The sequence below is a fragment of the Apium graveolens genome, chromosome 6 (genome assembly GCF_009905375.1).
Source record: "Apium graveolens cultivar Ventura chromosome 6, ASM990537v1, whole genome shotgun sequence".
NCBI lineage: Eukaryota > Viridiplantae > Streptophyta > Magnoliopsida > Apiales > Apiaceae > Apium > Apium graveolens.
The window spans coordinates 27559219-27631307 of NC_133652.1; the positions used below are offsets into that span (position 1 = coordinate 27559219).

The 72089-nt window shown below is 34.1% G+C and overlaps 5 protein-coding genes, 1 long non-coding RNA gene and 1 pseudogene across 6 annotated transcripts; 5 read left to right on the forward strand and 2 right to left on the reverse strand.

Annotated features, from left to right (window-relative positions):
- Positions 1 to 18246: 18246 nt before the first annotated feature.
- LOC141668499 (putative plant SNARE 11) lies at positions 18247 to 24189 on the forward strand (annotated as a pseudogene).
- A 247-nt stretch (positions 24190 to 24436) lies between these two features.
- On the forward strand, positions 24437 to 27302 carry LOC141668498 (putative serine/threonine-protein kinase PBL19). Its single transcript, XM_074475386.1, has 4 exons — positions 24437 to 24941; positions 25631 to 25891; positions 26289 to 26411; positions 26779 to 27302. Exons 1-4 carry the CDS (start codon positions 24582 to 24584, stop codon positions 27145 to 27147), a joined length of 1113 nt encoding a protein of 370 aa, XP_074331487.1. The 5' UTR covers positions 24437 to 24581; the 3' UTR covers positions 27148 to 27302.
- A 2012-nt stretch (positions 27303 to 29314) lies between these two features.
- On the forward strand, positions 29315 to 41669 carry LOC141664829 (protein FAR1-RELATED SEQUENCE 4-like). Its single transcript, XM_074470783.1, has 2 exons — positions 29315 to 29547; positions 41474 to 41669. The coding sequence occupies exons 1-2, from the start codon at positions 29315 to 29317 to the stop codon at positions 41667 to 41669; spliced, it is 429 nt and encodes a 142-aa protein (XP_074326884.1).
- A 454-nt stretch (positions 41670 to 42123) lies between these two features.
- LOC141664830 (protein FAR1-RELATED SEQUENCE 3-like) lies at positions 42124 to 42909 on the forward strand. Its single transcript, XM_074470784.1, has one exon. The coding sequence runs from the start codon at positions 42124 to 42126 to the stop codon at positions 42907 to 42909; it is 786 nt and encodes a 261-aa protein (XP_074326885.1).
- A 5856-nt stretch (positions 42910 to 48765) lies between these two features.
- On the forward strand, positions 48766 to 51397 carry LOC141666782 (uncharacterized). Its single transcript, XR_012552359.1, has 4 exons — positions 48766 to 48959; positions 49063 to 49175; positions 49740 to 50988; positions 51087 to 51397. It is a non-coding gene; the product is annotated as an uncharacterized LOC141666782 (long non-coding RNA).
- LOC141666781 (beta-amylase 3, chloroplastic-like) lies at positions 50389 to 52715 on the reverse strand. The gene is made up of 3 exons (XM_074472967.1): positions 52048 to 52715; positions 51550 to 51871; positions 50389 to 51336 (listed from the first exon to the last, which is right to left on the reverse strand). The coding sequence occupies exons 1-3, from the start codon at positions 52578 to 52580 to the stop codon at positions 50548 to 50550; spliced, it is 1644 nt and encodes a 547-aa protein (XP_074329068.1). The 5' UTR covers positions 52581 to 52715; the 3' UTR covers positions 50389 to 50547.
- A 6920-nt stretch (positions 52716 to 59635) lies between these two features.
- On the reverse strand, positions 59636 to 63965 carry LOC141666772 (uncharacterized). The gene is made up of 8 exons (XM_074472953.1): positions 63651 to 63965; positions 63494 to 63544; positions 63320 to 63394; positions 62357 to 62431; positions 62200 to 62265; positions 60992 to 61600; positions 60507 to 60578; positions 59636 to 60052 (listed from the first exon to the last, which is right to left on the reverse strand). The coding sequence occupies exons 1-8, from the start codon at positions 63774 to 63776 to the stop codon at positions 59819 to 59821; spliced, it is 1308 nt and encodes a 435-aa protein (XP_074329054.1). The 5' UTR covers positions 63777 to 63965; the 3' UTR covers positions 59636 to 59818.
- Between the last annotated feature and the right edge of the window lie 8124 nt (positions 63966 to 72089).

Sequence of the window (72089 nt, forward strand, 5' to 3'; positions counted from 1 at the left end):
TTTCACAAATATTTCGGTCCGGATCGAATAGACCGAATAGACCAAATCATAAATACTAAAATTTTGTATTATATATATTTTACATATATCTTAAAAATTATAATCAAAATTTTTAATTTGTAATTATATTTATGGAGTATTAGAACTCTACATATCACATTACTTTAATTATATTTTAAAATTTATAATTTATGATTTAATTTTTAATGCAATTTTATTTGTGAAAAAAAATTCGGTCTATTCGGTCCAAAACCGAACCGAACCGAATTATTTCAGTTCGGTTCGGTCCGGTCCATAATATAACTTCGGTCCGGTTCGGTCCAAGAAAAAATGACTATTCGGTTTTTCGGTCTATTCGGCTCGGTCCGGTTTTGGATCGAACCGACCGAATGCTCAGCCCTAAATACTGCACTAAACTTGTTATGACTATGAAATTATGCTTGGTTTAAACTTTTAAATTATTTCTTTTTTATGTTGTTTGTAAAATTACTGAAGTTTTGATAATTCATGACTTAGTAATGGATGCATATTTTTGATTTTTTTAATTTAACTTACATATTGCATATAATTAATAATATTTTTTAAACAAATTCGGTTCTTAAGAACCGAACCGAACCGACCGAATTATTACGGTTCGGTTATGGTTCGGTCCATAATACAAATTTGGTCGGTTCGGTTCCAAAAAAAAACAAAACTTCAGTTTTTGGTCTTTTCGATTTGGTTCGGTTTTGGACCGAACCGCCCGAATGCTCAGCCCTTGGAATTGGTACTTCAAGAACATTTCCACTAGTTTTAAGTATTTTCTATTCGAAGCGTCGTATTTTGTAATCGGAATTTGGTTGTTTATAAGGCGGTAAACGTATCGAGTCGAGTTTTTCTTTAACGAGTTCGAATTCGAGTTTTTTCTTAACGAGTCGAGTTTGAAAAGTTTAACGATCAGATTTTCATGTTCGAACTCGAGTTCGTTAACAACTGAGTCGAGTTCGAGTTGTTCAAGAACTTTTCGAGTCGAGTTCGAGCTGGTCATTAATTTTTTAATTTTTATTGGTCTTTTTCACAATTAGAGTCTAAACAAGGCCCAACTCAAATAAAATAAAATTTAAGCACAGTCCAATTAGGAAGACACAAGTAGATTTTTTATGCATATTGCTTATCGAGTCGAGTTCGAGTCGAGTTTAACGAGTCGAGTTCAAGTCGAGTTTAACGAGTCGAGTCGATCTCGAGTTCATCTCGAGTCGAGTTCGAGTCGACCACTTATAAAACTCGGATCGACTCGATAAGCTAAACGAGCATATTTTCTCGTTCGAACTCGAGCTCGATTACTTAATGAGTCGAGTTAAACGAGTTGAGTCATAACGATCAGCTCGGTTCGTTTACCACCCTAGTTGTTTATTATACAAAATAATTTAATTATTTAGTGTATTTTTTATCAATTAATATTTTTTATTACTTAATTCGTGTATTTTCGGGTACCAAATAGATATACATAAATGTTTAATTCTGGATTAGTGTCAATCAATTAATACACGAATACAAATTTGGGACCGATTTAATTTTAAGATTTTCACAAAAAAAACACAACAATAAACGGAACAAATGCATATGAACAGTGACTCATTTGTCATGCCTAGCTAATGGTCCCTACGTCTCCCTGAAAATGTTTTCTATTTGTGTTGGATAAATTTGTCAATGCACACTTTTAATTGTTAATATATTTAATTTTGTATTAGTATTAAATATAAAAATTTCATTATATTAAAGTACTCATAAATACGAATTCAACAAAATTACTCATTACTATATTTAATATTATATATTAGACGTAAATTAGTAGTCAATCGTTTATCATGAACGGTATAAAAAGTCAAAACGGAAAAATGATTTGAGACGGGGGAAGTAAGAAATAGTCCGTTAGCATGTAATATAGCACTTATAAACTCTTGTTTATTTAATTTGAGGCCTTTAATATTTTTATTCTTTAATCATTCGTACCCCTTGGTCTAGGTCGAGGTTGGGGTACTGTTCGCCAAATGAATTACAGTATATATATATAGTTGCACGCTATCTTTTTCATTTTCTTTTTTTACATATATAATTTAGCTAATTTTCTTTTATGAACTTAATTGATAACAATTAATTTCTTAAAACATATACTAATTTATAGATATATAAGCATAATTATTAAAAAAAAATTGATAACAACTAATCAAAAATATAATCAACATTTATATTAAATTATATTTAGGTGGTTATATTGTATATTGTATATACTTATAAAACGCCACCATATATATACTAATAAACTCTCTAACTAAAGTAGTAGACACATAAGAAAATTAGATAATCCAAAAAGGTTCATGTTTTCATTAAGATTTCAAAACCGCAAAAATTTTATGTTGCCTTGTGATCATCAGAATTTGGAGAGCGCGTGGAGCTATAAAATCATACCAGCACATAAACACGTTTAATTAATACTCGCATTACGAAACTATTAATAGTAAGTACGCAGATTATTAAAAAAAGAATAATAGGCAAGTATATTCAAATAATATTAATTAACTTCTCTAAAAAAACATTAAGTACGCATACCTTAAACTAGTGCCTGCAAATATTTTGTAATTAAAGCACCTGAATTTTTTTCTATTTTTAATGTTCTAGTATATTTTTTTCTTTTTGAGTGATCTTATGTGTTTATTTTGTATGCTTCCACTTTGCAACGACGGATAAGAAGCAAGAAACAGCACAAGGAGACACCGATTAACGAGTTTAGGGCTTTGTCCGAAAATGCAGAGACCATGTCATACACAAAAATTTAAGTTTATAAGATCGAAAATGCATAAAAACAAAGTATTTCATAATTGTTTTACAGACTTTTTCACGGGTATCTAAGTGTCAAATCATTGATTGAAACAGAAATTGTAACAACATATAACATGGATAGTCGAACATTTATACATATACAAGATGTAGACAAGGTTGAACTGTATTCTAAGATTAAAAAGATTAATAAGAAAAGATGAAGGTAATCAACCATACTACCTACTGTTCAAAATATTATTTTATCATTCAAATACCATAATCTAGTGAAAATTTGTATGGAATGAACAAATACTAATGTTCAACTGAAAAACTAGGCAAACATGCAATTCATACGCGTAATTTGTTACCTCAGCTTGTTGTTTTAACAAAATTTCGTGATTTTCGCCTTTCTTTGATCACCTTCTTGATTTTGAGTTCATAAACTGTTGTGACTATGTGTCACCTTGTCTGCCAGATCAACTTTTTCGAATTATTTTTGTTAAAACTTTCTGCAATCTTTCTTTGTCACGTTTTTTTATCAAGATTTGGCTTCACCAACTTCTTCAATTTTTCGCATAACTTTTATACCATAAAATCTCTTCAATTTGATTTCTTCGTCGATTTCATTTGGATCTTTTCTCTCGTTCTGAGCGGCGATCGATTTGCAATTTCATTATTCTAGATTTATCCCCAAAATTCTATTGATAAATGATTAATTGAAATGAAAATCTAAGATTTCAATTAATCGATGAATGCATGCCTTCTTATAAAATGAAATATTGGATTGTGGGCCGAGCAATTTCAATTAAAAAATTTAGATATTTTTTTACATCCTTCATTCCTCAGTCTTTTTCAAAATTTTGGTCGTGTTGTGGACAATATATTCACTGTATTTTTTAAATAATACTTATTTAATATTTATATTATAATTTAATATTTCATTCGAGTTGGTAACTCGTGCGAAGTACGAGCCCGAAATTTAATATTTAAATTATGATTTGTAGAGAATTTAATCTCATGTGTGAAATATGAATCGAAATTAAAATATTAATATAAAATATGTATATGGTACTTTAAATAATTAAACCTATTAAAAATTTATGATGAATGTATGTTATTAAATTACTTAGTTAAGAGGAATTAAACATATGACATGCAATAATTATTTTACTTGTTATAGAATTCTTAATTATATACCACACAAGATTCTTTTGTGAAATAAATTATATAATTATCATATTAACCAAACAAAATTGTTATTTAAGAAAATTTAATATTAAGTAATATCCCTTCATAATTATCTTTTCAATATAATTATTTAATACTACTTAATTATTGATAAAAATTATTTTTTCAAATTAAAAATAACTAAATTTTATTTGATATTATTTAATAAATCTAAATATAACTCATAAATTAGTTGGTGTTAAAAACTTTTTTTAATATAAAAGTAAACAGATACTATGATGAACACTATTTCAGTTTTGTTAGATATTGAATGTAACCAGTCCTGAATCTTGAAAATCTACCAACTTGAATATTTAGAAAATGTCCATCTTTAGAGATTCTACTCAGCCTCCTTGCCTTGAATTCATTTGACCTTTGTTCAAACATCTCTATCTCCCTGGCATACTGTCTTTCCGTTTCCTCCTTCCCAGCCTTTATCCTAGCATGTTTTTCATTCCTTTCTCTCAGCCTCTCACACATCACAGCCTTCCACATCATTGTACTTGTATCCTTGTCCTTCATTAAGCTAACCACCCTCTTCAATTATGTGGTTGGGAGTGTTTCCATTACTTCCCTACTAAGCAAGATGAAGGAGCCATCCAAATAATATATTCTTACTTCTGACAAAGAGACAACACAAACTCTGGCTATATCTCCAGATAGTTGTTGAAAATAGTCATCATCTGTTATGCTCATATTTAGAGGTAGAAAATCATCTTGATTAAAGCAGTTCCAGATGACTCCAGCATCAACTTGCATTTTCTTTGGTTTTCTCCCAACATTCTTGAAATGAGTTTTGATTGGAAGCTTGAATGAAGGTAGGTTTGTGATTTTCTTTAGTGTGACCTGGATGGATCTGATTGGTATTTTGAGTAAGGTGTTTGTAGTTTGTTTGACTAGTAATTTAGGATTTTGAGGTAGGATTGATTGCGATTGTGTTTGTCTTGGTTCGGAGGTTTGAGTAGGTTGGATTTTAGTAACTTTTGCTTCCTGGACATTTTGTTTCTGTGACTCCCCTTCACCACATCTCCTGCTTTTCTTTCCATCTTCTTTCCTCTCTTCTTTCCCTTTTCTCTTCTCACACACCTTGCTATCTGTTGCTTTAGAAGATTGACTTGGATTTGAGCTAGAAGATTTGTGTTCATCCTTCTTCTGATCATCATCATCCAAATCATCATTTGAGTTAATTTTGGCTCTAGGAAGGTCATCAACATTTCTCAAGTATCTCCCCAATATCTTGATTACTTATTTATCTTCTACAGTATTGTTCCTTTTTGACTTCAAATCAGTTTCTAGTGTCATAATCGGCCTCAGGTTCCCCATGACACAGTGCTTTGAGATCATGAAATGTCTGCATTTTTTACTTGCTGAACAGATGCAGGTCACTCCCTTACTAGGTTGGAGATATACTTTTAGAAAAGTAGCTACTTGAGCCTTCTTGAGTTCATTTAACAAGAGAGTGTCCTCTGGAATCACCCTGTTGACTTTGTTGATTAGGGTGTCCAGCTCAGATGCTCTTTTAGATATGAGATAGTTGAAATACACCTGCATACACCTGTCCACACCAGAGTCATTTATGTTGACAACAATCCTCCTCTCCTGAAAGTTATCTACTGTCACCATAATCATCCTTAGAAAGTTGATATTTATGTCCAAAGCCTTTTTATAGGTGAAGAAGTTGTTGGTTAGAGAAACTCTGAGACACCTGAGCAATTCATCAAACTCTTTGTCCAAACAGGGTCCCTCAGCTGCTTTCTGTAGTCTTTCTTTCCCAGCATCAACTTGACTTGTTTGAACTGTGGCTTGGCTGGATGATGATTTTAGAAATCTAGCTTATATCTCCCCCTTAGTGTTGGTAACAGGTAAGGTTAGAGGAGTAGGAATTCCAGGCCTAACTGCTTCTGGAAATGCAGGAAGATGAATGTTTAAAGCCCCCATAATAGCTCCCAGAGATACAGAATTTTGCATTTGGAGATATTTACGGGAGTCTACTAGTGACTTGATATCATTCTGTTGAATCTGCCCCAAAGCTGTCAGTTGAGAAACTTGAATTATCAGTGAGGCATTGGAAGACTGTAGAGATGAGATTTGAGCTTGCAGGTTTTGGATTTATAGATTTGTTGATGTAGAAAAGGGTTGTTGTGAACTTGATCCTGCCAAAGAACCAACAGAACTCTGCATAACATTCTTCACCTCCTCTATGACCAAGGCTGAAGGTTCAAACCTAACTTTATGAAATTGATCCAGTTTGACCTTTGAGACATTATGTTGAGTGATTTGCTTCTGGATTACTTCATGTAGAGCTATGAAAGATTTAATTAACTTGGCCATATTTTCTTCTACATGAGTGAGAGAGAGGGTTTGAAGTCTGTCTGAGAATTTATTGAACTTGGTCTTGATTTCTTGAAAAGTTGGCATCAGCTCATCAATCCTGTCATTTATCAACTTCTTCACTTCAGTTTGATGCTTGAACAGAGTGTTTTTCATAGCTCTTTCAATGTGATGAAAGGCCTTCAATTGAGCTTTGTACACCTCTGTCACAACATCATATACTTCTTGAGGTATGAGAACCTTAGCATTACTACCCAAAATGGTGACATATTCTTCTCTGAATTTTGCTAAGGCCTCCTCCATAGTTGTTGTGAAATATTTTAAAAGCCATACATCCACATTGCCATCTACTTCATCTGCAATTTTTTCCTACTGCTCTTTAATATCCCCCTTGTATGAGAGTAGTATTGCCTGATAGTCTTGGTTTGACATATCTGTTGTAATGAGTTGTTGAGAGATATTGGCTAGGCCTGCAAGTTACTCAACCAAAAGATCATCAACTGTAGTGGGTTGGGCTTGAGCATCCTGCAGCCATTGAGATAGAAGGTGAGAGGGTTGAGGTGTAGTGTTTGAGGTGGATAGGATGTCTATTTTGTTTGAGGTGGAGGGTATTGAGGTAGTAGGTAACCATGTGACTGGAGTCACACTTGAACTCACAGTTGGAACTTTGGTTGTGACAGTGTGTTGTTCACCAATAATGGGAACCTTCATATGAATTGGAGGGGATTTGACCAGGTTATTGTCATGTACCATGGCCCCAAACCCTTGTTCTTCTTGCAAAGAACTGGAAATTAAATGTGCTATACTTGCCACCCCAATAGTTGGATCATTGGTAATTTTAATCCCCGCTTCCATTGACATAATAATGTCAGCTAGGGTTTTGAGGGTAGTTGTCCCTACTTGAGGAACCTCCAATTGAATTGGAGAGGATTTAAATAGCTCCCCCTGAGGAGTACTACCCTCAAACCTATCCATATGTGAAGATTGTTTAGCACATGAAGGTGCTCGAGTAACATCCACGGGGTCTTCAGTTAAAACTGATGAAACCCATATGGTTTTGATGGTGTCATCAAGGTCTACCCCAGCTAGTAGCTTCTCACCATCTAAATGTGGCTCCTGGGTGGTGATCACAGTCTCTTGAACTGTGTCACTTGATTTTAACAACACTTGAGAAGTGGATTCAAGTGTTTCATTATATGAAGAAGAAATTTGAGATATGAGATTGGTGATATTAGCATTGAGTATTTGCATCTCCCCCTGAATGGATGAGGGAGCTTCAAGTGATGTGCTCTTAGTGTTAGTGTCAACCTTATTTATTATTTCATCAACTTGAGTGCTCAAGTTGGGGTGCAGACTCTTTACAAATTGCACTAGGGAGAGTGCTTTGTTCAATAGAGACATCATGTTGAGAGTATGCCTCTAGAGTCTGTTTAATTTCCTACTTTATAACTGCATCCTTTTGGGAGGATACAAAGGTGGTTTCTAAAGTGGTCAACTCAGCTTTCTTATTCTTCTTTTGTTTTCTGACCATGTTAGACTTTGTTTCTGTTTGTTCCTAACCACTCTCAGTAATTACAGTTAAGGGTGCATTCTTTATCTTCTTTTTACTCACTCCACCTTGTTGAGAGAATGAAGTGGTTGGTTTCTTAACTTCTAGTGGTAATGAAAGAAGTGTCTCAATTGTGGAAGACCCTTGTTGGTTATCCTGTGTTTGTACTTCCACAAGTACAGGAGCCATAACCGTGTTAGTTATTGCATTTGACCTCATGTCAGACATAAGGTAGGGGTACGTCCTAAATCTTTCTAACATGAAGTCAGTGAGATTTAGTGCTACCTCCACCTTATTCTTTGTAATTAGTGACCCAAATAAAATTTTAGATACTTGCTTACAATTGCCTATTTTATTTCTATCAACACCTTCAAGCATATGTATGTCTGCAACTTTATAACTTAAAGTGGAAATAATAAATCTAGGAAAGAAAATTTCCTTACCTCTTGTGGCCAGAGGCATTATGAGTCTTGTACTGAGTTCTTCCATGATCAATAGCCCCACATTTATGTGCTTGTATGAGCCATGAAAACACCAATTTTTGGACCATACTGGATATATTGGCATACCCAGTCTTCCTGCAGAAAAGAGAAAAGACCACTCCCTCCTGAGATTCTTCTTATTCAGGATGGACAGATTGATATTCTCACCGTAGTTTATGATATCCATTAACTCAGCTAACTCCTGTTGAGTTGGTACTTCCACCATGTTAGGTGTAGGAATTCCCAGTGCATTGTTGACATCCATAGCATCAAATTCCACTTGTCTGCCTTGAATTGAACAGTTCACCACCATGGACACAGCTTGGTCCTCATGCACTACTGTATTGACTACATCAGAGTTCCAGAAATTATTGAGTACATCTAGATACAGGATTGGATTGGTAGTAAGAGCACTTGCAAGATATGACTCAGAAAGAAACTTCACAAATATTTGAAGCTATCAAGAGCCTAGTTAGCATATGTGAAAGCCAATTAGTTGGTGCCCTCCTTTGGGATGAAAGCTCTAACATTGTTTGCATCCATTGTAAGTATTTGAATTTGAGTGGGTAAGAAATTTGAAAGAGAAAGAGCTCAAAATGAGAGAGAACGGTTAAGGTTTGCAAAAAATAGGTCAATTGAGATCTCGAAAGCGTAAAGAGGGGTTATGTCGAGATGTCTGGGTATTTTTAGAAACAGGTAAGTGACTTGTCGAGAAGTAGGAATAAACGTTTGGGTTTTTCTTATCGAGAAGTCACGTGAAAGAATAGATACATATTGATATGTCACTTTCCTGACTCTTGTCGAAAACTAGATAATAACTTATCGTGATGTCAAATAAATACCCAGTTTGTCTTGAATGGACTGAATTTTTCCAATTTTTATTTGAATAAATCAAAATAATATTTAGAATGATTTTATATCAAAAGTATTTTACTAAAATAATTTATTGAATTAAATTATTTCAGTTCTAAGTTATCGATAAGTCTAAAATATATACTTGTAGAGAACTCTATGAATCAGCATATGTCGAGATATCTACAAGTCTTATCGTGAAGTCATAATGAGACTTGTCGAGAAGTCCTTCGAGAAGTCAGGAAAAAGACTTATCGAGAACTCAATCGAGAAGTCTCAAAATGACTTGTCGAGAAGTCATTTAGACTTATCGAGAACTGAGTTCTCTATATAGTTTTGTTCTTTTCAATTATGTCTTATATTAATTTCACATATTGAAAATATAAATTAACATTTAGACAGTTTTTCTCATAATTTAAAAAATTCCAAGTTAAATTTTGAATTTTGAAAAATAAATATTCAGAGAGTTCCAAAATATTTATAAATCATATTCCAGTTAATTTCCAATTAAATCAAATTAATTTTAATTTATCAAAAATTAATCTTCCGCAACGTATTAGCTGAGTTCTTGCCTTTAAAATGAAAAATTTAACATACCAATTTCACTAACAAGTCTAGTGAAAGTTGCTTCATCCAAAGGTTTAGTGAAAATGTCAGCTAATTATTTTTCAGTTGGAATAAAAATGAGCTTAATAGTACCATTTGCAGCATGTTCTCTAATAAAATAGTACCTTACATCAATGTGTTTGGTTCTAGAATGATTAACTAGATTAACAAAAATTGATATAGCACTAGTATTGTCACACATAATTGGAATTTTGTGTAACATTAGGCCATAATCCATTAATTGATTTCTAATCCAAAGCACTTGAGTACAACAACTTCCAGCAACTATGTATTTATACTCAGCTATGGAAGTTGACACATATTGCTCTTTCTTACTGTACCAGGATACAAGTCTTTGTCCAAAAAATTGACAGCTTCCACTAGTACTCTTTTTGTCAACCTTGCATCCAGCAAAATCTGCATATGTGTATCCAACAACTTCAAATCTAGTTCCCTTAGGATACCATAATCCCAAGTTTGATGTTCCCTTTAAGTATCTGAAAATCCTTTCCACATCCATCAAATGTGATTCCTTTGGATTGGCTTGAAATCTTGCACACAGACATGTTACAAACATAATATCTGGTCTACTAGCAGTTAAGTACAACAAAGATCCAATCATTCCTCTATAACCTGAAATATCTACACTTTTTCCTTTCTTATCTTCATCCAAATTTATAGCTGTAGACATATGTGTTGATGCAGGTGAATAATAAACCATTCCAAATTTCTCTAATAAATTTTTAACATACTTGGTTTGGATGATGAAGATTCCATCACTTCTTTAGCTGACTTGGAGTCCAAGAGAGTAACTTAATTCTCCCATCATTCTCATCTCATATTCACTCTGCATGAGTCTTGAGAATCTTTGACACAATTTTTCATTTGTAGAACCAAAAAAATCACCACCGTGCTACTTGTAGAATAGAGTCTTGTCAATTATTTCTCTAGTGAATCCATGTTGTAGCAGAAATTCTGACAAAGTGTCATACCAAGCTCTAGGTGTCTGCTTCAATCCATAAAGAGTCTTTAGCATTTGAAAAATAAAATATGGAAATTCTGGATCTTCAAAGCCAGGTGCTGGTGCACATAAACCTCTTCTTCTAACTCACCATTAAGGAATGCATTCTTCACATCCATTTGATACACTTTAAAGTTTGAGTGTGTAGCAAATGGAAGAAAGATCCTTATTGCTTCAAGTCTTGCAACTGAAGCAAAAGTTTCATCCTAATCAATTTCTTCTTCTTGTGATTAACCTTTTGTAACCAACCTTGCTTTGTTTCTTGTTACAATTCCATTTTCATCCATTTTGTTCATGTACACCCACTTTATTCCAATTATGCTTCTGTTCTTTGGGGCAGGAACCAACTTCCAAACTTTGTTTCTCTCAAATTGATTTAACTCTTCTTCTATGGCAAATATCCAGTCAGAATCAAGTAGAGCTACCTCAGTTTTCTTAGGCTAAATTTGTGAGAGAAAGCATGCATGTAGGCATTCATTTGAAGTTGCACTTCTAGGCCTCACTCCAGCATTTGAATCACCAATAATTACATCTCTTGTATGACTCATATCCCATTTTTTGGTGTGATTTTGTTGACTTAAATTTTCTGCATTTTTTTCACCATTGGCATGACTTGCAGAACTTTCTCCTCTTTCCCCATCTAAGCTTGTGCCATCAAATTCGTGTGTATGAGATGAGTTTTCATTCTCATGATTCACTTGCTCAGTTGACTCTTCATTCATTCTGTTATTTGTGTTGATTTTAGCTTCATTTTCAGAATCACTATCAATGTTTAGATTTACAAACTTAAGGGCTTCAGCTTCATTCTCATCAAGGAATTCTAAGACTGGACACTTGTCATCATCAAAAGTCACATTTGTGCTTTCCATAATTTTCTTTTGTTCAAGCACATAAACTTTGTAGGTAGTTCTCTCCAATGAATATTCCAGAAAAATTGCTTTAAAAACTTTAGAGCCAAATTTTCCCACATATTCAGAGTTGTCTTTTAGAACAAAGCACTTGCTTCCAAACACATGCAGATGCTTCACAGTAGGCTTCCTTTTTGACAAAACTGAGTAAGGTGACTTGCCAAGATTTTTGTTGATGAGATATTTATTTTAAGTGTAGCATGCAATGTTGACAACTTCTTCCCAAAAACTTTTTGGCAAATCAGCATCTTACAGCATTGTTCTAGCAGCCTCAACAAGAATTATATTCTTCCTTTGAACTACCCCATTTTGCTGTGATGTCCTTGCAGCTGAGAGCTCTTGAACAATGCCCTTGTCTTTATAGAATTCATATAAAATTGCATTCCTGAATTATGTGCCATTGTCACTCCTCAATCTTTTCACATAATTTAGATCTTCAACCTGCTTCTCAATCTTTTTGATGTGTTCAATAATGATGTGTGGAGTTTCATTCTTTGAATGCATAAACTCTACCTATGTATACCTTGAGTAGTTATCCACCATCACAAGTGCATATTTCTTTCTAGAAATAGATAAGACATTGACTGGTCCAAACAGGTCCATGTGAATAAGTTGCAATGGTGCACTTATGGAATTCACATTTTTGCTTTTATGACTGGACCTTTTCATTTTGCCTTTTTGACAAGCCTCACAAACTTTATCTTGAGAAAATTATAGATTTGGCATGTCTTTCACTAATTCCTTTTTCATCAAGGTGTTAATTGCTTTGTAATTCAGGTGAGAGAGTTTCTTGTGCCACAATTTGCTTTGCACTATAGATGCCTTGGTGTAGAAGCAACATATACCATCCTTATTTGCTGATTATAGATTTGCAACAAACAAGCTTCCTTTTCTTGCTCCTTTCAAAATAACTTCACCAGTCTTTTTGCTGATAATTGAACAGTCCTCTTTGTCAAATAAAACCTTGAATCCTTTATCTGTGAATTGAGTGACACTCAGGAGATTCACCTTAAGTCTATCTACCAGCGCTAAATCTTCAATGACAACATTCCCAGAAATTAACTTGCCATATCCCATTATGAACCCTTTGTTGTTGTCTCCAAAAGTCATCAATGGGCTAGCCATCTCCTCGAATTTTGATAGCAGGGTCTTATCACCTGTCATATATCTGGAGCATCCACTGTCAATGATACATACGACTCTCTTCATTTTTCCCTGCACACAATGAGGATTAAGTGTGTGTAGCTACCCAAACAGTATTGGGTACTTTCTTTTTTTTAATAGAAGTCGCAGAAGTAGAATTTGATGATTCAGAAAGAACATTATTCAATGATTGATATGCATTTTCCTTTTTAGCTCTAGATCCAAGGTTAACTTCTTTGAGATCTACTCTCAGTTTATGATAGCTTGTCATCATTTTCATATTGCAAAGAATACAATCAAATTTGTCACAAAAGGAATAGGGATCTTCATCCTTTGCTTCATTGTATTTGCATGCTCCCACTTTTGGCTCACTAACAACCTTTTTACAAAGGTGAGTTAGATGATTGATTGAACCACAATTTTGACAGTGTTTCCTGGGAGCATCTGCAATAAATGCAAATTTTTTGCTCTTGTTCACTCCAATTTTCCCATTCATGTTCTTCTTCTTCTTCTTTCCTGCATTCTCAGTTTTGATTTCCTTGATTGGTGTCTTAGAAACTTGATTGGCCATGGGCTTCTTCCTAACTTCAGTAGTAGGAATGGTTTCTTCATTTTTATTTTCATTGTCTTCATCTGCAAGTTCTTGCTTGATGACCAACTTAATTTTACTGAAATTTACCTCACATGCCTTGAACAAAGATGCATCAACTTTTCTCAGCATAAGAGGGACATCTTGATCTGCAATTATTTTGCCTTTGTCACCTTCAATTTTCTTGTTGCTGTTCAAGACATCATAGTCCAAACAAATAGCTATATTTGCACATAGTTTGTTCTTCTCATGGTATTGTCCAACCAACTGAGATGCATTTCTGAAAGACTTCAATTTCACCTCATTCTTCTCCAACTTTTTCCTCAACATAGCTTCAATTTCACTTGCACACTTGAGCTTGTTTTTCAAATATTCATTTTCTTGCTTGACAGTTTCAAGCTCAACAAGCTGCAGTTTCTATTCTTGCTTCTCCATCTCAAGCTTCTCATTTGTCATTGACAGACTACTAACTTCCTCAGTAGCTTCCACCATGCTTGTGTAGATATGAAAAATCTCTACACTAATCTTTTCAACGGTTTCTTTATATTGGCTTGTATTTAAATTAATGGTAGTTATAGTTGGTACCTCTGATTTTGATGAGGATGATTCTCCTTGCTCAAGAGCCATAAGTGCATAATTTCTAAATAGTTCATTCTCATCATCTTCATCAGTGTCATCACAACTCTTGCCTTCAGCTATGTAAGCCTTTCCATGTTGTTCCTTTAAGAGAGCTTCATACTTTGCTTCTAATTTCATATAGGCTTTATCCTTTTTCACTTTCTTTGGCTTCCTGCACTCAGTTGTAAAATGGCCCAACTCATCATAGTTAAAGAACCTTATATTTGATATGTCAACATATCCAGTTTTGTAGCCACCTTTGCTAGCTGAGTTATACCGAGTTTTTGGTTTCCAGTTATTTCTATTTGAGGATTGTCCCTTATTCTTGAAAAACCTTGGTTTTTTGTCCCTGATGTTAGAGAATTTTCTAGCTAGTTAAGACATTGATTGATCCATCTCATCTAGCTCATCAAAGGTGTAGTATTCATCTTCATCTAACTTCAAAACAACTTGTTTATAAGGTCCCTTGTTCTTTTGCTCAACAGCATGAATGGTTGAAATTTGAGCATCTTGTTCATCTTCACTTGCTTCACTGTCATTGACCACTAAGACACTGGATCCATCAACTACATGTCTCTGGTTTGCCTTCAATGACTTTCTTTGTAACATTTCAAGCTCATATATTTTCAAGATCCCATACAAGACTTCCAGTGTCATTCTACTCAAGTCTCTTCCTTCTCTAATAGCTGATATTTTCTGTTCAAGGTGGCCAGGATGAGCTAGCAAAAACTTTAGGTTAACCTCTTCAGCTTTATAATATTTATCATGAAGTTGCAAGTCATTTATCAACTTGTTGAATCGTTCAAATACTTCAGTAATTACTTCTTTAGGCTTGGTCATGAAACCCTCATACTGGGACACCAGTATTCTCCTTTGATTTGATCTTACTTCCTCTGTACCCTCACATATAATTTTAATCTTTTCCCAAATCTGTTTGGCTGTGTCATAGTTGATAATATTTTTGTACATAACATTTTTAAGTGACTCTATCAGAATTAGTTATAGACCACTGTCTAGAGAGACTTTTTCCTTTTCAAGTTCAGTGTATTTTGAAGGGTCTTTAGGGGCAAAATAAGCTGGAATGACCATGTCTCCATCAGTAGATTCATCAACCCCTTCCATGGGGATAAATGGGTCATTCTTGAGAATCAATATATACATGGGATTGGCCATCATTATGAACACCATCATCTTTTTCTTCCAAAGTGTATAGTTGATTTTATCAAAGGCTGGTATCTTGATACTGCTTATCTTTTGTGCACTCATTTTTCCAAGATCTTTATCTGTTTACTTTCAGATTTTAATCTGATACCACTTGTTAGATATTGAATGCAACACGGGGGGTGGGGTGAATATGTTTTTTGGATTTTTAGCCTTTTTTAAACTTGTTTGGATTTTAGGTGAACAAAGCAGTTTAGATTTTGCAGATATATTGTTTTTACAAAAATAACCAATAAACACAGTATTTTCAAAACTCACTTAATTTGTATTAATTAAGTTTGTCTTGCTACAAATTCTGGGGTCTTAAGAAAATAAGAACTCAGCTTCTATCTTGAGAGAATACAAGAAAATTTAGATCTGTTTGTTACATGTGAACTACAGACCAGTGCATGCTTTATAGATTAGCAGCACATGTTTACAAGACTTGCACTAAAATGTACTAAACTACTTTCTAAAGCAACCTTTTTCTCTTTTCATTTCTAGCTTAGCAAATATGTGCAGAATCTTGCAGGTCTGTGACCATCCTTCTTCCAGTTAATCTTGACCCTTGATCTTGTATTCTTCCAGCTACTTTGTAGATTTTTGAATCTAGTTGATAGATCATTTGTTAACTGATAATCTTGAATCTTGAACTTTTCTACATTCTGTATTTGAGAAGTATGTCGAGATTCCAGTATGTTCTATAGAGAAGTGATATCTCGATAAGTATAATGGCTTATCGAGATCTCTGAGTTCTCTATAGGTATACTTGACCTGTCGAGGTCTCTAGATCCTAGCATGTGAAATAACTTGTAGATATGTCTGAGATCTCTACATGTAGAAATGACTTGTCGATATCTGTGAGATCTCTATATGAGAAATTGACTTGGTGATATCTCCAATTCTTCACATCTCCATTTGACTTGTCGATATCTCCGAGTTCTCTACATGTAGAAATGACTTGTCGATATCTCCAGTTCTTTACATCTTCATTTGACTTGTCGATATCTCTGAGACTCCTCTATAAGCCATTTTGGACTTCTCGATAAGTCATTCTGGACTTCTCGAATGACTTCTCGATATAACTTGACATGTGACTTGTCGATATCTTGACTTAGAACATTTTTCATAGAACAGCTTTATTCAACTCTAAATTTCTATACTTTTCTCTGAGACATGATCATGACTTGATTTTCTTCCAGAGTTTATTCCTTAGGTTGAATCTGTTCACAAGAAAAATTCTCGAGTCTAATCTTCTAACATTTTTACATACTCAAGAAATACAATACAAAATACAAAATTGGTTATGAAACAACTAAATCTCAGGGTTGTAAATTTGACTTAGTCTTGTTATTCTACATGCATGTCTTGCACAACAAGTTTAAAAGTAAATTAATATCAATAACGTCATTTACCATTACCTAATTATTATTAAAAATATTTTCCAAATTAAATATAAATCAATGTTTGGATATATACTACCTAATAGAAAACAAATTTTACTGAAAATTGAAGTCAATTTGTGTTAATAATTAAAATTTAATAAAATAAAATTTTGAAAATATTTATATAATGGGTATCAAAATTTGGTATTTTTGTATTTCTATAAATCAAGATTTCGATTATTAATAAATAGTATAGATTAAATAAATATAAGTTCCCTAGTACGAGTGTGTTTAAGTTTCTAGAAAAAAATGAAAGAAATATGCAAATCTCGCAAATGATTGATAAGTTGAATTTGTTCCATGGGCTTAGTTTTTTAAATAAAATCTTCTTATGTAAGATTAATATTCACACAACTCTATTTAAAGAACTAAGTCGATGTAGCTATGCTTTTGGCCAATCATCCTTTGTGCCATGAACCTAGTTTTTTTAAATAAAACTTTTTTATATAATGTTAATGTTAACGCAAATTTATTTAAAGAACTGCATGATGTAGCTACACTTTGATCATCGGAGATCATAACGCCAATCTCCTAGAAGTCAAATCTAGATGATTAATTAGAGGAGTTTCACCTGAGTTTATTAAAGCAGTAGTATCCGGGACGCTCTTAGTGGGGTTAAGAACGATAATAAGAGAGATGTGGTAGAAACGAATTGTCACAAATTGTGCAGTTTATTCGTAGTTCTTACTCAAGTTTTTCTTATTTTGGGGTCAACGAATGCAAATATCTCTTCTTCTTTTTTGAAAAAAATGCAAATATCTCTTGAATGGTTTGAAGACACAAAACTTCATGTTACGGTTCGTTAAATGTTTTACAAATAGTGTAACTCACTATGCGAGATATAGTTGTTCTTAAATATTGAACGTAAGTGTAGGGTGGAAAATGTTCGTTCCAAATTTCTTTAAAAAAATTGCAAAATTATATTTTTTTAAATTAATTCTTTTGTATTAATGTGTATCTCTAAACTAAGTTTAAATAAAATAAATTTTAATTTATATATAAATTTAATAAGTTTTCAATTATTTTATACACTGGTCACAATCCGTCCCCTACAACAATTTTTAAAATATTATATATTTTTCCTTAGAAACACTTGCACTACAATCTAAAAATAAAATAACTCAAGAATGAACTCGGAGACATCTGACATTGAATATGTTTAATACGATTGTTTCTTCTTTTTCTTCCTCTTCTTTTTTGCTAATTAATTCATAACAATTTTAAGAATGAGTTGATTCAATACTGATCTTCCCATCCCCTTATTCGAACCTGCACTCTTTATTTCTGTTTGGAAAAATTCTCCACGATCACATATTTCAGATAATTACGTTCAGCATTACATATACACACATATTATGTTTTATGAGTGGGATAAATTGGAGTTGATTTTTTGATACATTTGTGATGTTTCTCAATGCATTTGGGATATTCATAAAGAAAAAATAGTGATATATACAAATTGTTTTGAGTCCGAAAATGAGTTCCTTATCTTCATTTAGTGAGAAGCTCGATGAGCTTGAAGGACAGATCACTGATATTTTTCGAGCTTTAACGTAAGGATTTTTACACTTGCGTGTGTGTGTTGTTTTAACATGCATGACATTATACATGTTAAAATAATTTTTTGAGCTAGTTAATTATGGCCTCATTAAAATTTATCACTGCTGGTTACTAGTTGTTAGTATGATTATGATGAATTATTGAGGATGATTATGTTAATTATTTTGTGAATTATATTGCAGAAATGGATTTCAAAAGTTGGAGAAGATGAAAGAGACAAGTAGGCAAAGTAGGCAGTTGGATGATCTTACAGATAAAATGCGTAACTGCAAAAGGTACCTGATTACTGTTGTCTCCAACTTGTATCTGCATTTTGTGATTGTGGTCTATGGAATGACTATCATGAGCTTTAATAGCAAGATGATCTGAACATTGAGTTTGTGAACCAGCTAAAGTGCTATGGTTGTTAAAGATTCACGAGTACTAGCTTAAAATCGGATAATCCTTGCACTAGATTAACAAAAGTCTAGGAAGTTGTTTCAGCGACGATAATGTATATGGAAATGCAAGATGGAAAAAGAAACTGTATTTGCAAACAAGCTAGATTAATTTGTTTTGATATAGTTTCTACTGTTTGATTTGAGGTGAAGAATATTAGTGAATTATGTGTGTCCTTGGATATATGATTTGCCTTGCACGGTGAATAGAACCCGTAAACCACCGTGTTGTTTGCAGTAATGTGCATATGAAGATAACTTATCAGAAACTTTAATTCTTTCATGGTTTTTATCTTATGTTTAGATGATGACCTAGTTGGAAACTCATTTCATTTGGTCTTTTAATTGCCTTCTGCTTTGTCATGTATGGTTGATAAAGGATAAGTTAGAATTTGCCAAATTTGTATGGTACACGTAGCGCGATTAAAAATAGCCAGTATTGGTGAATAATTAAATTTGTCTTATTATTATGTAACTGGATTTAAGATTTATTCGACTTACTCTTGCAAAAGTTATTTGTTTTCTTTCTTTCATGTTCAATGAGAAATTTGCTGATACTTTGTGTTGATAGTCTTATCAAAGAATTTGATACAGAAGTAAAGGAATTGGAATATAACAATGCTGCAGGCACCAATAGGATGCTAAATGAGAGAAAGCATTCAATGATGCAATACCAGTTTGAATATTTATTATGTTAAAAAACTCCTTGTATGATCAGTATGTCCTACTGAATTTATGCCTTTTAATTGCAGGTGAAGGAGTTAAATAGATTTGTGGCTCAAAAAAGCAGTTAGCCTTATTGCCATTTGCTGTTCTCCAATCCAAGTTTTGAGATATCTGATTTTTAGTTTATTCTCCAACTGACATTCTCCTCTTGTTTCTGTTTCTCGTTTATTACTATCATGTGAACTTTGCATTCATACCTATGTGGTTCATAACTCCTATTCAAACAACCCTAATCTTTCTTTTCCCTCTCTGAGTAATTTCCTTGTTATTTTTTTGTTCAACATCTGTAATTGAAATCTGGTTGTTTCTTTTTATTGAATATATCTAACATATATAACTATGTCGGAAAATATTATTGAATATAATATGATCCAGTTAAGCGCTCCTTATAACACCTTGAGGTTTTAGGAGGTTACTTAATTATTTTGATCACCAGGAATTTCTTTTGAGTTTCAGTTGGTCATCCTTTCTTGGTATATTTGTTCAGTGATTTGCTCAAAAATGCAATAATAGTATAAGTTAAAACTTATAAACTATGCAACCAAACCTAAAAGTCCTGTTCACCAGCATGCTTTTTATTTTTATATCAAAATCTCTACTTCAGTTCACCGGTATCTCATCCCTGAATAATTATCTATATTATTAATACATGCACACTTATGAGATAGTATTTTGTGTGTGGGAATGGAGGGAGAGGAGACAATTTTACTTGTGCTATTGCCATATTTCGTATTTTTGATTTAAATTTTGTGGATGATTACATAGATATGCCAGCAGTCTTGAAAACCAGCGTGCTGATCTGTTTGAAAGGCCTGATGATAGCCCTGTAGAAAATAATGGCTTGCTAGCTTCATGTAAGCATATGATACAGTTTTCCTTTATGTTGAATGCCAATTTTGAAGCTTCAATGAGTAATCAATTGAAGTACTATTTAAGTTTTTAGTGGTGCAATGACCAAACTTCCTCGAGCTATCAGCATCGATATGTGCCTTGTATGCATAATTTCGCTACTTTTACGCTACCTTTTTAAGATGTAAAATTGTATTTTAGATATTGTTCGAAACTCTAAAAGGCTTCTGAAGGACATAGGACCAGATACAAAAAATATAACATCTTAAAATGAAATTTGCCTAATTATTATTAATTTACAAAATTGCATGCATTCTTTTTAAACATAAACTGCAGTATTCAAGAGAACCTTAATAGGAAGGCGAAGGCAACTTGCTACAACCGATCTCCAACATTAAAACATCTCCATTGAACTGTAATGAACAAGCTCAAACTCTACTAGTGACATAGGTTCTTTAATTATCATAATCCTTTGGGTTTCTCAATCTGACTAATGAATTTGTGGAGATTCAGTCTTGCTTAAAGTTGCACCTGGTTACACGAGTATTTAATTTGTGGCTATGTTGCCTGAATACTGATGTGGGGAATTTGTTCATTCATTCTTGTATGATTGTCTAATAGGCTGAGATACCCTCATAGTGATGATCTATCAAGATAGAGAAAGAGGTAAAATATGCATTGATATTCAAACAGGAATTTTATTCGATAATTAATCTCTTTCTGTATTGTTATACAGAAAATAGGCTTGTGCCTGCATTAGGGCTGTCATTTATCTATTTGTATTGATCTTGATACAAATTGTGCAGAATTTAGACCTATATTCTTGTGGATTTGACAGCAGTACTAAGGCGCTCTTTTCATTTTTTTTAAGACACCTTTAGTTCTATGCATGTATCTTATGTCTGTGTGTATATTGCAGCTATGTCGAATCAAGAGCTAGTTGATCATGGAAATAAAATGATGGATGAGACGGACCAATCCATTGAGAGGTCAAAGCAGGTCAGTTGAGTTCCTCTATATCATACATCTACTTGTGCAAATAGTTTAAACCTCGCCATGTGCTCTTCAACATAACTACTACTTGAAAATGAAGACTTAAACTGTAACTTGAGGCACACAAGCTTTATCAAATGCTGGTCAGCTATTATTAGGCTTGCGCATAACCATATGGCAAGTATTTTGCGGGTATTTGCAAATAAGTGGAATGAAATTATAATAGGAGCGAAGAAAGGATTTTAAAAAATATTAGTTTGTCAAAAGAAACAGAGTACGAATGAGATGCTTTTGTTTGTTTCGGAATCTAATTTCCATTGCCTTGGTAGCTCGAGTTTGATATGTTCTCTGTATTGCAGGTTATTGCAGAGACTGTTGAGGTTGGAACAGAAACTGCAGCAAGACTCAAGTCACCAGTGGGTGAATTTACTTAACATGAATTCATAATCATATGCCATGGTCATATATGCATTCAAGGTTTGACTCTAATCTTATTTTTCTCCACTTCTTTCTTTTATTATTGTCTTTAGACTGAGCAAATGAGCAGGATTGTTAATGAACTGGATTCTATCAATTTTTCAATCAAAAAAGCTTCTAAACTGGTAAAGGAACTTGGTAGACAGGTCAATCTTGATACCATTCTAATCCCTTTCTCCTCCAATTTTTTTTATTTTGTTTCTGACTTCAAATTCCTTATTAGATTGCAACTGATCGGTGTATCGTGTTCATGCTCTTCCTCATCGTGTTGGGTGTTATAGCCATCTTTATTGTGAAGGTTGACTCCCTTCCTTCATTATTCTTGTGTGTTTGTGTGTGTGGGTGACAGGTCAAGGTGTACATGGTTTATTAGTTAAATGTATACCAGAGCATGATATTTGAAATTGGAATTTGTGTCTACGAGGTTATACCAAAATGTAGCATAGCATTGATACCATTGGAATTGCTTTCAATATGATTGCAGTTGTTTTGTTTAGTGAAACTTGCATGCTGAGGAATCTATAATATATGACATCATGTAGTTTCCCGGTTAGCAGGGTTATATTCACAGTTGGTAGTGTGACTCTATATCTTCTTATCTTGATACGTAATTAACCATGTTTTAATTCCAGCCACAATGTATGTCCTAAATCGCAGACTGATTTCGTATTTGCTGTAAACTGACCATGTTAATTATTGTTAGAGTTATTTGCAAAATGCATCCCCGTGGTTTGGCCAAACTGCATTTTTTTACCTATACTTTAGATAACTACACTTTGCATCCCCTTACTATTTCGGCGCGACAAATTGCACCCTTTTCGTTAAATTTGTTAAAATTCTCAGGGGCATTTTAGGAAATTAAAATATTTAATTATAATTAGATCATTATTTAAGTTTTTTGACCCTCTAAATGATACTTTTCGAAAAAATTTAAAGAACGGAAGTTGTAGAGAATAAAAAGATCTTCTCGAAATAAAAAGGTTCAAAATTGAAATATTTTTTTTATAATTGTTTTTAATAAATTCAATAAGTATATATTTTATTTAATTTCGGCTTCGTAAATTTTTTGATAATTTTGAATGTTATTGTTTTGAAAAGATTTTTTCGTTCTCTGTAATTTTCGTTCTTTAAATTTTTTCGAAAAGTATCATTTAGAGGGTCAAAAAACTTAAATAATGATCTAATTATAATTAAATATTTTAATTTCCTAAAATGCCCCTGAGAATTTTAACAAATTTAAAGAAAAGGGTGCAATTTATCGCGCCGAAATAGTAAGGGGATGCAAAGTGCAGTTATCTAAAGTATATGTAAAAAAATACATTTTGACCAAAACACGGGGATATATTTTGCAAATAACTCTTATTTTTATTATGTATACCTTTCAGCTTGTTAACCCAAATAGTGAGGACACACAGGACGTCCCTGGACTAGCTCCTCCAGTTCCTCCAAATCGCAGATTGCTGTGGAATCCTAATCAGGAGTATTACAACAAGTTGGTATAGTATCAGAGAATCATTCAAAGCAGCCGAGGTGCATTCTTTCCACACACTGGACATGGTTCAGAAGTTCAGAAAGGTGCGTCTGTCAGACAGTAAAAAGCATAATTTTTGGCTGTCCGTTTGAATAACACATGTAGTTCCTCTCTGAAACTGAACTCCTCATTTGGGCCAGGAAATGTGATAGATAAGAGTTGTCTTTCATGTGAGCGAGGAAATTACAAGGATCGATGTCAAAACTGAGACGATACCTTTACCACTGGTCTGTCTCACGATCCTAGATAAATTAGACTTAACATGCCAGTACGTTAGTTCTGTATAATGTATCTTCTGTACATCTCTTACATAACATATCAAAGTCGTTGCCTGATTTCAAACACTTGAAACTTTTTAGGTTCATTTTTTAGTTGCAAATTTATAAGACTTGGTCGTTGGTTTGTTGAAATTTAGTCGTTGGTGTTTTTCTAAGTCTTCTCCAGAGACTATCATGCGGTACCACCGAAAGTAAAACAGCAGTAATGCGAAGATTAGCTTAAGCGATACAAACCGTAAGAACAGCAAGTCCCTTTTGTACATGTGATGTAATGTGAACTTGAATCCAAGGCTCGAATACAGAGAGGTGCTTTGTAATTCCAGATTGAATGGTGGTACTTTATTCATTATTCATGTATTTAATTATTTGATGTTCGTAGCTTGATCCAACAAAAATATTTAACAAGATAGCAATTCTGAAATAATTGTTTTGTGATCACTTGAACTGCTCAAAGGATAACAAATACAAAAACGTGGAATTTTTATTATCTGTAAATTACAAGATTACCCAAAATAGTTGTTACATTCTCACTTGTTACAGGACATCATCAGTGTGTTCAAACTCACAGATGATGGATTGATAAGAGTAGACTGACAGGTATCTAGAAGTTGAACATTGACGACACTATCAAATATCTAGTATTAAATTTAAATCAAATGCGATACATACGCATGAAATAGCCGCCTGTGATGACTGGACTGGTATGAGGTCCATAAATTTCCACGCTACGTTCTTGGTTGTTTCCTGCCTGGGTTTTTATTCTTTTACACTCTTTCTTTTTCTATATTCATCATTTTTCTCTATACATTTCTACATGGTCTTCTTCAACATCTTATCTTTTTACATTTTCTTATTCCCCCATCTGAGTCAATTCTTTAGTTTTATTTTTTAGCACAGTTTTAGCAATCAAAATCTTGATGCAAAATTAGTGAAATTTTGATCTTTAAAATTATTACAAGTATGAAGTGTTTTTACATGTTTAAGAAAGATAACACAAAGAGCACACAAGAGAAATCACCGGAAAGATTGAGACACAAAGCTAAAAAAACAAAGAACTTGCCATGTGATAGCAGTTTAGTAAAGCCTAAAAGTGGTCTTTTATCACCAAGGAGTGTTCTTGATATGTATAAAGAGAAAGAACACAATTTAAGAGTGTTTACTTTTGAAGAACTCAGAGATGCAACTAAGAATTTTAACAGGTTGTTAAAGATAGGAGAAGGCGGTTTTGGAAGTGTTTATAAAGGTTGTATCAGACTTGTAGATGGTGTGGGTGATCCCTGTGTGGTTGCTGTTAAAATGCTTAAACAGAATGGATTGCAGGTATTTTTTGCTGGACAATTTATATGATTCACCTTCTTCATGATTATATATAAATGTTATTGGTCTTTTTATATTCTCTGCATTTTTGTCCTGTTATTGTGGTTTGTTTATGTTTACCAGGTTTTTTAATTCTCACTTGTTCATTTTATTTTTCGCCTGCCACTATGAAAGATGTTCCTGAGTATACAGGCTTCGAGGGGACATAAATACTCCTATTGTGATGCTTGGATAAGTGCCTAGAGACATTGTGGACTTAACTATCTGATCCCTTGGCTTATAGTACAGCTATACTAATAGATAATTAGATACCTCTCTTTTTTTCATAATAATTATAGGATTGTGGCCTGATTTTGTTATTTCAGTCTTATCCGAAGCTATTGAATACGAGTTTTGTATGTGCGAAAGAATCCTGGATATCAAAAATGCAGATGCAACTATAACTAGTGACTGGCTAATATCTTGTCAATGCTAATAAATCCTGCTTTCTACTATGACACTATATCTACTGCTTCCTTAGTTTTACTAGTAATACTAGTATTGACAATTTAGAGAGCATTTCATGGGATTCTGGTAGAATGCTGCTCCGTTGAGTGTTTGGATATTAATCTGTTGCCAAAACTGAAGTTTATAATGCTTCTGATTGCCCTAGTTATAACTTTCTTTTAAGGTAATTTTACTTTCTCATACAGGGTCATAAAGAATGGCTTAAGGAGGTCCACTTTCTTGGAATTGTGGATCACCCTAACCTGGTAAAGCTTTTAGGATACTGTTCTGAAGATGGAGAAACCGGGATTCAACGGTTATTGGTGTATGAGTACATGCCACATAAGAGTTTGGAAGCTCATATATTTAGCAGGGTTTTGCCAGCTCTTCCCTGGCCAAGAAGATTACAAATTATGCTAGGAGCGGCTGAAGGATTGGCATATCTCCACAATGGATTGGATGTCCAGGTACAATTTATTTGACTGTGACATACATGCTTTTCAATTCTAACCAACTCCATTCAAATTCTCGTGGATTCAGTTAGCATAATCGTCATACATCAAATATTCTGGCATTGGAATTGTTGTTTATGTGGAAAGTTTATAAAAATTGCATTATCTTGGGCCAGGTAAGTCTGGAAATGGATAGTTAGTGCCTACAGATAGAAGCAACATCCCTGAGAGTCAAGATTTCAGACTTCAGAAATGTATAAATTGGTCTGAATGTTATAAATTATATGGTAGCTATTGAGTAGCCGACAGACAAGTGAAATAGATATCATTTTCGCTTTTTCAAATGTTAGGAACAACTCACTAGCATACAAATTGTGTTTAACTAAGTTTTTTTTTTTGCTAAATTTGTTAGGTAATATATCGAGATTTTAAATCATCAAATGTGCTCTTGGACGCGGAGTTCAAGCCTAAACTCTCAGATTTTGGGCTTGCCAGGGAAGGGCCTACTGGGAACAAATCTCATGTATCCACAGCAGTAAGTGAAAAACACCTATTACAAAATAGTTGATTAGTTCATTTCATAATGTAGAAGTAGAACCCCAATCTGTATTACATATTATTATACACATACAATGTGCATGGATTTTTATCTTCTTCCTCAATCCAAGACTTGGCCAACTTTTTTTTCTTTTCTTTTCTTTTCTTTTGCTGAAAATTCCCGCAGATGACAGACTTACTCAGAATGTAACTACCAGAATTTCAAGTAAATCATTTAAAATTCGCACATTAGTTTAAAATCTTAATATGTAACTGAAATGAAGAGTGCTAAATATAATGTAAAATTTATTTTGCACATTAGTTTAAAATCTTTTCACTGTTCTAACAATCTTCCATTTAATCAGCCTGTTGGTACATACGGTTATGCTGCTCCCGAATATATTGACACTGGCCGTGTTGGTAAATACTGTGATGTGTGGAGTTTCGGGGTGGTGCTGTACGAGATTCTTACTGGTAGAAGGGTGATGGAAAAACATCGACCGCATGATGAACGGAAGCTTCTGGAATGGGTAAAACGATTCCCATATGACAGCAAGAGGTTTAGCACAATCATTGAACCCCGAATCAGTGGTCATTACTCTCTGGATGCAGCTAGGCAAATGGCAAAATTGGCTGATAGCTGTATGCTTAAAAACCCCAAAGATCGCCCAACAATGAATGAGGTGGTGGAAACTTTGAAACAAATCATAAAAGACTCTGATGAAATGAGTTAAAGCATCTGAAACATGAATATCTGCATTGAATCAAAATGCGCAGAATGTGTAAAATAGTGCAACTCTTATTAGTAATCTATAGTTCCATAGGAGCCCCTTGATCATTACTGTACAAAAGGTCCAACGTTCAAGTCATAAAAACATTTTGCCCGTGAGCAATCAATTTTTTTTTAAAAAAAAAATTGCCGTTTTACTAGTATCTTAGCCTTTTAAAATGGTTATTTGGTCACTCTAGTGACTAGTAACTTCCAAGTAAGTAATCAAATTAAAAAAACTTTCAATCATGAATTTATAATTTATAATTAATTTGCAATCAAAGTGACCTTTAATGTAGACTCTTAAATTGTGTCAAATTGACTTCTAGTTTTTGAATTAATCATTGAACTATGTGTTAATCTTCGATTAGATCACTTAGTGGAAAAAAATTGAATATTCAATTATTTTAATGTAAGCTAAAGGTTTAATTATTTTAATGTAAGTAAAAGAATTGAAAAAAAAAATGAATTGAAACTGTTAATATGACTTTTTATTTTGAAATTATAATCATTCAAAAAATTAATTTTCTAAATTATTGGTATAAATTATTACTATAAAAAAATTGAATTGAAAAACGAGACATTTTAATATTTTTTCACTTTTATTGATTTATTAGCATACTATATTCTCTTGGGGAATATACTATGTTAACTTTCTTTTATCGGACGAGCCCTGTATAATATTTCATCAATTATTACTATAAGAAAAAAGGAATTGAAAAAATGTAATCACGTGCTTACTTATTCTGCATAATTCTGTGAATTTGATATTTAAGTAATAAAATAGTAGATGAAGAGTGTGTTTAAAGAAGATTGTTAGAGTAAATGAATATTTTTTATCTTAAATTGTTAGGAGCTAATTTATTTATATTATTTTTGAAGAAAAAAATTAGCTAATTGTTAGAGTTGATCTTAGATATAACTATCATTTTAGAGTTTTGAAACTCCGATCACCGAATTGCTACAATATTTAAATTTCAGCACCCCTTTACAATTTAGTCATCTCTTTGCAGTGATCAAAGATTTTCGTTGAAACTATTATTTTTATACACAATATTAAAAGAAACAATTGCAAGGTGAATGTAAAAAATAGTGGTATCTTTTAAATCCGAGAAGTATAATATATTTTTTACAAGAGATTTTTGGTATTGTTTAACAACACAAACTGGGGTCCCCTTAACCAACACATCACTTTCTGGCCGTTGGATGAACAATCAAACGGCCAGAATTTTAAAAAAAATTGTCGTTCCGTGCTTTTTTTTTCCCGCGGAAAACTGTCCTTCCGCGCTTATTTATCGCGGATCTTCTTTCCCTTCCACGGATAATAATAGCGGAAGGACTGTACTTGCAGTTTATAACCCTAAAACGATCACACTTTCCTTTTTGTGCAACATTTGTCAAATTGGAGAGGCAATTTGGGGGAATTCTTGATTTTATTCATCCTTACTCAATAATTACATTTGGTAAGCTCAATTTCTTGCTTTTTCCTTGTTGTAGTTATGGATAAGATGTTTGCTAGGTTTCAAGGTAGAAAAGTTTTGAAAAAAAATGATAATGTTATAAATAGTGAGGTTGTTGATATTAGTGGTAGTTGCTTACGTAATAATAATGTAAATTATGTTAACCTTGTTGATGATTGTGATGAAGATGTTTATGTTAGTGAACATAGATTTGAAAATGAAGATTTGCATAAAAATAGTGAGTTTATGCATGATAGTAGTGAGAGTAGGGATAAGAGTGTTGTTGGGGAAGAAGATATTGTAATTCCTTTCTTGAGTCAAAATTTTCCTAATTTGGTAGCCGCCGAAATTGTAATTAGGGTCTACACTTTGAAAAATGGATTTACAATTAAAATCCAAAATACACAAAGGCGTGTGGACAAAACAATATATGCCCGTACTTATGTTTGTAATTTAGCGGGAGAAAACCGCGATAAAGAACCCGTAGAGGATGAAGAAGTTTTGATAGGAAGTGTCGGTAGTGAGAAGAAGAAAAGGCGTAGAGATAAACTTCCTAGAAGTGGATGTAAATTTAGGATATATGTCTATATGATTAATAGGTGAAATACAAGGCATTGGGAGATAACATCGTTGGAGTTAAATCACAATCACGATGTTGTGTCTCCTTCTAAGATGAATTTGATTAAAAGGGAGCGACATGTAACCGCCGCCCAAAAGAATTTAATTAAGAGTTTCCATGTTTCGGGTATTGCGCCTAGACAACAAATGAATATATTTGGAAAAATGCACGGAGGAGAGGAGCAAGTAGGGTTTCATGCCCAACACTTGAGAAATGTCATGCGAGATTTTATAAAAGATAATTTGGGTGTGAATGATGCGCAAGCGGGATTGGATTTGTTACATAGGTTAGAATAGGAAAGTGGAGGAAATTTTTTTATTCGGACTCTAATTGATGAAGAAGGAAGATTGAAGTGTCTTTTATGGGTTGACCCCCGGTCGTTGTTGGCCTATAAAAATTTTGGTGATGTGGTTGCATTTGATACAACTGTAATATATAATAGATGATGTCAAAGATTACTGAAGCTAATAATGTCATTAATCTTCAATAATCTGATGTCAAAGATTACTGTCAAAAATTACTGGAGCTAACAATGTCATTAATCTTCAATGATCTGATGTCAAAGATTACTGGAGCTAACAATATCATTAACATGATGATGTCAAAGATTACTGATGCTGACAATGTCATTAGCAATCAGTTAAGCTTGGGGCCAACCCTAAGATTAGTTGTATTGTAACCTTAATCTGTAATTCATACTTGTAACACTTAATGTCTGTAAAATGTAAATGGAGCAGACTAGAGCATTTTTCCCTAAATAGTGTCAAGCCTAAGAATTCTATCTGGAAGAAGATCAAGAAGATCATGCCTCAGAAGAATTATGAAGAAGCTTGGAGTTGAATAATTCTGTTTGGTGAAAAACATTCTAAGTCAAGATCTCTACAAGTCACAGAATTAGTGTTATAGAGAAGTCATTCGAGAACTCAGAAAAACCTATCGAGAACTCAGGAAATGCTATTGGAGATATCGACAAGTCAGATACCCATTCGAGAACTCAGAGATATCGACAAGTATACATTCATTAGAGAACTCTGAGTTATCGATAAGCCAAAGTCCATTAGAGAACTCTGAGTTATCGATAAACAAAAATTCACTAGAGAACTCGGAGTTGTCGATAAGTCAAGTCAACAATGAAGTTTCAGAGATATCGACAAGCCAACATGCCTATCGAGATGTCGAGTTCTCTACAGCTTAATTGGAGATCTCAAAATGAAGAAATTTCTCTAAGTACAGAATTGCAGAACAGTTCAATATCCAAGGTTGCAAATCAACAAACAATTCACACAGCTGAATTGATAAGTCTACAAAAAGCATCTTGAGAGATGTGCAAAATCAATGGCAAAGATTAACTGACAGAGGAGATTAAAGTAAACACGGGATGCTAAAGATATGTTAAGCCAGAAATGGAAGATTTGCTTTTCTATAAATAGAAATGACAAGTGACAGTTTAGAAAAGCTAATAGCATGTTTATTATCCTCTGTGTAAACCAGCAGTTAACTGAGTTATAAAGTTAACACTGGTCCTCTAGTCAGTTGTAACAATCTAGATAGAAAATCTTGTATTCTCTCTCAAGAAAGAAGTTAAGTTCTAAACCAAGAACTTAGAGATTTTGTAGCAAAACACTGCTTGATTTTTAATATAAAATTAAGTGAGTTTTGAAGATCTTTGTTTTACATATTTGCATTGTTATTTATGTTTAACATTTATTCTACAAAATCATTGATAACAACCAACTGTTAAACCCAAAGTTGATCAAAAAGTAACCATTTAAGCCGAAACACATTCACCCCCCCCCCTCTGTGTTGTATTCATACCTAACAAGTGGTATCAGAGCAAAATCTGAATGTAAACAGATTAGATCTTGGAAAAATGAATACACAGAAAATCAGTAGTATAAAGATTCCTCCCTTCGATAAGGCCAACTACACTTTATGGAAAAAGAAAATGTTGTTGTTTATAAGAATGGCCAATCACCTTTACATTCAGATCCTCAAGAATGGGCCCTTCACTCCTATGGTTAGAGTTGATGAAACCACAGATGGTGACATGGTTATTCCAGCTCATTTTGCTCCCAAGGATCCCTCTGAGTATACTGATATTGAAAGAGAGAAAGTTTCCCTAGACAGTGCTTTGCAACTGATACTAATTGAGTCACTTCACAATGTAATGTATAATAACATTGTCAACTATGACACTGCTAAACAGATCTGGGAAAAGATTGAGATACTCTGTGAAGGAACTGAGGAGGTTAGGTCAAATCAAAGAAGGAAATTGATTTCTCAGTATGAGGGTTTTATGGCTAAACCAAAGGAGGGTATTACTGATGTGTTTGAAAGGTTTAATAAGCTGATAAATGACTTGCAGCTTCATGATAAATTTTATGATGTTGAAGAATTGAATTTGAAGTTCTTGCTTACTCTCCCTGATCATTTGGAATAAAAGATCTCTGCAATCAGAGAAGGAAGGGATTTGAGTAGAATCACACTGGAAGTGCTCTATGGGGTTCTGAAAACTTATGAACTTGAAATGATTCAAAAGAAATCATTAAGGGCTGGTCAAGGATATGTAATGGATGGCTCAAGTGCACTGATTATGAATGATGGCCAGACCTCTAATGATGAGCAAAGATCCCAAACTCCAGAAATTTCTACAAGTGAGAAAAGAGTCAATGACACTAAAGAGCAAGTCATACTGGAATTGGATGAAGAAGATGAGTTCTACACTCTTGATGAGTTTGATGAGCTAGACAAATCAATGGCTTACTTGGCTAGAAAATTCTCTAACATTAGAGTGAAGAAACCAAGATTTTTCAATAGAAAAGGACAGTCCTTCAACAAAGACGACAACTGGAAAGGAAAAGGGAAGTACACTCCTGATAGCAAAACTGGCTACAAAACTGGATCTGTTGACAGATCAAACATAAGGTGCTTTAATTTTGATGAGTTGGGCCATTTTGCTACAGAATGTAGGAAACCCGAGAAGGCAAAGAAAGACAAAGCCTATCTTGAATTGGAAGCAAAGTATGATGCTCTTCTAAAGAAGCAACAAGGGAAAACTTATATTGCTGAGGGCAAGAGCTGGGATGATTTAGATAATGATGAAGATGAAGAAGTTGGAAACTATGCACTCATGGCCTTGGAGCAAGGAGACTCTTCATCATCTAAATCACAGGTACCAACTCTTACCACAATTGATTTAAATGTGAGTCAATAAAAGGAAACTGTTGAAAAGATGAGCACAGAAATGTTCCACATTCATACAAGCATGGTTGCTGCAAATGAGGAAGTTAGCAGATTGAAAAAGATCAATGAAAAACTTGAGAGTAAAAAATAAGAGACTGAATTGTTGCTGGTTGAGATTGATACTGCTAAGCAAGAAAATGCATACTTAAAGAATAAATTAAAGTGTGCAAGTGAAATTGAAGCAGTATTGAGAGAAAGGCTGGAGAAGAATGAAGTGAAGCTGAAATCCTTCAAAAATGCTTCTGAGTTGATTGGGCAATATCATGAAAAGAATAAGCCATGTGCAAACATTGCCATTGGTCTTGATTATGAGGGTTTGAACAACAAAAAGAAGTCTGTCAGTGACAAAGGAAAATTAACTGAAACTGAAGATGTTCCAAGTATTTTTAAGAAAGTTGAATCACCTTTGTTCAAGGCATGTGAGGTGAACTTCAGTAAAGAAGAGTTGATCATTAAACAGGAGATAGCTGATGAGGACAAGGAAAAGAAAAATGATGAGACAACTCAGTCTTCCATTTCTGTTGAAACTCTAAAAGCCAATCAAGAAACTAAGGAGCCTGTGAAGGAGATTAAAGCTGAAGAGGTCAAAAAGAAAAAGAAGAATAGAAATGGAAAGATTGGGATAAACAAAAGCAATAATTTTGCTTATGTTGTAGATGCTCCTAGAAAGAAGTGTGAGAATTGTGAATCAATGAATCACCTAACTCATCTTTGTAAAAAGATTGTTAGCAATCCACCTGAAGGAGTCTGCAAGTACAATGAAGCTAAGGCTAATGATCCCTATTCATTCTGTGACAAGTTTGAATGCATTCCCTGCAACATGAAAGTGATGAAAAGTTACCAAAAATTGAGAATTGATCTCATAGAATCAAAAATTGGTTCTATATCTGAAAGGGAAAATGCTCAACACTCTATGAATTCCATTTTATATGAAAATTCTCATTCTACTTCTGCAAAATCAGTTAACAAGAAGAAAGTGCCCAACACAGCTTGGGTAGCTAAACACACTTAATCCTCATTGTGTGCAGGGCAAAGGAAAGAAGGTCATATGGATCATTGATAGTGAATGTTCCAGGCATATGACAGGTGATAAGGCCCTGCTATCACAATTTGAGGAGATGGTTGGCCCTTTGGTGACCTTTGGAGAGAACAGCAAAGGATTCACAATGGGATATGGCAAGATTGTTTATGGAAATGTTGTCATTGAAGATGTAGCACTAGTTGCTGGATTAGAAGTAAATCTTCTAAGTGTTAGTCAATTTGCAGACAGAGGTTTTCAAGTTGTTTTCAACAAAGAAGATTGTGCTTTTATTAGCAAAAAGACTGGTGAAATTGCTCTTAAAGGAGTAAGAAAGGGAAGCTTGTTTGTTGCAGACTTAGACTCAACAAATAAGGATGGAGTATGTTATTTCTACACCAAGGCATCAGAAGAGCAAATCAAATTGTGGAATAAGAAGCTATCTCACTTGAATTTCAAAGCAATCAACACCTTAGTCAAGAAGGAGCTTGTGAGAGACATGCCTAATCTGGAATTTGCTCAACTGAAAGTTTGTGAAGCTTGTCAGAAAGGAAAAATGAAAAGATCAAGTCACAAGTCAAAATCTGTGAATTCTAAAAGTGCACCTCTGCAACTTATTCACATGGACTTGTTTGGGACATTAAATGTCTTGTCCATTTCAAGGAACAAATATGCCCTTGTCATGGTTCATGATTTTTCAAGATACACTTGGGTTGAGTTCATGTACTCTAAAGATGAAACTCCAAACATTATAATTGAGCACATCAATAAAATTGAGAAGCAAGCTGAAGGAAAAGTTAGTGTGAAAAGATTGAGGAGTGATAATGGAACATAATTCAGAAACTCAATATTAAGTGAATTCTGCAAAGGCAAAGGCATTGTTCAAGAATTTTCAGCAGCTAGAACACCTCAACAGAATGGAGTAGTTGAGAGGAAAAATAGAACATTGGTTGAAGCTGCTAGAACCTTGCTACAATATGCTTAGTTGCCAAATAGTTTTTGGGAAGAGGCTGTTAATACTGCATGCTACACTCAAAACAGATATCTCATCAACAAAGCTCATGGCAAATCACCTTACTCAATCATGTCTAATAGGAAGCCTACAGTGAAGCATCTACATGTGTTTGGAAGCAAGTGTTATATTCTAAAAGACAACTCTGAATATGTGGCAAAATTTGACTCTAAAGTTTTTGAAGCAATTTTTCTGGGATATTCATTGGAAAGAACAGCCTACAAAGTTTATGTGATTGATCAAAAGAAAATTATGGAAAGCACATATGTGAATTTTGATGATGACAAGTGTCCAGGCTTGGAATGCCTTGATGTAAATGATGCTGAAGCCCTTGCATTTGACAATCTAACCATTGATAGTGATTCAGATGAGGAAGATGAAGTTGTGGCACAACAAATGACAAATGAAGAGACCTTTGAACAAAATCATGGGAATGAAAGCTCTCTTCAGACACCTGAATTTGGTGGCACAAACTCAAGGGGAGAAGGAGAGAATGGAAATGACAGTCATGGTAATACTAAAGAAAATGATGAAGGCACTAGTCAACAGACACACACTAGAAAGTGGGATAGGAGTCATACAGTAGAAGATATTATTGGTGATCCCTCAGCTGGTGTGAGAACTAGAAGTGCAACTGCTAATGAATGCCTACATGCATGTTTCCTATCTCAAGTAGAGCCCAAGAAAACTGAAGAAACCCTATTGGATCCTGATTGGGTATGTGTTATGCAGGAGGAGCTGAATCAGTTTGAGAGAAATAAAGTTTGGAAATTAGTCCCTGCACCAAAGAACAGAAGTATAATTGGAACTAAGTGGGTGTACAGGAACAAAATGGATGAAAATGGAATTGTTACTAGAAACAAAGCAAGGCTGGTTGCTAAAGGCTACTCACAAGAAGAGGGAATTGACTATGATGAGACTTTTGCTTCTGGTGCAAGACTAGAATCAATAAGAATTTTTCTGGCATTTGCTGCACACTCAAATTTCAAGGTGTATCAAATGGATGTCAAGAGTGCTTTTCTTAATGGTGAACTAGAAGAAGAAGTTTATGTGCAACAACCACCTGGCTTTGAAGATCCAGAATTTCCTAACTTTGTTTATAAATTACTCAAGGCTCTATATGGATTGAAACAGGCACCTAGAGCCTGGTATGACATACTGTCAGAATTTCTACTCAAACATGGTTTTACCAGAGGTACTATTGATAAGAGTCTCTTCTACAAGAAGCATGGTGAAGATATGATCATAGTTCAAAACTATGTGGATGATATCATCTTTGGATCTACAAATAAAAAACTTTGTCAAAGATTCTCTAGGCTAATACAGAGTGAGTATGAAATGAGCATGATGGGAGAATTGAGTTACTTCCTTGGCCTTCAAGTTAGTCAAAGAAGTGATGGTATTTTCATCAGCCAAACCAAATATGTGAATGAATTGTTGAAGAAATTTGGTATGGTGGATAGCTCACCTGCATCTACGCCAATGTCTACTACAACCAAGTTGGACGAAGACAAGAAAGGCAAGAGTGTGGATATTTCAAGCTACAGAGGGATGATTGGATCATTGCGATATTTGACTGCTAGTAGACCATACATCATGTTTGCTACTTGTCTATGTGCTAGATTTCAAGCCAATCCAAAGGAATCACATTTGATGGCTGTGAAAAGGATTTTCAGATACTTAAAGGGAACTCCAAACTTGGGATTATGGTATCCTAAGGGAACTGGTTTTGAAGCTGTTGGATACACAGATGCAGATTTTGCTGGATGCAGGGTTGATAGGAAAAGTACTAGTGGAAGCTGTCAATTTCTTGGTCAAAGACTTGTATCCTGGTATAGTAAGAAACAACAATCTGTGTCAACTTCCACAGCTGAGGCTAAATATATAGCTGCTGGAAGTTGTTGTGCTTAGGTGCTTTGGATTAGAAATCAGCTAATGGACTATGGTCTAGTATTACACAAAATTCCTATTATGTGTGACAATACTAATGCCATATCTATAGTAGCTAATCCAGTTAATCATTCTAGAATAAAGCACATTGATGTTAGGTACCATTTTATCAGGGAACATGCTGCAAATGGTACCATTGAGTTCATTTTTGTTCCAACAGAGGAACAATTAGCTGACATTTTTACTAAACCATTGGATGAAGCAACCTTCACTAGACTTGTGAGTGAAATTGGAATGCTCAATTCTTCATCCTAAGGCAAGAACTCAGCTAATGCGTTGCAGTAGATTAGTTTCTAATAAATCAACCTAGTTTGATTTAATTGGAAATTAACTGAAATATGAATTATAAATATTTCAGAATCTCTGTATATTTATTTTTCTTAAAAACTCAAAAATTAACTTGGAATATTTCAAATTCTAAATAAGCTGCTTAGTTGTTAATTTACATCTTAAATGTGTAAAATTAACACAAGGCAGAATAACAGTATTCAAAGGTATAGAGAACCGAGTTCTCGATAAGTCAAATGACTTATCGACAAGTCATTCTAGAGTTCTCGAGTGAGTCATCGATAAGTCTATTTACAGACTTCTCGAATGACTTCTCGATAAGCTCTATTATGACTTATCGATAAGACCATGTAGAGTTCTCTAATAGTGTTAATTCACAGAGTTCTCGACAAGGATATTTTGAGACTTATCAATAACTCAGAACTAAAATAATTTAATTCAATGAATTATTTTAGACAAATACTTTTGGAAAATTTATTCTTATTTCAATTTGATTCAATTCAAATAAATTAGAATTATTTTAGTCCATTTTCGGACAAACTGGGCATTTATCAGAGTTCTCGATAAATCATTTCTTAGTTCTAGAAAAGAATTAATAAAATGACTTATCGAATGTACCTTTCTCAAATTCAAAATTACTTCTCGATAAGTTTAATATCAAACGTTTATTTGACTTCTCGATAAGTATTTTATTTGTTCTATAAATACCTAGACTTCTCGATTCAATTTGAACTTGGAATTTTTCAAAATTCTAAGTAAACTGAATATTTATTACTTTATATCTTCAGTATATGAACTTAATAAATAACAGATCAAAAGAAGCAAAAAGTATGAAAAACTGAACAAATTTAATTCATAAATTCTATTCATAAAAATACTTTTGACTTACTTTGTCTCTAATTTCTCTGACTTATTGACACATTTACATGCTTCTATGATTTCTTGTTTACGTGAAAATAAGTTAGTTCAATATTATTAGACTGGTACATTATTTTTGTTATTTTGAGTATGCTGATAGTGGTAAATTTATTTGACTGATTGCTGATAGGATTAGTTACTTTTTGTGTAGGGAGTACGTGCTTATTTGCATGGGGAATAGTCACTCTTTAAAGTAAACTAATATACTTGAGTACTTGCATGGGAAATAGTAACTAGTCATTTCTAGCTGTCAATTATGCTTATGTGATTATTACTCTTATTATCCGGGCAACTCAAGAGTCTCTTGGTTTCTATCTTTACTCCCTCTATAAATTAAAACGCTTCACTCTTTTCATTTATCGCTACTCTTATTCTCAACAAACATCTACTTTCAAACTCACCTCATGTTCATCTCTCTCTCTCTCTCTCACTCAAATGGATGCCCTAGTCTTTTGCAGACTTATTCATGGAGTTTACCAACCGGTCCATCATTTGGATGATGACCTAGTTTATTTTGGTCATATCGGACTTCGTGTCCGTCTCAAGGGGGTTGTTTACAGCCCCTTTGATATTCCACTTGAGGTCTTTTATGAACTCTCGTGGAATGATCAAATCATCATTCTTTTCTTTGAAGAGGAAGTCTCTCTGGAGATGGAGAGACGTGCAAGGGTGGCTGAGCAGCAACGCCTTGCTGCTTTGGAGTTGCAGGAGAGGATCATCTCTCTTGCACACTCCATGTCCAGAGCTTACTAGCGCAGGGCAAGGAGGTTGGAGGCCGAGAAGAAGGAGTCTGAATTAGAGTAGTTAGGATTAGGATTTACTTGTTAAATCTATATCTTAATGTACTATGTTTCCATTTTTAATGAAAGTTCTGATTCTTGTCTTGCAGTCTCTTGTTTATGTAATAATTACTATTTGCTTATATCTATATTAAATTTTGTCTTCTCTGCAATAATGCTTGCAACTAAAATATCTTACAATGAATTTGTCTAATGAAACTCCAAAAAGATACATTTGTTTAATGCATTACAGGTCTAATACAAGACATCAACAGAGAATTCAAATAATCAATTCACAGGTATTAGTGCTAAAACTGCAGCTAAAACATTTCAAAACCAAAGTATGGTTTACCCAGGCATAGCAACACAAACACAAACTCAAACACAATCCCACTCAGGTGACTCTCAAAAGCCACATGTTTTACAAAAGGACAGCAATTTCATGATGTTCTTCAGATTGTTCTGTTGTTTGAGAAAAGAATCCACCAAACATGAAAATTTATCAGTTTACTGAATATTTCATAAGTATTCCTTATGCACCTTCATATGCAAAACAGTCTTCACAGACTGAAAGGTTTGAGTGTAGTACTCCTGAGGGGGAGCTATCTAAATCCTCTCCAATTCAATTGGAGGTTCCTCAAGAAGGAACAACTCCCCTCATAACTCTAGCAGAAGTTGTCTTAGCAGTCAAAGCTAGAAGAACAATTGCCTATGACAATGTCATACGAAGGGAAATTTTAGCACATTCAAGTGTCAGTGTGTTGCAAGACACACAAGGGTTTGAGGCTGGTGCACATGGCAGTAACCCAGTCAAATCCCCTCCAATTCAATTGGAGGTTCCCACTACAAGTGGAGGACAACACACTGTCACAACCACAGAGCAATCTGTGAGTCAACCTGTGACCCCAGTCATAGATGCTTATGCACTCATTTTTCTGGTGAAATGAGTATGGTTAGCCCTATATGGTCTTCCTCTAATCATATGATCACAGATTAACTCTTCTCATCCACCTCTTATTTCTGTAGGTCAAACAATATTTGAGCCTTTCATGTGAGGATAAGAGAAAAGATTGAGTGAAAAACAAAGAATAAGAGAGGCAGGATCCTTCCTGGCAAAAGGGGAGGTAGATGAGTGTATGGATTTAGTAATCCTTGTGAGGGAACTCTGACTCTCAAAAGTCATGAGACTAGTGCAGTGAGAATTGGTGAGACTACTTATTCAAAAGAACAGAGAGCTTAGGACTTTTATCACTAACAGACTTTTTCTGCAGATCTAAGTGAAACTTCTATTCTTTTTGATAAACTCATCACCATGAATCTCAATAAAGCTTGAAGCTGCAGCAGTGTTCCAAATGGACAATGATAGCAGCTTGAACAATGCGCATTTAGCTGGATACTTCTTCCTGGAGATAATGTCAAAAAGGGGGAGAATATATATCTAAATGTCAAAAAACAACTAATGGATGTTGAATAAATCTAAATACAACTCAACAAAAGAAGACCTGATGGGAAGATTGGTTTTGGTTTCTACATTTAGTTAATGTTTTGACATCATCAATCAGAACATGTGCATAATTTCATAATGAACAAGTTGGGGGAGATTGTAATATATAATAGATGATGTCAAAGATTACTGGAGCTAACAATGTCATTAATCTTCAATAATCTGATATCAAAGATTACTGTCAAAGATTACTGGAGCTAACAATGTCATTAATCTTCAATGATCTGATGTCAAAGATTACTGGAGCTAACAATGTCATTAACATGATGATGTCAAATATTACTGATGCTGACAATGTCATTAGCAATCAGTTAAGCTTGGGGCCAACCCTAAGATTAGTTGTATTGTAACCTTAATCTGTAATTCATACCTGTAACACTTAATATCTGTAAAATGTAAATGGAGCAGACTGGAACATTTTTCCCTAAACAGTGTCAAGCCTAAGAATTCTATCTGGAAGAAGATCATGCCTCAGAAGAATTATGAAGAAGCTTGAAGTTAAATAATTATGTTTGGTGAAAAATATTCTAAGTCAAGATCTCTACAAGTCACATAATTAGTGTTATAGAGAAGTCATTCGAGAACTCAGAAAGACCTATCGAGAACTCAGGAAATGCTATTGGAGATATCGACAAGTCAGATACCCATTCGAGAACTCAGAGATATCGACAAGTATACATTCATTAGAGAACTCTGAGTTATCGATAAGCCAAAGTCCATTAGAGAACTCTGAGTTATCGATAAACCAAAATTCACTAGAGAACTCAGAGTTGTCGATAAGTCAAGTCAACAATGAAGTTTCAGAGATATCGACAAGCCAACATGCCTATCGAGATGTCGAGTTCTCTACAGCTTAATTGGAGATCTCGAAGTGAAGAAATTTCTCTAAGTACAGAATTGCAGAACAGTTCAATATCCAAGGTTGCAAATCAACAAACAATTCACACAGCTGAATTGACAAGTCTATAAAAAGCAGCTTGAGAGATGTGCAAGATCAATGGAAAAGATTAACTGATAGAGGAGATTAAAGTAAACACGGGATGCTAAAGATATGCTAAGCCAGAAATGGAAGATTTGCTTTTATATAAATAGAAATGACAAGTGACAATTTAGAAAAGCTAATAGCATGTTTATTATCCTTTGTGTAAACCAGCAGTTAGCTGAGTTATAAAGTTAACACTGGTCCTCTAGTCAGTTGTAACAATCTAGATAGAAAATCTTGTATTCTCTCTCAAGAAAGAAGATAAGTTCTAAACCAAGAACTTAGAGATTTTGTAGCAAAACACTACTTGTTTTTAATATAAAATTAAGTGAGTTTTGAAGATCTTTGGTTTACATATTTGCATTGTTATTTATGTTTAACATCTATTCTACAAAATCATTGATAACAACCAACTGTTAAACCCAAAGTTGATCAAAAAGTAACCATTTAAGCCGAAACACATTCACCCCCCCCTCTGTGTTGTATTCATACCTAACAACAACATATCGAACAAATAGGTATGCTATGTCATTTGTGCCGTTCATTGGGATGAATCATCATTATCAATCGGTTCTCTTTGGATTTGCACTAATGCGTGATGAATTGAAGACTACATTTGAGTGGGTTTTGGGTACTTGGTTAGAGGCCATTGAAGGAAAAGCACATTTGGCTATTATCACCGATCAAGATCAAGCGATGGCGGGGGAAATTTAATCTCAACTACCGAACACGACACATTTTTTATGTCCGTGGCACATTAGCAACAAATTTCCAGAGAAGCTCTCAACCTACTATGCAAAGAAGGAATTTAAAGGTGACTTAAACAATTGCATATATCACTCGTCGACCGAAGAAATTTTCGAGGATAGGTGGAAAGCATTGATCTTGAAGTACAAGTTGGAGGATAATACATGGTTGTAAGGCTTGTATAATTTGAAGTATAAGTGGATCGATGCTTATACACGTAACATTTTTTCCGCGAGTCAAAAAATAACTTCAAGAAGCGAAGGAATGAATGCCTTTTTTATGCTTATATAGGGTCTTGCACGGGGTTGAAAGAATTTGTTAAGGGTGCACAAAAAGCATTAGAAAGACAATTTATGCGTGAGAAAGAAGAGGATTATAATACACGTCATAAAATTAGTTGCATGCGAATGAAGACCACAACATGCCGCTTCCATTTATACGAAAGAGATGTAAAAAATTTCAAGACCAATTGGTTGAGGCCACAAAGTACTTTGTGGAAAAGGATAGAGACCGTTCCTTAGAAGATGCGGAGGATACGTACTACAAATATTATCGACCATTAATGGTTGAGTCTAAGAGAACCACTTATCTCGTTACCTTCAACAAGTTATCATTTCAGGGTTCTTGTATATGTAGAATGTTTGAGCATTCGGGCATGTCGTGTCGTCATATTATTGTCGTGTTGACAAAGAGGTGCGTGGCCGAATTACCGGAACATTTTGTGAAATGGAGGTGGATTAGGGATGCCAATAGAGTTGATGGTGTGTTGTCATATCACATGCCCGAAGATGATGCCTCATCCCATGATTTGACTCCAACGGAAAGATTTAATAACATGACTTTACTCACTATGGGGTTTAGTCATAGTTGCATGGCATCGAAGGAACGTTATGAGTATGCCGTGAGAGTTATTAATCGAGAGACCGAAATTATTGAGAAAATGCCCGTTCATGGGGTGGAAAGTGTTGGAAGTGAATTTGATACCAAAATTACTCAAGAAAGTGGAGAGAAGTTGCATGAAACTATTCTTGATCCCGTTGTTTCGAAAACCAAAGGGCGCAAAAAAGAGCACCGAATTAAAAGTCCCATTGAAGAACTTGCAAAGAAAAAAAGGAAATGCGAACATTGCAACATTGAGGGACATGATGCTAGAAAATGTTTAGTGAAATTGGAAGAATTGAGAAAAAGTCAAAGTGGCCAATTGTAATTCAAATTTTATATAACAATCTCTTATATATTGTTTTATCATGCTTTACACTTATATTGATTTTAGTAGTTCCACCTCATTTTGCAAACATGCATTTGTTCTTGTTACATATAGGTGAAATGGCCAATACTTTGGATGACGAGTCGGTGTCTCACGTTAGCAACACATTCTCGTTCTCGGACTCCGAATTCGAGGATTGTATGTCACCAATATTTAGCAAGTTGGATGTAATCGCTCGTGAATGGAGTAAGGAACTAGCACGGTTTAACAAAGGACCTCCCCTAGTGGAGGAAGAAGACCCGGAGTTACACCCTCCCGAAGAAGAGGCATACCGTTCAAGAGTTTGGGCCGAAGCATGCCACTGGTTAACCCTTCCTTGCATGTTTTTAAGAGTTTGGAGCAATGTACTGCCTTCCTTTCTCCCATTTTTGAACTTGGGTAAGGAGTCCCCCGATGGCCCTTGGAGACTATCTGAATGGGATGGCGGTAAAATTGTCAAAATGTGATAGGATCGTGGACATACGTAAGTTGAAGACTCGTGAGGGTGCCACCCGGGACCAAGTACGCATTGATCATGTCAAGGGTTGGGTGTCCCACTTACGTGGTGACAATACCACCACATGGGCTTAGAGGCGTGCACCATGGTGCAAATCCAATCTCTACGACGGGTCAAGCACCATTCCCGTCATAATATGGAATGATCACGAGACCCATATCGAAGTTACTGGAGGTGTGCTCCGCGAAGGTTGTGTTGTTGTGCTCTATAGGGTTACATGCATTGTCAGGGCCGACGCCCCCCGGGGGGGTCTCAACGCACCGACTATCGGGCAGCTTCTCTAACTTTTTAGAGATATTTAGTTAGTTAGGGTAGCTCATACGAGAAATCCCTTTGTTTAAGTATTTTGTTGTATTTCGATGTAATTTTGTCAAACTAGACAAATTATGCACTTATTTGGATTTGAATTGCGATAATTATGTAAATTCTAATTTGTCATTGATCCATTACTTGAAAACTTATTATGTCGAAACACAACTCTTTTTATGTGATATGAAATAGGATGCACATTTATTTTGTAATATTTATGCTTGTCATGCATGGGAATTTACATGCAAAGTTGGCAAAATGACCAAATGCTAGTCATTATAGTCAAGTAATTCTTAAATTTTGGAAGTCATAAGAAACGATGTTTCAATCAAAATTTTATTGCATAATGCAGTTAATATAGTTTAAATACATCATTATTTTACAGGTTTCAAATAAAAAAGGGGATAAAAATTTCAGAATCTTTCTGTCCTTTTCGCGGAAAATAACCACGGAAGGCATGAACCCTTCCGCGCTTATTTTCCGCGGAAAGACCAGAAAGTTTTTTGAAAAATGTGCCTTTTGTAAAGGCACCATCCCACCTGTTTTACAGGATACGAACCAAACAATCAACAGTATATGCATAGTCAAATAACAGCAACCTGTAAATTGTAAAAAAAATGGCCAAATTTAGGCACCCCTCCAAATATGGCCCAAATTGCCAAAAATTTACAAAACCTCAAATTTTGAAATTTCTCCAAACCTTTTAAAATTTACACACAAGTGCATGAGGGCCATTATATATACAAATCAATAAAAAACAGAAACAAAAAAACTAAAAAGGGGACGGGAAAGGGACACGGTCGATAAACGACCGATATAAACGAAACAAGTGTCAATTGTCATTAAACCAAATAAAGGGCACGTGATGATGTTCGAATGTAACGAAACAAGTTCAACTACACTACACAAGCATAAGATTAAGTCACAAGTTCAACTAAACTACACAACTAGACGAATGACCTAACTACTACTCTTTCCGGCTACCCTCTCCATCATTTGCCTCATGCGATGTGTTGGTATGGGTTTAGCCATCCCTCTTTGAAGCTCCTTCGCAATCCTATAATGAAAGATCTCAACGTCCGAGGCATCCCAACCCACTTTAGCGAGGTCATATCCCTGCAAGGTGTAGTGCATATATTTGCACACGTACACACCGCAACTGAGTAGTTATCTTGTTTAGGCATTGCATCCCAAACATGAACTAAATGTTCTTCATCTGGGACATTTCTATTCTTCCCAATATAACGAAGCATACCTGTAACAACTCCAACCTAACACAGAACAAAAAACAAGATCAGTTCACGAAAGTAATAAGGAAAGATTTAGAAATTACAATATAAGGTGTCGTCGAGGAACTATTACCACGCACTCTTCGGGATATTTAGCGTTGTAGTTCACAGGATCAAGTACCATCACGCCCCATCCTTCACAGAAAATACCATGAGAATCCAATAGTTCCGGTTCACGTTCGCGGGAAGAAATATGTAGTCCACCTGGTTAATTGGTGGACCTACCCCACAACTCGCCCAATTTAGAAAGAAATGCATGGTCCTCGCAGAATAGGGATGTGAGTAGTCCATTTTCTTCGCCAACTCCATAAAAAGTGGATCCATAAAGTAGTATGAAGGCATCCTCGGATACACCCCCGCGACAACTATGGCCTCCTCACGATCACGCAACAACCACTGCAAGAAACAGGTTATACCATAAATGAAATAAAAAGAAGAATATAAATGAAAAAAGGTCAAATATTATACCATGTAGGCATATATGATCCTATCATCTATCCATCATTTGGGTTCCAAACTCTGCATAACATTTGTGTCCAAAGTCCACATAAGATCGTGTTTAATAGGACCACTCCCGGGCAAACCTCCCCATCTCCAATCCCTCCTAATAGCGTCCATCCTCTCCCAATTTAGTCTCTTATTTATCTCCCATTTCTCTTCCACAGGGCGGCGGATATCCATCCTCTCATCCCTCGAAGATGACCCTGATGCAAATACTGATGCCTGTGTCGGGGCCTGTGACACCTGTTGAGACGGCTGTGTCATGTCAATTACATCGGCCTCTCGAGCCTCTCCAACTGTAGGCCTCATCGCCTCGGGAGATAGATGAGCATGCTAGAACACTGGAGCCTTTTATGCCGGACCTCTAACATCCTGCATGAATCGAGAGTACGACTCGAGAAACATAGGGGCAATCCTCCCAAACTCCTGCTCATACTCGGGAGAATGCTACTATCCATAACTTACAGACATGCCAACCCCTTCTATATATGCAAAATACATCTGTGGCATATAACCAGATGCTACTATAATGCAAATGAGGAAACAATTCTAAAAAATATCGGGGAAACAATTATAACAAACTTACAAGGTCAAATGTTTGGGAGTTGTTAAACAACTCCTGGGTGATGTACAGTTGCTCTGGCAATGGTTGTGGCTTCCCAACACGCATATGTGCAATGCCTGAGTACCACTGCATATAACCTGCGTCATCCACTGTGCCTGGCTGATGAGCAACTACAACCTCGGGGTGCTGACTAAAACGGGTCCACTCACCAATCTCGGCAAACCATAACCCCGCCAGTCATAGGGATTAAACGGAATCATAGGCTTCCTATACTCTGTCATGTTAACAGGTGACCGTGGGATACCCTGTCTGAACCCGAACTGTCTCATCACCCTATCAGAATGCTGATACTCAACAACATCATAACATAACACTGGAATCCTGATAAGACCAAAGAAATGAGCCTCCAATCCTCAGCCGATATGTCATGATCCCCATCTGAATCCTCCTTCACCTCGTGAAAGTGGGCATATGGCGTCCACGCCACAATATCAGCTGCAACTTCATCAAACTCGCCTTTATAATGTGGCAAACTATGTTGAGGCGCCAATCTACTATCACGCCTACCTATAGCCTGTTTTCTCTTAATAACAATCACAGTCCCAGGAACATCCTCATCCATAGGATCATCAGGAACAACATCAGCCTGCACCTTACCCTTCCCTTCCTTTCCCCTACCCTTACCCCTAACCTCCTTCACCTCCGTCACCTTCTTCCCCCTAACCTCCTTCCCCTGCTTCTCTTTCACTTCTTTCCCCTTCACCTTATTTCCTTTCTTCCCCTTCTTCCCCTTAGGCTCCTCCTCCGCCTCCTCATCGGCCTCCTCCTTCTCCTCATCAACAATCTCCTCAACCGGCCTAGCCCAGAACTCAGCAACTGGATATGAATCCCTGATAGGATCAGGAATAGGTCTCCCAATCAAGAACCGCTCATATGCCCACAACTGCAACAACCGCGTACAACAGGCAATCCTCTTGGCCCCTTTCTGTGCTGCATGCTCGAGCCCTCTATATAGATATGAAAGAACTGCAGAACCGCAAGACCATCTCTACACACCCATAAGATAGCGGAGGTGTCCAATGTACTTTGGGTGCACCACATTCCTACTACTGGTAGGAAATAGAACATAACCAACGACCATGAGCAAGTATGCATGTGTGTGGATAGAAATCCTCCTCGGATCAGGACCCGGATCATCCCTCCCATATCTCTGATACAACCATGTTTACTTTATGTCGGCTCTGGCCCATGCCACCTTCACCTCCTCTTCATCCAACAGCTCAAACCACTGTCTCGAAAAATACGCCAAACCACTATCCAGACCGTCGCCAACTAATGCATGTCAAGCAACCGGTAAACCCAGGATATAGCCAACATCCTCCAAAGTCACTGTCATTCCCCCCTGTCTCATGAAGAAGGTGTTGGTATCGGGACGCCACTTCTCCACAAGTGTCGTGACAAGCCTCACATCATTCTGCAAAACCACACCCCGATTTGCAAACACACCAAAACCAATGCTATGCAACAAGTCCTTCTGTGCATCAGACAAAACCCACCTACGCATTGTACTAAATGTAATATTAATATGTGCCTTGGGTTCCTGTTCCCACAATAGCACTCCAAATGACCCCGCTCATGTCCCTCCCAAACATCCGAACTCACACGATACTCGTTATCAAAGATAATGTCATGACTAACTGGACCCGGCAATATGTTATCCATCCTGAAACAATAAAAATGAAACCAATCCAATAAACTAAACGTAAATAATATAATCAGTCAATTATATATACAAAGAATGACGTAATCAAACAAAATCATCTAACAAACCATGGTGATAAAGGTGAACTAGATAAAAAAAATAGATTAGGCTACTCATACTTTGCGAGTAGAGAAACACAAGTCTTCATTCATATATTCTGAACAAACAAGTTGTTTAACAGTGGTTCTCACTACATTCAAAATCCAGACCAATACGAAATCCAAACCATTAATTCAGCTACTCGACAAAACCAAAGCAATACGAAACCAACACCAAAATAATTCGCCACAATTCAACCAAATATCATCAAAATTCAATCTTTAACAAGATAACCAATAAACATCGTTAACAATAGTATCAACACTGATGAAATCACCGCAATTCAACCAAAAACGTATAAGAAATTATACATATAAAAATGAATTGGATGAATCCAAAAGCACAATTATCACTATAATTCAAAAATCGAATTACATATATAATCGTACATACCCTGGGCCTCAAAAATCAAACATATAGAATCATATATATACGCAATTACATACGCAATCATATATACACAGTGAATAACGAATATCATATATATATATATACGGAATTACATACGCAGTTTTTTAATTATATAACGAACCTTATTGCCGTTGAGTTGAGAAATCGAAAATCAAGATATGAATCACCTGCAAATCGCCAGAAAATCGCCTGAAACCGCTCTGATTTAGTTTTTTAGAGTTAACCCTGGGAACGGGTCGATAGAACCCGTTTAATCTGATTCCCAGGGCTTTCGCGTAAAATAACCGCAGAAAGCGATTAAGGGTACGAAGGTAAATACCTGTTTCGCGGTTATTTTATGCGGAGTGGATATCGTTGTGCGCTTCTTTTGCGGGGAAAATATGATTTTTTTTAAACCTGTGAGGGAACAGGACACCCCAGACTGTTATAACAGTCCCCAAAACCTTAAACCTCAGGAAGAAAGAATCTCAAGTAAACAAGAATGGTAATAATGGAGAAAAAATTCACACTTATCCACACAGTCGCCACCGCCGGTGTATTCTCCGCCGTTTCCTTCTGGTAATTTCTATCCCCCCTATTCACCCCTTTTTATTATTATTAGCTAGGGTTTCTATTTATGCCTTTACCCTAAATTCATGTTTCTTGATGTTTGTGTTTTCAGGTATGGATTCATGTTTGGAAGAGAATCTGCTCGTAAAGAGCTCAGTGATTTAATCGATTCGCTTCGTCGCAATGATCCCACTTCCTCCTCTTCCTCACATTCCTGAATTGTTGGTAAATTCCCCCCCTTTTCATACTCTTATATGCTCCTCGTTTTGTGTGTTTTTGCGATGCTCGTAATGCCTTAGGTATGTTAACTTATTATCGAACCTCGTTAGACATATGGAGTTCGAATTCTAAATACCCCCAAATAATGTAATTTGGAGACGGAGTTTGAATATAGGCTTAAGAATGGTTTTGAAAGATTTAATTTAAATGTTAAAAATGAGATTTTTTTAGGGGTAGTATTAAGACGAGAAGTGTAACATATGTCTCGAGTCTTACTCCTCTTACCTTGAAGTTTTAGGAGTAGTACCTTCTCTGAAAGTTGAATCTTGGGGGATGAAAGATAATGCTAGTGCCTTGTTTGTTGACCTTTGGTATCCGTCCAAGATATAACTTTGGTACTTAAGAAGTTTTTAGAGTTCTGAGGAATTTTGACATTTATAATGGAAAGAGGAATGACTAATCTAGAACAAAAGGAGTGATTCAATCGAGTTTCTATTTTTTACTATATTTTAACGAGAGTCTTTTAAAATCTTTGTGCCTTTTGTCTAACTGTAGAACATGTGATTTTAGGTGTATGAATTGTTGCAGTATTGTGAAGCTTTGTTTTTCGGTAAACATTGGCCTGAAAAGATTGTAGTAATGGAGGGGTACCGTTTGTAATTGAAAGGTACCTTGAAGTAATTTGGATATATATGTTTCGTTTATGATTCTGATATTCAAATTTGTAATGGATTTTACACCAAAGGAGAACTTGAAATCTGGAGTTTGCGTAGAGCTTATTGCAATGTCGTTGTGTCTTGCAGATAAGTATGAGATATGTAAATGTAGTTAATTTTTTTCTCTCATTAATTGTAAATTTCAGTTGTTGGCATATTAGGCATTGACTAGCATGGAGCCAGGAGGATGAATGCCCTAAGCATTCCTTTCTACTTCATTATTTTATAATTAATCCCCTAAGCATTCATAAACCAAATTAGGAGTGTAGAAGTCACCAATGCTCAAGATGTAATAGGCAAACGTGATACGTATATAAACCTTTTTAAGTCAAAGAAATCCAAAGTGCAATTACCTGCAGGAGTGAAGGAACTTTGCACATCTGTATTATTTTACAAGTACTATAATTTGTATACTTTCACGGGCAAAAAATCCCCAAAAATAATTTTAATCTTAGCACTATGAGCAGGATGAACACAGTATTTCTTGAAAGAAGATATGTTCCTGTCACGAAGTGTTCAGAGCTCTCCTAATTATATATTTCAAAATATGTACCACATACAGTCTGTAATGTATATTATGCTTCATATGTTTTGTCACGTTCACTTGATACTGATCCAGTACACGACTCTATGCATCATCGTACATGAATATACTTGTATTTTCACACAAGTGCAGCCTCCTTGTTTTGCGTATCCTTCTCACTGATAAACCGCACATAAAGATCTGTCTTGCGTGTGTCTATTTCTGGCAATCTTGTGTCTCGACCACCTTCTTGCATGCTCTTCACAAATTCAACCAAATGTCGCCAATTATTTGCTTCGAACAAGCTCTTATTCAACCTTAGATAGGTAAATGCACTCAACGCATTTCCAGAATCTGATCTACTTGTTGCTAGAACTTGAGCGAATGCTCCTCCGTCGTACCTCTCTAGTGCATTCTCTCCTGCAAGTTCTGTTCCTGCAGATTTTGTTGCCATCTTTACTTGGCGAATCAAGCCTTCTGGGGAGCAATTGGCATGCTCTGGCTGTTCTCTATCTCTCATTTCCATGCATGTAAAGTTCAATACAACTCCATGGTTACTCAGCATTCGTGCAAGTGGAAGGTAACCATCATGATTCCTTGTATTATAGTAGCCTGCTGTTAGTTCTGCTGCATGAGATCTTGTTGTGTAGTGCCAGTGAATTCCGGCTATTTTTGCAGATAGTGTAGCTCCAGTCCCTTGGAATACTCCTCGGGCAGCTGATAGAATTTTATCACCATGCTCAATAAGCTTTCCTGAATACCATTCAAGGAAGAATTCCCCATATTTGCTGTTCCATGTTCCATCTGTCCTGAAGAAATCGGTATCTTCAGGAAATTGGTTGTAGTGTCCAGCATCATGAGGTCCACCTTTTCCCCAATCTTTGTTTCCTGCTGCCTCTGCTGATGCTTCTAGCGAAGCCCTCATGTACTGTTTGAACATAAAATCATATCTTCAGAATTTGAATAGTTGAGACAAACTTTGATTGAAATATTATGGTTCTACTTCATCCTTGGAAAATATTAAAATTCGTTTAGATGGTCTTAGATGTATTCTATAGTATATATTGACTCATAGTTCAGTGTCTTGGAGAAACTATTAGTTGATGCCTATACTTCTACTTATGATTTGCAAATATATTACCTTATCATAGCATTGGAATTCTCCGATTCCAGGAAAGTTCCATGTTCCGTTGCTCTCTGGGTAGGCTGGATATCTTAGCTCTCCACAAGGACCCATTCCTACTTGAATTTCCTCTATGACATTTCCTAGGTAATTCTGAAACCTTTCTCGAAAGCTTCTCATGTAGTCAGAGTAGACTTGAATCGGTGTTCTTCCTCTAAGCACTGGTAGTGAATCACAACCTAATGAAATATACTCCGGATTCCTTCTCCCCGAAATGTCAGTGTAGACGAGATCAGGATTCTTGCTTATTTCTTCAAGCACCCATGGGGGTAATGGAATGCTGAAATTGTCAATTCTGAAACTTTAATTTAAGACTCTAGTATGCTAGCTGGTTCTTACCAAATTGGTTGAATAGCATGCAGACAGATTATATATGTTTTAGCCTTCCTTGTCAAGCATGTATACTTGTGTGTGGGTGTGTGTGTGTAGAGGAAACTATATAAATAATGGTAGTACCTGCAAGAGTCGCCAACGTTCCCTCCGCACTGGTGAAAAGACATAACAACTTGGATCTTCAAGCCATTTCGTTGAACCAAATTCACAAGCTCAGCATAACCTTCCCAGTTGTATTGCAAAGGTCCATCTTTTTCTACCAAGCCCCACCAGGCATCAACCATTACACCTTCCGCTCCGGCTATTTTCAAGGCCATTAAACTAGCGTTCATTGCCCTGGGCTTGCTCAAGTTTCCCCCAGAAGAGATTGTGTCCAGTGGTAGCATCACAAAAACTGGCACCCTAGACTCTGTTTTGCTATGTGGCCGAGATGACCCGTGAAACTTATCTGCTTGCTGATCCTTTCTTCCCATTTCAAGGGGTGAGATCCTCTCCGGAAAGTGTTGGCTGGAATCTTGCATCGAATTTTTTGCCCGGAGACTGCATGTTGGCTTCATTTGTGCAAAACAAACCAAGCCGGATGAGGACTCATCGGTAAGTTTTGTATTTTTAATATATTTTAAATTAATAAAAGAAGTAGAAGAACTTAGCGCCATCGCCGAGTTTCTCTTCTGACCTTATTGTTTTAGAGTGAAAGTTGCAAGTTGTAAGTTCTCGGCAGGGATAAGGGGAGATGCTGGAATGAATGAAGGAGAAAATGCGATGAAGTTTTATTTATAGAAAAGTTTTTAGAAGTTGTTTCAGTCATCAACTTTGGGGGACTTTAATACGTAAAAAGTGCAAAATTCCTGGTCGACTAACTACTACTTTTTCTTTTTCTTTTTTTGCTAAGTAAGTCGACTAAGATTTTATTATTGTTGTTGTTGTCCCACCTTTTCAATTCCTTCAGAGTTTTTTTTAATTAAAACTAAATCAGTAACATCCGACGAGTGAGGGAAAAAAGTCACTGTATGCGCAAGGGATATTTTCGAGAGATTTTTTTTTTTTTAAAAAGTGGGGTTATATTCTGGAAGGTGTGAGTTACGTGAATCCAAATTATATAGGCTCCACAAATTTACAAATTATATGAAGAGAACTGGGGTGGCAAGTGCTAACGTTGGGCCTCACGTGGCCGAAGCTCTCTGTGCTGGCAAATACATGTCATATTCTTGCACAATTTGTCAATAATCATTGGTCCCTAATAAAACACCAAAAGAAAACCATAATAATTCTCGGGGGCCTGTGGCTTAAGTTTAATTTATTTATTTTTTGCTAAATGGCTTAAAAGTTGAATGGAAACACGTACAAGCTTCTGATTTCACTAACTGAGTGTTTGCTAAGCAACCACTAAAAAACTGTGTAATTTTTTGGGGTAACCTGGTCGACTTCAATGGTAAATAAGATGGTTATCTTAGGACATTGAAAGTGGTAACTCACAGTAGACTCTTCAATCAAATTAATAATTGATATTTAAGTTAATTAGTATTCTAATAAGGATTTTTTAGTATGGGTTCATGAGGACATTTTTTTTACAATTTTTTGTGCAAAGAGGAGGTTTAGTTAAAGATCAATAAAAGATTGTCACCTAGTATCTTAGTGTGTTTCTTGGGGGGGGGGGGAGAACTGTTTTAATAAACATATAAAATTAGTCGATTTTAAGATATCATTTTGAAAGTTCAACAGAATCCAAAGTTACGAAATGAAGTTATGAAATGATTCGTCGTGTGTCTTATATTATCCCAGGCCCTCACAATGTTTCCACTTCCAGCTCAAAAGATCAGAGTAAGTCGGTGAGATAGTTGTTAACGTGTGAAATTGAGAATATATATAAAATATCCTTCTATTATTATTGAGATATTTTTTAAAAAATTAATTTTTAGAAATATCTATCAAAGTATGAACTATGAATAAAGTGCTAAGATATTTTGATATTTTGTTCATACGAGATTCAAAGTCTCCCGCCAGGTCGGGACCAACTACCTATAACAGAAATTAATATCCAGAGGAATATACCAAGACGCATCCATTAAGCAACACTCAGAAGAAGGAAAAAGTAGGGGTACACGCACTAACAGCATAACCGCATTTAATTACTTAATCGCTCGTAATCAAATCGTATTTTGCGGATAATTGTGAAACGCGAATTGGTTACGGATTTAAATTTTAATAATCGTTTATTCATAGTTTGGATGCGGTTTAATATTTTTAAAATTCACAAAATCTTAACCACAAACTGCGACATATATTTATAATAAAATATATTTTCAAAAATATACTTGATATCATATAAATTATTAAATAAACACATTTATTATTTATAAAAGTCATTCTTCAATATTCTAAAATTAATTGACTTTCGTTAATACTTAAGTTTATAATTTATTCATAGCGATGTAGCTTCATCGTAGTCACAAAAATGCAAAATTTGCAATTTAATTTTTATATTTCTAATTTTGCATACGGTGCATATTTTGTTATGTTTTAAGTATCGTTACTACGCACTGAGCATTAGTTTATATTTTATTTCTAAATGTAAACTCACAGGTAACTTAAACTTAAATTTATTAATATTCCGGATTTGTTTCTTTTTATAAATTATTAATTATTTTATAATAAGTGGTTGAACTGCAAATCGATCCGCAATAATCGCAAATTCGCAACCGCAATTGACGCGGTTAACTGCAACCGCAAATGCGGCTGCGGATGACAATTTTCAAAAAACGCTCTTCGCGGTTTGATTCGAATTTTAATTTTAAGATTTGATTTGCAAATATTATAGTTTGGCTGGAAAGTTTGTGAATAAATTTAATTATAATATTCGTGAACCAGTTCGCATATATAGTTCGTGAGTAAAATTGGTGAACATGCTTGTTACTATAATTCATGAATAAGTATATGAATTATTAGTTATATATACTCGTAAAAAGTTATGAATACGTAATTATAACGCAATATTTAGTTAATAATTATGTGTATAAAATTCTTTAAATACAGTTATCAATTTATTTAATTCATTTATTTTTGTATATATTTATAGGATTTATACATTATAATGCACTAGTAGATAACCCCTGCGAAGCACGGGCCGGGATCAAAATATCAATATTTAATAATGATTATAAAAATTTATTTTAATTTTTTTATTAAAATATATAATAAATAAAATTGTACGATTATTGCAATTTTCATTTTTTAATTATATGTAACTTTCATTAATTCAAATCTTATTATAACAACTCAACGATATCTGTTGTTCAAAAATATATAACTAATATTTTACATTAAAACTTTAGTCGCGACACGATTGATGGCTAATTTAACAAAAAATTAAATCAACAACACTAAGTAATTGCATATTAAATTTCTTATTGTTAACTGAATTTGTGTTTTTATATAGTTTGTGATTGCATAATTTTTTCTGATAAAATATTCATTATGTATGTATAAATTTGCAATTGGTGCTAAAATAGCATTTTATAGGTATGAATCTATAAATTACAATGTATATACGATTTTGTTTATATAAAATAATATAAATATGTGGTATATAAGAATCAAAAAAAGGTAAAGTATTACATATAGAATTATAAGTCATATATGAATAAAAAGGAATAAAAATGGTATATTTAAAGTTATAGAAGATTTAAAAAAGGGTGAAAGCAAAAGTTCGTAAAATCGAAAAGAGGTGAAACCAAAGTATCCCTTAAAAGATGATTTTCTTATTAATTAATAATAACACTGTTTAAAAGATTCCATTTTATTATTTTAATAAAAAAATAAAAAAGAATTCTACGAAAAATAGAAATATCGTAATTATAATATGGTTCCATATATTTTGTTAAAAAATAACATAGAACTCTATATGAAAGAGAACTATAGGGGTGAAACCAAAATACGGCGTAACCGTACTAAGATAAAACCAAGTACCCTATCAAGAAATAATTTGGAGTTCTACGAAAATAGAATTATAATCATATTACGGTTTGAACAATTTTATTATTTTCTAGTGGTAAAATCAAAATGCAATTTTTTATAATATTCATACCATTTTATTAAAATGGAATTCTACCAACAAATTAGAAAAATTCTATATTAAAAAATTTCAATTTAAACACATGGCCTATTTACTTGGTCGTTATTTATATTTCTCGGAATCTATTTAGTTGAGCCAATGAATTTATTTATTTTAAAATATAATTAAAAATAGGATTCAAACATATAAAAATAATAAAAAATTATGGCTTATAAAAAATTTAAAAATGAGTAAAAATAATACATATACAATTATAAGTCATAAAGGAATAAAAATGGATAAAAATAATACACTTGGAGTTATAAAAGGTGAAACCAAAAGGTGGTGGAACTAAAAAATAAGTGAATATGTTTCGTTTATTAATAAAGAAAAACGGGTAAAAATAATACATATAGAATTATAAGTCATATAGGAATCAAAAAGGATAAAAATAATTACACATAAAGTTACACCATGAATCATAAAAACAAAAAAAACAAAAGTGATACAACCAAAAAATAAGTGAAATCAAAATATCACTTAAAAAAAATATTAACAAAGAAAAACGGGTAAAAATAATATATATTATATATATATAGAATTATAAGTCATATAGAATCAAAAAAAGATAATAATAATACAATTAGAGTTAGAGTTAAAACATGAATCATGAAAAGTGAAATCAAAATATGGTGATACCAAAAAAATAAGTGAAACCAAGTATCACTTGAAAGGAGGTTTTGTTAAAAAAATAACATAGATCTCTCCATGAAAGATAACTATAGGGGTGAAACTAAAATACGGCTTAACCGTACTAAGACGAAACCAAGTACCCTATCAAGAAATAATTTGGAGTTCTACGAAAATAGAATTATAATCATATTACGGTTTGAATAATTTTATTATTTTCTAGTGATGAAATCAAAATGCAATTTTTTATAATATTCATACCATTTTATTAAAATGGAATTCTACCAACAAATTAAAAAATTCTATATTAAAAAATTTCAATCTAAACACATGGCCTATTTACTTGGTCGTGATTTATATTTCTTGGAACCTATTTAGTTGAGCCAATTTATGAACTTATTTATTTTTAAATATAATTAAAAATAGGATTCAAACATATAAAAATAATAATAAATTATGGCTTATAAAAAATTTTAAAATGAGTAAAAATAATACGATTATAAGTCATAAAGGAATAAAAATGGATAAAAATAATACACTTGGAGTTATAAAAGGTGAAACAAAATGTGGGGGAACTAAAAAATAAGTGAATATGTTTCGTTTATTAATAAAAAAAACGGGTAAAAATAATACATATAGAATTATAAGTCATATAGGAATCAAAAAGGATAAAAATATTACACATAAAGTTACACCATGAATCATAAAAACAAAAAAACAAAAGGTGATACAACTAAAAAATAAGTGAAATCAAAATATCACTTAAAAAAATTATTAATAAAGAAAAACGGGTAAAAATAATATTATATATATATTATATATATATATAGAATTATAAGTCATATAGAATCAAAAAAGGATAATAATAATACAATTAGATTTAGAGTTATAACATGAATCATGAAAAGTGAAATCAAAAGGTGGTGGTACAAAAAAATAAGTGAAACCAAGTACCACTTGAAAGGAGATTTCGCTTATTAATAAAAGTTATTAATGTTGGATGGTAAATATATTACTATTTTATATAACTTGTGTTCATGTATTCAATTAGTTTGTATAAATCATTATTTGAATAAAAATAACATAATTTAATCAAAATCAGAATGTTAAATACTAAAATTTATTTGTTTGGATTGGTTGTTTTAAAAAAAATTACTTGATATTTAACAAAATAGAAATAAGTAAAATCTTGCAAAAAATCGGTAATCTTCCGAACGAGTCTGTGATTAAGAGTTCATCAACAAGGCTTGAGCAAAAAAAAGAGTTCTTCTATGATATTCATGAATTGTTTGTGATTTATAGTTCATGAATTGTTCGTAACATGTACGCGAATAATCTTTTTTTTAGTGAGTCGATATATGAACAATCTCATATTTGAATATTGTCAACAACAAACATTTATATTATTATTTATAAAACTACATATAAGTTTTTAAGTTCGAATCTCATTAATAACAAATATTTATATTATTTATAAAAATACATATAAGTTTTCCGGTTCGATGCTCACTCACCAACAACAAACATTTATATTTTTACTAACTTAAATCCATCGCACGGGTCCTGTTAATATTTAAAATTTTTATTTATCCCATCATATTATAATTTTAAAATATTTATAAAAATATATAATAATTATAATTTTATAATAAAAATAATAGGAGAACTTGTTGTCTTAGTTTAGTACGATAAATATATTATATCTAATATTTTAAAATTTTAGTAGTTTAACGGATTTATAACACTATTTATTTATTTATTTATTTAATAATATAATAAGCCGTGATTGTAGTTTAGTAGGATAAGTAGAATATATGCGTTTTAAAAATCTTAAAATAATTAACTTAGGACTTAAAATGCAAAGTGACTTATAAGTGATAAATAGATAAAAATTTATAAATTATATAAGTGTTTGGATAATTACTTATAAGTCAGAATTTTTTTACTTAAATGAAATAAAATAAATAAATTTTAAATACAATTTTCTTAATTCATGAATTTTAAATTTATATAACATTTACAAACATATATTTTGAACTAAAATTTAATAAAAAAAGTAAAAAATCAAAATAAGTTAAGAAAAAATACGTCGTTACTAACATTCAACGTATCAGCTTATAAGTTGTAACTTCGACTTATAAATTGGGTCGACAAACACTCGTCGATAAGTACTCACGGACTTATAAGTCAATAAGCTATTTATTTGGGGCAGCCAAACAGGCCCATGTGTGTAAAAGTTCAATAATTTAGTAATTTAGCGCATATATAACACTATTTATTTATATTTTTAATAATCATAATTAGGGGATAACCGTTGACCAAATTATAGCTCATTCCGATTATTATAATATAATATAGATTTATGAATAAGATCTAATCAATCATATATTATTTATACTATTTGAACTTAACTTGAAATTATAATTATATAATCATTATTTAGTATTTAATTATTTATATAGAGTTTTAATAAATTTATACAAAATAAAAATGAAAATATATAAATATTAATTAAAATCCGTATATCTAACTTAACTTGTAATGTTAACTCGTAATGAAAATTATATATAGAGAGTTTTAATATATAAATATTAACTCGTAAGATAATTTGGTGATATAAAATCTAGCTTAACGTCCGTTAACGTGGGATATGGGTTTGTTTGGCTGGGACTTTTTTTTTTTAATACAGTATTACTTTATCTATTTCTTTTATAAAAATTCAGGACGACTGGGACAAGAGATAATAAATTATTTACCCTCAGGCTAAGCTTCAATCACTCTCGAATGATTTGAGAGCTAGGTTTTGAAGATTAAACACTACATACAAATATCTTTACTACTATTGAGATATTTTTTGTATTAGTTTATGTCAAAATAGTGCGTCTTTGCTTCCAAAACTTTATTCCTTCTGTTGTCTATGAAATATCTAGTATGTTTAATACAGTAATGTAATATGACATACATTTCACATACAACTAAACAAAGTACCTTTTATTTTGTCAACAATACTAAGAGGGCCACATATAAATAGTTAAAAGAAACACACATTAATTCATAAGAGTGCTAGAAAATTAAGTAAATCTGATGTTTCTAAGCCAGAAAAATCCCAGTAAAGAGAGAAAAATTAAAGCACTATGGTATGTTACACATAGTTCAACATTCAGCAACGGGGAAAGCTGATCCAATATTGTTTCCGAGACGATAGCACTTGATGTTAACTGGGTATGGTCCAAGCTCCACATAATTGTTCTCCCCACCCATGTAGAAACACAATGTGTAGAGAGCTATTTCAAATTCTGGGCTCACTCCAACCAGTGTGCTCGACACTGATTTCGTCACACCGTTCCATTCAAACTGAATTGTCAGCAACTGGGTCTCTGAATCTGGCTGCAATGCGATTATACACGTTAACAAATTTAGTCAGACTGATTGAATGACAAAAAGTCAGAAACAGATTTGAGAAAACTCATACAAATGCATAAATAGCCTTGGGTATCAGATCTCGCTACAATGGAACATACAACATCATGTTGTACCTATTGCACAATAATTCTATATCAACTAGATATAAGAACGGTCCCGTATTTATAGTCTAACATGCGTAGGGTCTATTTTAAATTCGTGAACTAGATTTATATTCTTTTGGTGTTGTGTCACAAATGTCCTAAAGTAAGCACTGGTTTAGGCAAGAAATAACAAATTATGCAATCAGTAATCAGTATACAGGATTTACTCAAAACAGACACAAAACTTCCCTTGTAGTCAAGCCTTGTTAGGCGACCAACACAAAACTTTCAGAATAAAAAATGTACCAAGTTAAAAATAAAATTAGATCACTTACAACTTGTCCACGCCTTCTCGGGTAAATATAACCTTGGTAGTCAACCCTCCCCTTCACTTCTTCCAGGTAAAACTGCAGAAGAGAATGTATATAATGTAAGTATTTACACTTGTGCCTTTTTTGGACAAGATTAGGTGATTCCAGGGATGGATTTGGTCATTGTAAAGATAAAATATGAAAAATAGATGGCTAGACAAAGACAAGCTAATACTTTTACAATTAGTAGTAACTAGTGTTTGGCATGTGCCTACACACAAGTCACCCATACTTCAATAACTATTTGGAAAAGAGACACAAATATACAAAAAAAACCTAGAGAATTGATTACTTTACGGGCACTAAAATAATTTTTGTTTGCAGTGCAAGTTTTATTTGAAACGAAAAACCCCAATATCGTCTGATGAAAGATTGACTCGTTTCAGTTTCAGTTGTGTGCATGTGCCAGGAAAACATAAATGGAAACAAAGAAGCTAAATGATATTCACCTGAAGCCAGTTATGAAAACCTGAAACTGATTGCTCTCCTTGTTGTTTAATTTCTCCAACGAAAACATGTTCAAAAGCGGAAGAGCTACTAGATGAACCCCCACGACCATAAAGATCGAACCAGAGATTTGTCATCATGCTTTTAAAATCTTGGTAACTCCCACGTATTATACCTTTTGATGACAGATACTTGTGAAGATATTTGATTGGCGCGGTTCTACTAATCTCCTCTATAAATGCTACTTCTTCTTGCTTCTCTTGAGATGTGACGACTTCTTTAGACCCCACATGTGGATTATAATTGTCCAGAAGTGAACAGAATCGAGCAAAAGTAGGCCTCTTGAAAATTTCTCTGTTTAAAGCGCAAAAAAGGCTTCCTTCTGCCATATCATCCTTTTGATAAACCTTTTTCCCTTCACCACAATCAATCTGATAGTCCTTTCCAGGCACTAGACGGTTTGAATCAAGCTCCCAGAGCTTGTTGCAGGCTTTTGAAAGGTCATTAAGTTCTTCTTCAGTAGGTTCAATGTTAGAACCATATGAAATGTCATCAGAGTAACTCTGTTCGCTAGAAGGGCGCTTGTAGTTATCCCATTGATCTGTACGTACCTGTAAATTGTTATCGTCAAAGTGCTGCATCAGGATCACCACAGACACTCTGCCATATTTCTTAAAATGCGACGGTAAAATGATTTGCTAGGTACACAGATATTCATGCTTCAAGTGTAAAACCTGTAGCCAGAATCTATATTACGACATCCAAGACCGGACCAGCAATTAATTTAGAAAAGGGAACTCAAAATACTGGGGGAAATATAACACTGCAAGACTGGGTTAAAAAGTAAAATGTAATCGAGAAGTCTAGGACTCATTAGTGCAAGCCGTCTAAATAAGATATATACGATATTTGTTTGAAGAACGTGGCAATATTGTGGACTTAATCCCATTCAAAAACAAATGGTCATCAGGAAAACAATAATCTTTTATCTTCTATCATCAATTTTTTCTTCTGTAATTAAATGTCTGCGCTATATTTAAAAGCATTATTTATTATCGCAATCAACAATAAAAAAGATAGATTAATATGCAAACAACTACTTATTTCAAGTATCTCCACTTGAAATAGCTACGATACCATGCTACTCAATCACACATTATTAATTAGCGCTATGTTAGCATGTATCTGAAGTACTATATGCAAGATTCACCTGTTCGTGTTGTCTTGGAGGCTTTTTGCCTACAGTTTCCCAACCATCATTGTTCTCCTCTTCCCCCTGTCAATTTCACTCAAAGATTTAACCTTCGCGGATGACTATCACTAGTTCACCAAGTGATATTAAATAAAGCCAGTAGATAGAACAAAACCTGTTGTTTCTTATGGCTATGACTATAATCATCTACCTTTCTACGTTCATCTCTTTCATAACCCATGTGCTGAGTCTGCATATTCAAGTTCAGTATTATTTAGAAATTAATTTGTCAATATATTTAATTACGACCCTCTATTAAATGCACTCAGATATGGACCAGGGGAGCTCACATAACAAAAACCACTTTAGATTGTAGACATAACATGAATTTTTGGTGCAGAGGAAGTTAACAGCACTTCTATAAATTAGAATAACCTATACGGATATTAAGAAAGAAACTACTCCCTAATTTTCCTTCATACTTAACTGAAATCTTCTTGTCAGTTGTCAATTGACATAATAGAAATAGAAATGTACCCCATATGTCTGTTTATTCAAGTAAATAAACTCAAGGTAGAGGTAGTACCGTAAACATGAAGAAGACTACACAGCAGTAGTATGAAAAAAAATCGCATAATTCACAACTCACAATTCTCCAATACTGCTACGCTCTCTTCATTTCAAACTTAACAAATTAAACAACTTCCTAGTTTCACCTTGATTGCATTCTTAAGCCCTAATATGGTGGATTTAAGATGGCATAATCCAAGCAAACTCTCAAACTTTCACTAATCTTCTTCTCAATTTCCCAAATGTACTAAAGGGCTAGCTTAAGCTAATAGTCCAAGGTTACAATGCCTCAGAGCATTATTAGCCAAAAAAAAAAACGAATCCCCAACTTCCATTTGAAAATTCATTTTGGAAGGACTATCTTGTGATCTAATCCACTCTCTGCTGAGGTATTATTCACCTCTTGAAAATGAATTATATTCAAGACCCTGGAATTAATAAGCGTATTTTTATAGTGTAACATTTCAACAAATTGACCAAAAGCCATGAAATCATTGATCTTAGAAACAAACATAGTTACTACATAGCTGCCTAAACTATAGAATTAACAAGAAACAATCAAGATTACCTCCTGAGATTGCCTATAAGGCCGCGATCCACTGGATTCCCACTCATCATCATTCCTCCCCTGCCTCCACTCATCCTACATGATCATATCCACTTTTAATTACAAACTCAAAGAATTTTAAAACCTTACACATTCAAAAAAAATAATTTATATATTTATTTAATTAAAAAAAACCTTTTTGTTCCACTGATCTTCACCATCATTTTCTTGTTCCCCAGAAACCACCTGATCAAAATATCAAACACCATTACAACACTTTACTAAAATCACTAGAAAACAATGAGTGATCACTTATATGAATATATGATAATAAAATTGATGAAAAGCTAACCTGAGCCCAAGAAGATCTGGATCGCTCATCACGAGAATCAGAGTTGGAATGATCACGATGGTTGTCACGATCATCATCTTCTAGTCCCATGGCCACATTCACCAAACCCTTAATAAGACCTTCCATTTTATTATTACAAAACCAAAACAAATTGTTGTTAAAAATAAATCTCAAGAAAATAAATGTGTGCTAGTAGAATACAGATGACATGGTAGTTGAAGTGGCGGGTAATGGCAGTAATGTAATTTTAAGTGTGTGCATGTGAGTTCAGTTGCCGACAGTACTAATCATCCCCTGTGTCTGAACAGCTGGTTGGTTATCTTCCATCCCTCAATTTAATTAACTGTAAACCTTTTATTGTTATTTAATTTAAATTAAAATTATAACTCGTCTTTTAGCTGTAATTCTTTTTATTTAAGATCATGGAACAGATGTTATGGATTGTGTTCAGCTTTTTCTCCGAATTTATTATCATTCTATTATATTTACAAGATCTTTGTTACTTGATTATCCAATTTCGTTCTATTTGATTTGATTTTATTAGATTTGATTGATGATTGATATTATTAGTTATATAAATACTATTTGATTTGGTTATTTTTCATCTAGAGAAAATCTATAAGAAAATTACACGTCAGTTATCACATATTAAAGTGATATATTTTATTTATAATAATCTAAAATATTAATAACATACTATTTTTAAATTATAACCAATCAATATAGCCAATATTATCGAAGCAAAATATATTACAAATTCAGCAAATTTTACATAATATTTTACAGGTCCAATTTAGCCAACTATTATAGTTAACCCCATTAAAATGCTCTAACTTTTTTTACTGAGGATCGGAGTATATAATCAATGTCATTTCTGCAACTCTTTTTACGATTTTTGTGGAGGCGTATTCACCGACAAATAATAAATATAAATATTATAAATTTTACTTTTTGATCTTCTTAATAATGATGAAATTCCTGAATTCATAATAACTATATCACTAAAAATGAGCTAAATATATGGATTTTAGGACTTACTCCCGAGTTTTTTAATGGAAAGGAACAAAGTGATTATGAGCTAAAATACTTTTATCCCATTTTTTGAGTGAAAGTTTTGAAGTGAAAGATTGTCAAATCTGCAGTGCTTTTGCTCGTTTTAATAACTCGAAAGCACGATTACGAAGGAAGTGAAAATACTTAATTTACCCTCCAGTTAATTAGTACTAAGCATACATTAACCTGACAACCTTTCTTTTTAAACACAATTAAAATTAATGTGGAATAAGCTAATCTGCTCGAGCCCACTTCTCTCTAACTTGAATATTTTAAAGATTCCCAGCCCCCGATTGTTGATCAAATTTTAATGTCGGCACGCGTCTTTGGACTCGTCCTATACGTTAATTTTGTAAAAAAAAACATTCCAGCAATGTAAAGTGAATATATAGACACGTAAAAAAAATGAAACCTCCCCGATCAACCAAACATCTAATATCAAAAATGATACATCAATCCTATACCATCTTAACCCGATTACTCATTCCAACTTTATATCATTCCGCGAACCAAACGACCCATGGTATCGTGTATATTAATGTTGCATTAGCTTTTTGACCTACGTAGCGGTTGAGGAGACTATGGGCCGGTTCGGCTCGATTTCCGGATAAAATCGAAACCATAATCATATATCTTCAATTTTCAAAATAAAAATCATAACCGTCAGTTTGGATTCGGTTTTAGTTTTAAAAAAATCTCGATTTGATTATAATCGGTTCGGTTCGATTACAAAACCGACAAATATAAAAATGAAAAATAATATTAAAACGAGACAAATTAATAAGCACAATTCAGAGATAATATTTAATACAACAATAGAGTTGTTTTTTGGTTAAATACAATAATAGAGTTCCAACACAAATAACAAGAGATAATAATTAATACAATAATAGTATTTTTATTTTTCAGTTTCGGGTCGATTTTATTCTAATCAATTTTCTCCGATTTCGATTCGGTTTCGGTTTCAAATCAATGTTTTGCTCAACCCTTACTAGTAGGTCACATTATTTCTCCAAAAAAATTTGGATACATCCTAAAACACTACACTCTCTCAGTACCCAGTTATAGCTTATATTCCCTCCGTTTCAATATAATTGTTCACTTTTGAAAAAATTACGCATATTAAGGAGTTCTAACATCAACCCAAATTTTTACATGTACCCTTATTAATTGTAATCATTGATTTTGGTAAGCGCGTATTACAACTAATTTCACTCCATATTTTGGCGGGATGATTTTATTTCATTAATTACCAAATAAAATACTCCAATCATCAAACTCTTTCTCCAACTGCTAATCTCTCTCTCCGGTTAGGCTGTCAAACGCATAATTAGGATAGGGATATGCCTATATCAGTATACGTATTCACAATTGTCGGATTCAGATACAGATAATATCCGCTTTATTTCGAATACAGATAATATCCGTTTTTTCTCGAATACGAATGCGGATATTTGGGACGGATGTCAGATTTTTGATTCCCCTACCGTATTGACAATGATTTTAGAACAATTTTTTTACGAATAAAGCTCAAATGATATTTTTATATATGTAAAGTATTTGTACAATTATATAAAATTTATATAAATATATTATTTAATTCATATACATACACTACAAGTTAACAGAATAAATTTCTAATTATATATAATTATATATTATATAATTTAAATATCATATATGTATTTAAATTCAGATTCGAATACAATAATATCCGCTTTATTTTGAATGCGGATAATATCCGTTTTTTCTCGGATACGAATGCGAATTTTTTGAATGAATATCAGATTTTTTATTTTTTTGACAGCCCTATCTCCAACCATTAAAGTTAATTTTATTCTTCTTTAACAAAGTACCCCTCCAAAAAATTTAAAGCAAAATCACACTTTTGATTTAGAATGATCTCTATAAAGTTTAAATTTTTTATTTCCCACCAATTTTTTTGATCTAAAATGAACTGCATGAATTTTAAAAATTTTATTTTCCACCAATCTTGCCTATATATTGAAGTATGAATACAAACAATTTTCAGGAAACGTATATACAACATGAGTCGTGCAAATTATTTTGACTTTAATGCACTACCTAGATCAGAATATTTTGATTTGAATGTTTCACCACGATCAAAAAGGAGTCCAACAAATGATTAAGAATATGTTGTTCAAAATATCGATTTAAACCAAATTCCTCTAATTGGCAGTAATTTATATTAGAATGCATTACTTATCCCGTGATACTACTATGGCTACACTGTTAAAACTTATAACTTACACTTTTAAAATGTTTTGTTTGTTACAAGTGAGGAAGGTGAACAAGTACAAGATCATACGACCAAAAAATTGAAGACGCTGCTCAATGAGGAACGTCGGGAAATTTACATAGGTTTGCAACACAAAAATATAACAGAAATCTTAAAAAAGGGATAATCAGTGACACTACAAAGATGTATTCTGTATCATCGCGTACCATTTCACGTATTTTGAAGAAGTCAAAAAACATGGTGGACGGTGTTGTTGATGTCCGTCATCAGAAAATAAAATACGGGTGTAAAAGAATTGTAATCAATCATGACCAGTTTCGAAGAGTTCCCCTGGCTAAAAGAACCACCCTTCGATCTCTATCATGTGCTATAAAGGTCAGTGCTTCAACATTATCTTGCAACGTGCGTTATGGAAAGATACAAAGAAAATCCAATCCCGTGAAACCATTTTTGAAGGAGTCCAATAGGAAAGCACGAGTTCGATTTTGTTTAACTATGATTGAAATAATCATTATTCCACATAAGCCTAGATTTGTGGACATGTCCAATATTATACACATTGATGAGAAGTGGTTCTACATTTTTAAAAAATATGAGAGACATTATCTACTACCGGAGGAGTGTGATCCTGTAAGGACCTGTAAAAGCAAAAAAAAATAAAAAATTCACGAAGGTCATGTTCTTAGCAGCTATAGCGTGACAACGATATGATTCAGATGGTAATGAGATATTTTCTGGTAAAATTGGCAATTTTCCGTTTATCATGAATGAATCTGTTAAGAGGAGTAGCGCGAATAGAGTTGCAGGAAATCTGGAAACTAAGGAGATGAATTCAGTTGGGAAGGACATATCTAGATCATTTTTAATCTTCAAAGTTCTTCTTGCTATTTTAGAGAAGTGGCCAGATGTTGATTGGAACATTCCAATATTCATTCAGCAAGGCAATGCTCGAACCCATATTAATCCGGATAATGAAGAATTTCGCTAAGCAGTGTCGCAATATGGTTTAAATGTTCATAAATTATGTCAGCCCCCTAACTCTCCTGACTTAAATGTTTTGGACTTGGGGTTCTTTCGAGCAATCCAGTCTTTACTGTATAAAGAGGCTCCAAGATCAATTGTCGAGCTAATCGCCATTATTAAAAAATCTTTCTATATGTTCCCATCTAATCGCTCGAACAATATTTTTATAACTTTACAGCAATGTATGATCGAAATTATGAAAGTCAGAGCCACTAACAATTACAAGATTCCGCTGTTAGGGCGAAAACACGAGCTAAAATTACACGCAAGTATACGCGTTCACAAGTAATATAGAATACTTTCTAGTTTGTTCCCACAGAGACTGGTTTAGGTTAAGTTCAATTTATGCACTTATGCAACAATGTATGGTTATCGCTCAATGCTAAGACAAATAACAAATTGGGTTTTGATTAAACTAAGAGATTATACTGAATAGCATTAACTAAGAGAATTGAGGTTGAATTACTTATATGAAATAAACATGGGATTCTAACTTCATTACTACTTCATTCAAAATAATTGTTCTTAACCTTAGCATGCAATGGTGATGACAACTAATCATATAACACGAAACTAGTAAACGCCAACTTTCGTTGTAGGAATACCCTACTACCAGACATCCACAAAAGAGATAGAAGCTGAATAGACACCAATTATGTTGAGACCCTATATGTCTATAGAATTTGACAACATAAAAATTTAATGCATAAGTTATCTATCGTGATTACATAGGGAAAGTAAGATGGTTAAAATTACCTACGAATCATGCATAACAAATACATGAACCTATGCTAGCATGACAAGTTCTAAACCTCTATATTCACTGTCTCTTCAATAGAGATTAACACACTATCTTATATGTTTGCGACGCACATAAGACGAATAAGCACAACCAATACTAGGATATCATACAATCACCATACACTTAGGTATCGAAATAATTAACTATTGAATTCCATAAGTAAATCCGTTAGAACCCCACGATAACGATTAGTTCAGAACCGAACTCATCGTCACCATGGGTTCCAATAAAAGCATGGTAAATAAACTAAGATATATTATGTCTGAAATAACTGAATAAATATATCAAAAACAAGAGTATTAGGTTTAAATAACAAAGAAAACAAGCATCCAAGATTATAACTTAAGCAAAAAATCACAAGTAAAAACTAGATCTTCTTCTCCTTCATTGTATTTATGCTATTAGGTCTTCTCGCTACTATCTCCTTGCTCTCCGTTATGAAAAACGTCTTTTTGGAGTCTTTAAATACCAGCCCATCCAATCAGGAGTCCAGCAAATCAGTCTTCCAATAGAATCATGAATCTGAAAAATCGACCTCGGGTGGTCGCCCTGAGATCCCGCGCGTCCGCTTCCAAGTGTAGCGCGGCCGCCCTGGCCTTCTGGAAAACTTGAATTTTCTGCTTTTGTGATCTTCTCGAGCTGGTTTCATTCACGCTATCGATCGAGGCCCCGTCATAACACTCTTCTAAGCATAAAACATGCAAAATCCATTCCTTCTTCCGATTATACCCTGAAATGCAAAACACTACAAAAACACATCAAATACACAAACAACTTGAGTACAAAACACCAATTCGAGCCTTTATGAAGCATTCTAAGTGGATATAAATGCCACTTATCATACCCCAAACTTGAATCGATGTTTGTCCTCAAGCATAAACAGACTCAAAAACAAGAAATAAAAATGCATGAATGCAACTAACATGAATGAAATTATCCCGTCAGAATAACTAAACCAACCAGTAAGTAGCATCTCAATGAATGCAATTATTCGCCCAAAGTTCAATCAAATCCCACAAATCACCTCAAAAGCCAGAAACGTGCGTGTGTGCAATTGCTTAACAGATAAACTCTCGAAACTAGATCAATAATCATAACTCACAACTCATCAAGACAATCACAAGGTTATAAACAGAATAAAAGATAAAATCAAAATGACTGACAACACTTTTTATTAGAGTTAACAAGGATTCATGCTTTTATTGATAACACATAACAAACACAAACATGCTTATTTGATCGTACAATGAGTGAGGTCCATAAAAGACTTATGCAATAATACCCATGTAGCGAGCGTTAGGTTAGCGGATCCCAGACTATAAAAACCTTAGGTCACTAGGCACAAAGTCCCCTAGAACTTAATAACTCGAGTATTAAAGAGCCCACTCGTGATCAATTATGCATAACACATATTTTTTTTTCTTTTTTTTCTATATATATTTTTCTCTTTTTTTCATGTTCTGAACGAGTGCGTTTCGCTCCATCTCGCTCAACCCTAGACTACCCATATAAATATGAGCCGGCTACTAACCATTTGACGCCTAGCCACAACTAGCATTGATATCCAATGTTTTCCTCCAATTTTAAAATTCATGTTATTTCGTCACTAAGAGAATAACATAAATTCTAAACATAAACAAGTGATTAACCTCGACAAACAAACAAGTCATGATAATGATCTAGCACTCAAGCAACCTATAAGACTTAGTGAAAATTTTTCTTGCTTCTAGCATGCAAATCAATTCGTTAGGACATAACATTCCTCTATACGACATCACTACACTCGAATCAACATCACAAATTAATCAGAAAAGCAACATAAGGGATCATGATATAATTCCAATGCAACTATATGCAACATACTAACATGATAACAAATACGCAAAACAAAAACAAATAACTACATGACAAATATGCAAACTATATGAACTAAACTAACATGAATATGCATCTATACGAACTCACACACAAATATTCCTTAACTATCACCCCCAAACTTAAAAATTTCATTGTCCTCAGTGACGGTAATAGCAAGGAATCAAGGCAAACCTACTCGAAATCAGAATGATCATCACCCTCCATGGGTGGAGTGTCAGGAGGCGGGTACACAGAATCCTCTCCAAAAACTGGCCACTGTATGTCAACCCCCGTGGCTCTAAAAGCTGTACCCAATGCCTGAGTAAGATCATGTACAAATCTGCTCTGGATGTCATACACCGCATCCATCCGCCTCGTCAAAAGCCTATACTGCATCGACCCCAAACCGACACTATCATCTGCCTGCTGCTGCTGCGAAGAACTAGCCTCACCCATCTAATGTCTCCACACTACTCTGCGTGCCTGAGTCCAACCACCAGCATATCCGGAAAATGATCATAGGTGTACCCAAGTCCCTTCTTGTCAGCCTGCCTACCAAACCACTCCTGCATCACTGCGATCGTAGAACTGTCGATGGGGGCGCTCGGTAACTGAAGTTGCTCGTGTGCAGGCCAATGAACTTCCACCACAAAACAAAGCTTGGTCACAATCGAGGCATAAGGGATAGACCCCCTAGTGCTTCGACGCAAAAATCTCAAAATACCCTGATAAATAATGGAACCGAGATCCACATAATCTCCTTGGAAAATCCCCCATAAAACTTTGCACAATCCACAGTCACATCATGCACATGAGAAGAAGGCATGATATTCGCACAAATAAAAGCATTCCAAGCACGAGCAAATCTGTCCATGCATGAAGGAGAGAAATTGAGATACTCATTCGATCCCCACTTGAACTTACAGTGTGTGTTTGGGACACAGCGTAGCCATAATCAAATCCAAATCAAAACCCACCCTCATCTTATTAACCCACTCTTCCTTAGTAGGCTGTCTCTTGGGCTGGTTGAGCACCCTACGAATAGCCTCCGGGCTGTAGTCCACCGTCAATCCACGAACCACCGAAAATCCATTCTTATCAGCTTTCATGTTCGCATAAGACTCGCGAACAATACTCACAGGCACAGACGTGGGTGCCTCATAAACGAAACCCATCCCATTTCCAAGATCATCTCAAGAAGCTTACCATCCTTACCCGAAGGTAGAAAACCCCTCTCCTTTGCTATCTGCTTAGTCAACAACCTAGTGTACTCTGCTTTAGCCTCCAGAGTAACAAATCGAGGCCTCGTATCCCCAACAATCGAAGAATAGGTTGTGGCGGGGTTAGCGCTGCTGCTAACTTGAGTGCATGCTCTCTTTGGTGCCATTGGATTTGAATAAGTGAGATAAGAGAGGTGTGTAAAGATTTAGGGTTTGAGAATATG

Excerpts from the sequence above, each read along its gene's own strand:
- LOC141668498 (XM_074475386.1), top strand. The coding sequence starts at position 24,582 with ATGAAGTGTTTTTACATGTTTAAGAAAGATAACACAAAGAGCACACAA. Across the intron at positions 25,892-26,288 it reads ACAATGGATTGGATGTCCAG|GTAATATATCGAGATTTTAA; the intron begins GTACAATTTATT and ends TAAATTTGTTAG. Across the intron at positions 26,412-26,778 it reads AATCTCATGTATCCACAGCA|CCTGTTGGTACATACGGTTA; the intron begins GTAAGTGAAAAA and ends CCATTTAATCAG.
- LOC141664829 (XM_074470783.1), top strand. The coding sequence starts at position 29,315 with ATGAATTTGATTAAAAGGGAGCGACATGTAACCGCCGCCCAAAAGAAT. Across the intron at positions 29,548-41,473 it reads GGATTGGATTTGTTACATAG|GTATGCTATGTCATTTGTGC; the intron begins GTTAGAATAGGA and ends TCGAACAAATAG.
- LOC141664830 (XM_074470784.1), top strand. The coding sequence starts at position 42,124 with ATGCCGCTTCCATTTATACGAAAGAGATGTAAAAAATTTCAAGACCAA.
- LOC141666781 (XM_074472967.1), bottom strand. The coding sequence starts at position 52,580 with ATGGCGCTAAGTTCTTCTACTTCTTTTATTAATTTAAAATATATTAAA. Across the intron at positions 51,872-52,047 it reads AACGTTGGCGACTCTTGCAG|CATTCCATTACCCCCATGGG; the intron begins GTACTACCATTA and ends TGACAATTTCAG. Across the intron at positions 51,337-51,549 it reads AATTCCAATGCTATGATAAG|TACATGAGGGCTTCGCTAGA; the intron begins GTAATATATTTG and ends ATGTTCAAACAG.
- LOC141666772 (XM_074472953.1), bottom strand. The coding sequence starts at position 63,776 with ATGGAAGGTCTTATTAAGGGTTTGGTGAATGTGGCCATGGGACTAGAA. Across the intron at positions 63,545-63,650 it reads CCAGATCTTCTTGGGCTCAG|GTGGTTTCTGGGGAACAAGA; the intron begins GTTAGCTTTTCA and ends TATTTTGATCAG. Across the intron at positions 61,601-62,199 it reads CTCCAAGACAACACGAACAG|GTACGTACAGATCAATGGGA; the intron begins GTGAATCTTGCA and ends AACAATTTACAG.